A 72,089-nucleotide genomic window follows, 5' to 3' on the forward strand; every position below is an offset into this window, starting at 1 on the left:
TTTGTCCCATCCTCCCCTTCCCCACCTGTGTCCACATATCCGTTCTCTATGTCTACATCTCTATTCCTGCCCTGCAAATAGTTTCATCTGTACCATTTTTCTAGATTCCACATACATGAATTAATATATGATATTTGTTTTTCTCTTTCTGGCTTACTTCACTCTGTACTCTGGCTTACATCCACATCTCTACAAATGACCCAATTTTGCTCCTTTTTACTGCTTAATAATATTCCATTGTATATATGTGCCACATCTTTATCCATTCATCTGTCGATGGACATTTATGTTGGTTCCATGTCCTGGCTATTGTAAATAGTGCTGCAATGAACATTGGGGTGCATCTGTCCTTTTGAATTATGGTTTTCTCAGGGTATATGCCCGGTAGTGGGATTGCTTAGTCATATGGTAGTTCTATTTTTAATTTTTTAAGGAACCTCCATAGTGTTCTCCATAGTGGCTGTATCAATTTACATTCCCACCAACAATGCAAGAGGGTTCCCTTTTCTCCACACCCTCTCCAGCATTTATTGTTTGTAGATTTTTTGGTGATGGCCATTCTGACTGGTGTGAGGTGATACCTCATTGTAGTTTTGACTTGCATTTCTCTAATAATTAGTGATGTTGAGCATCTTTTCACTCTTGGCCATCTGTATGTCTTCTTTGGTGAAATGTCTATTTAGATCTTCCACCCAGTTTTTAATTGGGCTGTTTGTTTTTTTGATATTGAGCTTCATGAGCTGTTTGTATATTTTTCAGATTAATCCTTTGTCTGTTGCTTCTTGATTATACCACCTTTTGTTTACCCATTCATCAGCTACAGATATTTGGCTTGTTTCCATTTTTGGCAATTATCAATACACATAAACATTTTTTGTGCATGGTTTTGTGTGGGAATATATTTTCATTTTTCTTGGGTATATACCTAGGAATGGTAGTGTTTAATCATATAGTGTCTCTACGTTTAACATTTTGAGGAAATACCAAATTGTTTTCCAAAGTGGCTGCACCATTTTACATTTCTATCAGCAAAGTTGGAATGTCTCAATTTCGTCCCCATCACTTGCTATGTCTGTATTTTTTGGTTTAGCCACCCAAGGAATTTGAAGTTGTATCTCATCTTGGTTTTGATTTGCATTTCCCTAATAACTATGCAGGCATCTTTTTATGTACTTATGGGTTATTTGTATATCTTCTTTGGAGAAAAAATATTCAATTTTTTGCCAAGTTTTAAAAAAAAGTTCAGTTATTTGTCTTCACTTTTGAGTTGTAATAGTTCTTTATATATTCTGGATACAAGTTCTTCATCAGATTTATGGTTTCTAAAGATTTTCTCCCATTCTGTGGGTTGTCTTTTAACTTTTTTGATGGTTTTGTTTTCAGCACAAAAGTTTTTAATTTTGGTGAGTCTAATTTACCTAGTTTTTTTCTTTTGATATGTTCTTTTGGTGTTATGATCTATAATATAACGTCATCTGCAAATAGAGATAACTTTATATCTTCCCTTCCAATCTGAATACCTTTTATTTCTTTTATTTATCTACTTTCCCTAAATATTACTTACAGTACAATTTTGAATAGTAGTGGTGAGAACATATTTTATTCCAGAATTTAGGCAGAAAATAGTCTTTTACCATTAAGTGGGATGTCAGTTCTGGATTTTTCATAGATGCTCCATCTCTAGTTTGTTGAATTTTTTTTTTTTTCAATCATGAGATGGTGTTGGAGGCTGTCAAGTGCTTTATCTGCAATCAATGGAAATGATTATATAGATTTTATCCTTTATTTTACAAATATAGTGCATTACAATGATTGGTTTTCAGATGTTCAATCTAGCTTGCATTCTTGGGACAATCCTACCTGGTTATTGTGTACAATTCTTTTATATGTTGCTGAATTTGACTTGTTAATCTGGATGAAAAATGTCACCTGCCATATTAGTAAACAAAGTATGTTGTGGCCATCAAGCCATCAGCTACTGCAGCTGACTGTGCACCCTGAGGGATTCAGGATGGAGAAAAGCAGAATACGGGCCCTAGATATTTAAGGTGCATATCAAAGGAATGATTTCAAGGAGCCCAGACTCTTGCACCTTCCCATACATAGAAAAGTGCTAAATTCATTAACTTGTTTTCTTTAATTAACGTTAATCTTTTGATGTTCTGACTACCTGCTTTTCGTTGCAAAAACTATATATCCAGGTGCCTTCCTTACCTCTTTGGAACAGTCCCTCAGGGGTATCTGAGAGGCTGCCTCCAGGGCTTAAGTCCTCAGTTTGTCCACTCAATAAAACAAAATTCTCAGCTTTTAGGTTGTGCTTTTGTTTTTCGTCAACATTAGCATTTTGTTGAGAATTTTTTCATCTTTGTTCATATTGGATATTGGTCTCTAGCATTGTTTTTTTGTGATGTGTCTGGTTTCAACATCAGAGTAATACTGGCTCATCTGATGGTTTGGGAAATATTTCCTTTTCTTTTATTTCTTAGAAGAGTCTGTGAAGAATTGGGATTAATTATTCTTCAAAAGTTTGTAGAATTCACCAATAAAGCCACTGGGAGGAGAACTTTTCTTTGTGGAAAGTTTTTCGTTATAATTTGAAGTCATTACTTATTACAGATTTGTTCAGCTTTTCTATTTTTTCTTAAGTCAGCTTCAGTAGTTTTATCTTTCTGGAAATTTATGCATCAAAGTTGTTTAATTTGTTGGCATAATATTGTTCATAGAATTCCCTTAAAATCCTTTTTATTTCTATAAGGTCAGTACTGTCAATTCTTTGATTCTTGATTTCAGCAATTTGATGATTCTTCTTTTTTTTTCATCATTCTAGCTAAGGGTTTGTCAATTTTGTTGATGTTTTCAAATAAGTGACTTTTAATTTCACTGATTTTCTCATTGTAGTTCCCTCAACTTTTTTCTGTGTATGCATAAAGACCTGCACATGTGTGGGACCTTCTATATACTCAGAAATGGCAGAACTTTCCAAAGCCCCCTGTGGGCATCTTGTTTCTCAGATTTCTTCTTTAAGTTTTTGACCAGGATCTTGTTAGCCCCAACTCATATTGTAGACTCAGGTAACTATGATGTTTGACAATTGCTGCTGATTGTTTTCAACAAATGCCCCAGGCTAAGGCTGTTTTCATTGAGAAAGCTCAAAGAAAGATTAAATAATAGCAACACACTGTGCATGGGGATTTTCATCAGAGCTCCAAGATAAACCAGTTGACAGTGCTCTGGGGATGGGACTTTTTGAGGAGTTCTAACCTGGACTACTTCTTATAAATGCAAGGTTGATGGTCTTCATTACTTCCATAGTTGTGAGCTGGCCACAAACATGGCTGCTCTTCCTGAGGTTGAGCAGTTTTTATATATTAAAAGGTTCTTAGATTATTGGATATTTTTAATAATCTGAATTTTGGAAAAGTTGATTTTGACTAATTTTTTGGCCAGTGTTTTCATTGCTTTTATTAAGTAGGGTAATTACTAAGGTCATACTGCCATTTCAGAAGTCCCTCCCAATTTCAGGCTATTTATTCAAGCTATAATTTTAAAAGGAAACACTAGGTAAGAAATACGAATAATTTTAGGTTTTTTATAAAATTGCAAATTTTCTTCCCATGAAAGCTGATTCCAGATTACACTTTTATTAGCAATAATATGAGGGCTTCTCTTACTATTATCTCATTAATAACCATAATAATGAACATTTACAGTTTGTGTGTAATGCCTACTTTTTTTCCGGTACAATTCTTACTTTTTTGTTAACAACAGCCCCTTTCTTTTCCAAAACTGAGCCTCACTCATTCCAATTAGTGGTTCTTTTGGGTGTTGCCAACTGCATTACTTCCTTCCCTTGAGTGCAGTGGGTGAGCCTGACTATATCCTAGAATTCAATATTGCTGCCTGAGTAATAGTTTATATGGGTAAAATTTAAAACCAAGGAAGTTTTAAACATGACCAGCATCTCAGAAAGACAGAAGCGGTATATGACAATTATCTGAAATATTGAGCTTCTGATGTTTACATATTATATTAAGAAGAGAAAGATAATACAAAAGTGTACAGGCTGATTTGGATCAGTTTTCCCAGAAAAAGCCTTAGAGTTTTGTGGACCGTGGTTTGGGTAAAAGCTAAATAAGAATGGTTATGAGTTGAGTTGTTTAAAGAATAATTAGATTTAGTACCTTTATCATAGATATGTCTGTTAGAGATGTGAGAGCAATACTTGCAGTGAAAAGAATATGTGGTGAGGAGGTGTCCAAAGGAAGCCTGGTAATATGGAGAGAGGGACTGTGATTTAGGTGCATTCCTTTTTTTCAAGGCTATACCAGTTATGGTAAAAATCAAATGCCTGAACTCTGGTCAGAAAATTAAATGTTTCCAGAGAATCACATTACTGCCCTCCTCCTTCATTATAAGAAATCTATGACACAGCAGTACTTTTTGTCTCCAGTGTCCTCAATTGTTTCCAACTCCACTTATGTCTCTGATAGTTAAAAACCTGCTCTGACTGCCCTCGTCAAGGATCATGGCTCTTACAGCCTGTGGTATCAAGAAGCTGTCCTTCTATGTCTGACCTCTCTTTTGTGGCCTGCTTTTAAATCATTTAAAATCCTTAGGGTTCCTTGAAAATTAGCTTTGATTTTTGAGCTTTACAAAACATTTTGAAGGGTGTTATTTTCCAGAGGCTGAACATAAACTTGCAGTGTTGTTCTCTATACTACACACTGCTTAAATGGTATCATGTAGTATTTGTTCTTGTGTGACCAGTTTGTTTCACTTACCATAATGTCCTCAAGGTTCATCCATGTTATGACATATGGCAAAATTTCTTTCTTTTTAATACTGAATAGTATTCCATTGTATGTATACACCACATTTTCTTTATCCATTCATTCAACAATGTACAGTTAGGTTGTTACCACATCTTGGCTATTGTGAATAATGGTGCAATGAACAGGGAATGTAAATATCTCTTAAAGATCTTGATTTAAATTCTTTTGGATATGTATGTAGAAGTGATATTGATGGATCATAAGGTATTTCTGCTTTCATTTTTTTGTTGCACCATTTTACACTCCCACCAACAGTATACGAGGGTTCAATTTCTCCATGCTCTTACCAATTATATCTTTTTTAAAAAATGATGGCCATCCTCACAGATATGAGGTGACATCTCATTGTGGTTTTGAGTTGCTTTTCCCTGATGATCAGTGATGTTGAGCATCTTTTCATATATCATGTAGTATTTGTAACAATCACTGTTCTGTAGGCTGGTGATCTGGACAAAACAAGAACTTCATTGTGTTTACTATTGCTCTTACTTGAAAAAAACTTCAAAAAAAGCACAAATTAAAGTAGTAGATTCATTTCCATAAATAGTTCATTCAACAAATATTTGCTGAGTTCCTAATATAGGTGAAGAACCACTTTTCATATTGAATTACTGAGTATTTGTATGAGCATGTATAGTGAACAGAGCAAGAATAAGTCCTTCAAAAAGTACTTGAATATCTTTTTCTTAAAGTACACTTTCTTAATTTTTGACTTGGTTTTGTTGTTAATCATAGAGGAGATGAAAAGTATTCTTTGATTTGCTTTTTTCATCAAATAAAAAAAACACAGATACTAGTATGATACTATGTTGCCCCATATGAATTTAAATGATTAATAATATTGTTTATATTACTACTAAATATATACTTAGTACATAGCCATTATTTTTTCTTGAGTGTCTATGGTTTCCATTTTAAAAAGGCAATTAAGAAAAATAAATATAGGAAAATAGCAGATATATGTCAATTAGCATCATGTTTTATGATATAAACATGGATTAAGAAACCAAAATATTCAAGCAAGCATCTTCATTTAAAATCCACATTATATCAATTATTTAACTATGTATTCCCTTTAAAAATGACAGACTGGTTGAATTAATTAAATAGTTATTTTGGTTTCTATACATACATACAAGACACAGATGTAAAACTCACTCATAATTTAAAAAGTCATTTGGCTTTTTATGCTGAAAGAGTTTTCATTGTCTTCAGTCTACATGTACAAGAGGAGCTGGAAATGTGTAGCTCAAATGATTTAAAATACAGCACTTCTCAAACACACAGCATTATAGTTTCTGGTCTTTAAAGAGTAGAGCCAGTCTTGAATATTTTAAAAATTAAACAGGAATTTTGCAGGAAATTCTCATGGAAATTATATGGGCACAACATACAAATAAATTACCTTAAAAAGAATTTTATTATAAATAGAACTGCTTTTCTCTCAGATATAATTCGTCTTGTACTGAATTATTTTCTGTAGTGGACAATATTTAAGTGGGGCTATAATTAATAAACAGAGAATGCAAATGAGTCATTGAATTAGGGATATTATATATTTGGATTGGATAAGTTTTGAGATTTCTTAATATATGTGAACTAGAGAGGAGTTCTGATGGTTCACTAGATTTTTAAAATTTATAAACCCAAAAATGTTATTATAAAATAGTTAATATTAATATAAATGTTACATTACATGTTCAATTTGAAAGCACATACTTTTTAGTATCATCACTCTTAATCAGTTGTTTTGTGAAAAGTGTAGAAATAAGTTCAGAAAGCCTCCTTGATCTGTCCTTAGTGACTTCCTGGCACCCGATGCTAAACATTACTTTATATATTTTTCCAGGTTGTTTATGTTTTTTACTACACAGGTATTTTAAATGTGCTTATACTGCACAAATTCATGACTTTTTCTCTAGCAGAGTGTCAGCCTACTCTGCAAGTTATTGTTGAGTGATTTAAGAGTCTACCGAAATGCAACGCTTGGCAGACTTTTCTCAATCTCATTCTTAAAAGGTAGTTACATAAATAAGTATATTGAATCATCTAATTCAAGAAATTAATGCAAATTACCTTTCCTTACAATTTAAAAGATGTGATTCTATAATTAAGTCTCAAAAATCGTTTAATGAACAGCCTTCTTGAAACAATTCACTCATATCCCACAACTCGATTACAGTTAAAACTGTGTATCTTTAAAAGATGTAAATAAATTATTCTATGCAAAAACTATATTTTTATTTTATGCACTGTGTTCCACAAAACATTTAATTGAAGTAAATCTTACCCAGGTATAAATTAATAGTAAACTGAAGGATTCAGATTTGCTACTAGATTTAAGAACAATTTTATAATATTTCATTTTATCTGCCAAGAATAAGAGTAATAATCAAGTTTCAAACTTATTTGAACATATGTTAAAAACTTAATCTAATAGCTCTAAGGATCTATTTTATATGCTTATTTTAAAATGCTGTAAAACATGGGAAGTAAACATTTTGCTGCTAAGGACTTCCTAATTAAATGCTGAGATTGGAAAGGAAATTGGGTTTGCATTAGCCATGACTTGCCTTTTACCTTACCACTCCTGAAGTATTTTCTGCTTTCATACACGCCCTACTCTTCTTAAGCTTTCAATTCTCTTTCTGATCCTGTTTGTCGGCTGATCTAGAATCTATCCTTCCACAAAATCTTACATTATTCTTTTCTTTTGTTCTGTCAACTTTTAAACTACAAATATGCCCAGGTATACCTGGTAATACTAAAATCTCTTTATTAAGTTTCTTATTTTCTCTCCTCTTTCTCTAATTTAACAGCTTGAAAGTATAGTCTCTACAGACAGTCTTTAATTTCTCTAGCTCCAATTTACTAATTCATTTTATTGCCTCAAGTATCACAAATTAATGAAAAAAATCCAAACATCACACATAATCATCTAATTGGAAAATCCAAAGACTCTTCATTTTCTATTGGATCTAAACCTTTCCAGGTTACCTAAAGTTCTTAATCATTCCTTCTTATTGAAACCAGGCACCTTTGGCTTCAACTTTACCGTTCTTTTACCATTCCTAAAATACTGTCTTTTTGCTTGATTGATTCTTTTTCATTCTGTACCCTAAAACTGGAGATAACAAAGGAGCATCCTTAGCTCTGCTGAGTTTCTCTAATTTTGCACTCCATGGGCCACCTGTTCCATTACCATGGCCTAAACATCTTCTTCATAGGGTTGATAAAAACAGTTAGATGACTATGTATATATAGTCATCTAATTGTTTATATCTCTATATATAGTGATTATATACATACATGTAGATAATTTATAACTAGGGAATGACATATTTGGCCCTAAAATATTTTATAAATGAATGTTTGGTTTGAATAAACTAAAAATATATATTGCCAGTATACTTCTCTTTTCTGATTGTCAGACGTGTATTTCAAACTGCTTATTTGATATCTTTCACGTGTCTGTCCCTAAATCACACTTTTTTAAGTCCAAAACTTATCTAATTATCACATGCCCTCTCCATTCACATCATCCAATGACTGCCATTTTGGTGTCTGCTAAATACATTAATGGATTTGGGCCAAATTAAAGACATCTTGCACAGGTCAGAAACCTGAAAGTCATATTCTTGCTTTCTTGTCTCCAGTCCCACATTCAGTGAGTCATCGCGTAATGTGAAACATCAATTTTAAAAAAGTTTTTTAAATTCATTCTCCTTGCTCTCAATATCTACTTCTGTTCCTGCATTTCACTCATATAATCTCCCCTATGGGCCGTTTCACATATTGACCCTTGGGCTCTCTGCCTTCTGCTCTTTCAACTCACTCACATTTGGTATCTACCCTCCACCACCACAGGAACACAGTGCCTATGACCATTTGCTGAGAAGTCTGTGGTAGCTCCCCATGGTGTTAAAAGCCAAAAAGGCTTTTAGTGATTTGGCTCCAAACTACTTTTCAAGCCTCTTACATGCCATGCCCACAGATGCACTTTATGCTCCAGTCACAATATATTACTCACACAACCCAGAGATTTTTTGTGATGTACATACTGCTATACTGTAAGACATTTAGTGCCTCCTGCTAAGAATGCTTTTACCCAAAGTTTCTTTATTCTCTCTAAAATCTTCTTTGCCCAAATCACTGCCTAAGAATCTCTAGCATGAGATAAGCAATATAGAAGTATCAAAATGTGAAAAACAGAGGTGAACTAAAAAGAATGGGTTCAAAAATCAATTGACCATATTTGTGTAGTATATTTCTAGCCTGTCTTTTTTCTCTATCTATCTATCCATCAATTCTACATTTTCTTCTTAAACAGTAAGTTTAAGAAGAAGTTTATAGTCTATCTTGAATCAGGAAGTATGATTCCTCCAACTCTGTTCTTTCTCAAAATTGTTTCTTTCAAAACAAACACATTTTTATTGAAGTATACTTGATTTACAATGTTGTATTAGCTTCAGGTGTACAGCAAAGTGATTCAGTTATATATAGTCTTTTTCAGATTCTTTTCCATTATAGGTTATTACAAGATATTGAATATATAGTTCCCTGTGCCATACAGTAGGTCCTTGTTGTGTACCTATTTTATAATACAATAGTGTATTCTTCTTCTCTCATTCTCTTTCTTCTTCAGCCTCTTTTTTGTATTATTATAATTTATGAATAAACTTGGTATCTTGTGTAGTTACCCCTGGAAATGGGCACATCTCTTCTCTTAGTAGCCTCTAGTGTTGAAGTTTGAGTCAATCTATTCAGGTTTAGGTCACTATGATTACCCTCAGTGCACCATAGGCTTTCAATTCATCTAGAGGTTACACTTAATTTTATCTTGTATAACAACACCTTTCACCTTTCTGTATCCTAAGTGGACATTTCAGATTGTTTAAATGAAGTAAATTTAATTTCATCTTAATTGATTCAGAGTTTCAGTGTTTGTTTTTGCTGGCTCTCTTTCTTGGCATTATATTTCTTCAGATGTTTTGTGATTTTGGTGTACTACCATTTTAATAAGTAGATTTTGTTTTGATTTGATTTAATTTTGTGTTTATTTTGTTGTTTTTAAGCATTAGTAAAAGATCCTTACAGAGTCTGGATGCCTGATAAGGTCATATATATATGCAAACACACACATGTGCACAAACATATCAGTATAGTCTATGGTTTCAAAAGTTATTTATGATCATTGTTGTTGGATATATATATGTGTATACACACACACACACAGATATAATTTTAAGGTGATTAATTTCATCACTGTTGCACTGCAGTTTGTGCTTTTTTTTCTACTTTAAGAAGAATCTAAGTTATAGACATATAGACTGAAAAAAGTTCTTAAATCTGTACTTTTTTCTATAAATGTTAATAGATGGACTAATTAGATCCCTTCGACAATAACAACAAAAGTCATCCTATCCCAATTTGTTGACTAACTCTAGTAATTTAATTTGAAATACATACACATTATAATGTACTACATGTAAATTAGTATTTTTCTAGATGATTAATTCTGCTGCATTGATTTTATTCTGCACACTAATACCATACTTATTTAAATATTGTAGCTTTATATATTGTTATATTTTGAAGAAATTTCTCTCAGTATTCCCATGTTGCTGTAATATCTTGAGCATTATTATATATGTTAATTTCATGAGGATCTTTAGAATCAGCTCTATCAACTTTCACAGAATCCATATGGATATATTTCTTTGGAATATATTAAATTTATAGATTATTTGATAATTTTATCTGCATACATAGGCATAGATACACATTCATATATAATTTTTCATGTTTTGTTTCCCATTTTTCATTTATATTCAATATTTTAATTACCATAAAACTTTAAAAATTCTTATATGAATATTTACTGTTCATTAAAATGAACCTATCTTTTATATATATCTATTAGAGATAATGACATAGTGTAATTAATGGTTTATTTCTATTTGTCCTTAGACACTGATACTGTCATGTATTAAGTTTGCTTTATAACATTAAATTGAATTCACAAAATACATAGCATTTCTGAATTTACAGTTTGAATACTCAAAATATTGAATATTATAATAAATAAATATCTAATTATATAAACTATGCCATATTCCAAAACTATACTTTATTTTTCTTTTATTATGACTTTTAAAACATTACACAATTTGTAATTATAATTCAAATTGCAAAATGACACTTAAACCTTGATCTAAATATAGACAAGTTAGGACTCTTTATATTGAAATTAACAGAATACGTAGCCCTAACTGGCATTAACAATACAGGGAGTTTAGTGACTCATGTTACTTCGACATTATACCTGGACTGTTTGAAGTAGTCTCCTGATTCCCTTTCTGAATACATCACACTCAGGCACATGCCAATTGTTACGTATCAGAGTGTCTATACTATCAGTCACAAGCTCTCAAACTATTAAATTAAAACAGAATTAAAAACAACAACCCAAGCTGCATTCAAGACTTCTTGTTACTGAGTTCATCTATAGACCTTGCAGCCCTACTTCATATCATTCATTCACTTATTTATGTTTTTATAGGTCTATTACCTTTTATCACAAGGAAGTAAACTTCAGAGGTAAAGATTTTTGCCTATTTTGTTCATTCTTAAATTCCCAGTCCCTAAAAGAGTGCCTAACACATGGTAAGTACTCATTAAGTATTGGTGAAAGAAGGAGTGACTTGTTATATAGTCAAATGGGAATACTTATTCCACAAACATAATGAATGCTTTCATTTTCCTGTCATCGCTCAAGATATACACCCTAGTGTAATGACCTTTCTCTCTATTTTCACAGCATGAAGACACATAATTAAATACAGGTCTCAACCGTATCAATTCTTTAAAGCTCTTCTTAATCACCCCAACTCAATGTTAGGTCTTTCTCCTTTAAATTCTCATAGCACTTTGCATCATTTTTATAGAATCTATAATACCAGGCCCTTAAGACTCACTTGAAAAATTACTTGTCTTATTCTCCCTAAAAGACACTATATTCTTTGAGGCCAGAAGCTGTGTTTTAGATATCTTTAGAACCTTATCATTTAGTGGAATAACATGTTACTGGAAAACATTCAATGCATATTTATTTAATTGGGCTAGGTATTATTTTATGTTCAACATAAATTTGGCAGAATAAACCAGTGTTTATCACGCATGTAAATGTCAAAGGACATTGTGCTTAATTTTATTCCAACAGATTAATTTGTTTGTGTCTGCTAATAAACAATTTAACTACTATCCCTGGGAACTAAGGAAATAACTAATTTTATGAATAGTTTCCAGTGTAAACAACCTTTGTGACTTCATGTTTAACATAGTATTCATTATTTTTAGATAGAACTCAGTAAGGAAGAATTATCCTATTCTGGGAAAAAATGTAATTCATGCTCTGAAAATATAAATGAAGTAGAGTTCATACTGTTAGCTAGTCTGAATTTCAGTTTGGATACTTAGCATGTTAATTTATACAGATGCATTACAAAATAATTTGTCACATATCCAGCAGTTTTGAAAAAGTTATGGGAATGAGTTCTTTGTTAGATTTATATAGTGAATATATAAATGCATAAATATAAAACCAGAGTGAAGAAAGAAGTTGTGGCATGACAGAATCCAGATAAAAATGGGAGCAGCATTCATTAATTCTGGAAAACTGCTAAAAATCCTCAGATGTTTATGGGTAAGACAAATATTAAATTTGTCTGGAAACTACAGTCCAGGTCAGTTTGAGAAGCAAAGGTTTTAAAATAAAACAGATCAGTATTCACATCCATGACCTGTAATTAAGTAGGGCCTACCTTCCAGAATGATTCAAAGATTCATTAGTAAAGTGGTTATTTAAAATTAAGCATGCAATTAATGTTAGTTTCTTCAATTTGAGGTGTTAATGGGAAACTTATGAGGAGTAAATGAGATAATGCAGTGGTTGTCAACATTTTAAAGTATAAAGGTTTCATATAAAAAGCAGTAGTGGATCCTCAATCCTTATATTACTTTTTTTTTGGCTTAATTTAAAATAAAATAAAAAAAAAACAGGGAAAAGCTACTATGATTTGTTAAAGCTCTTAAAATGAATTTAAAAAAATTTATTACAGTACTTATATGACTTTGAAGAAGCAATAATACATATTGTTAATAAGGTGTTATTTTTCCAGCCAGTGAGTATTTTCCCTAATAATAGGATCAACCTAACATATCAAGCAATTCAATGCTAAAGTGTTTTTTCAGAAGAAGCTACAGCTTTTATTAAGGTCATTCTTATGAGTCCTCCCACTCCTGGGTTAAAACCTTCTCTTTTCAAAGATATCTAGGATAATCATTTACTATAAGTCGTGAGTTAGGCAACAGTAAGGGAATGAACAAGGCTGTTGTTGATAATGTTGGTAATGATAATGCTTTCAATGAACCCTCCAAAAGTTCACTCACACACACACACAGTTAAAACAACAATGTAATTTCTCATTAAAGGGAAACATTTACATTTCACAAGCAATGGACCTCCAGTGTGGCATCTCGAATATACTAAATGCCACTGATAATTTAAGGGTTTGGATTTTCATTTCCACATGTTGTTCTTTAAGCTAGCTGCAGATGAATTTGGCTGGATGCCCACAAGTGAGAGAAAAAAGAAAATCACAGCTTAAAATATTTCCTTTATAATGACATTTTGTCAGCTGATTAATCTTTTCTGTTACACAGCTAAATAACACCATATGTTAGCCACGAGTTTATTGCTATAAGATACAAGAAAGATCTACCCCATGATAAATGATTTGGATATTTTTTAGCTGAAAGTGAAAGGGAGAAAAATGCTGTTGGAATCTTGTTTCCAAAATCATTTAGGTAGTTTGAAATATATCATAGAAATGAGTGTGTCTTCAGAAATCAGAGCAATGTTTTATAAGTTAGGCCTTCTGAATTAAGCCCATATGGGAAAACACAACTTTCCCTTAAATCTATGTGGATTATGTTGGCAGAGTGAGACACTCTTTCCAACACTAGCTACTTGAAATTTAATTAAATACTTATGATGTTTAAACAACAACAAAAATTCAAAATACGTTTTTGTTTGATTGTATATTAAAGCCAAATGAAGCTTGAGAATTCATTCTACTATTTTATTCTCCAGATACTTTGTATTTAAAACACAAACAGTAGCAACCACAATATTAGAGCAAAAGAAGAAAAATGATAGTAGATTGAAATTTATTTTTCTAGTATATTATTTTATTTGATTCAGTGAAATCATTCAAAGTCATTTATTGAGTGCCTACTGTGTGCCTACTATTTTAAAAACAGATAAGACCTGTCCTCACAAAAATTATATTCTAGTTAGGGAAAATATACTATGAATGAATGAAGAAATAAATCATTCTATCAGTATAATATAACATGATATAATATTACCCAATAATTACTAATGACTTCAAAATAGATTAGTACCATAGGAATTTTAAATAATGAAATTGAAGTATCCAAATGCTACAAAGAATCAAAATTAAGGATGAAAAAAAGTGAAATAAAAGTTAAATAGCCCAGAAAATTCGTTCTTCCATTCTACCCAACAGACATATAAGACACATAAACTTTTCTCAGTTTCTTAGTTTAAGCAACATGCTGTGCTGAGTGTATTTCTATTATGTACATAGATACACTTCATATTATCTGTAAAGGGAAAATCTATATCAACATTAATTCATTCACTTGTTTACTCACTACTTCATTTATAAATTCAGTGGACATGTATTTAGTGGGGTCAATATAGTGTAAGATAAAAGTTTGTATTCTGGAGTAGTACTGTCTGGCTTGAAACCTGGCTTGACTTTTTATTGGCTGGTGCCCTTGCCCTTAGTTCCTTTAACTTCATAATAAGAGCATATGCCTTATAGAATTTTGAGGATTGAGTGAGAGAATACATGGTACGGCAGGTACCTTCTAGAGCAGCCCCCAATGAATCATGCCCTTATGAAATCCCTTCACCTTGAGTATGGGTAGAATCTCTGGCATGTTCCTAAGCAGGAGAATATGGTAAAATGATGGAATGATACTCCCATGATTACATTTCCTTAAAGAGGACATGTCTTATCAGACTGTAAAAAGAGAATCATTTTATGACCGTAAAGAAGGAAACAGCAATGTTGTAAACCGCATATGGAGTCACATGGTAGGAACCTGTGGGTGGCCTCGAGGAACTGAGGGCAGCTTCCAGCCAACAGCCATTAAGAAGCCAGGGCCCTAAGTCATGCAGCTACAGGAAACTAATACTACCAACAAATTAAGTGAGCTTGGAAGCAGTTTCTTCCCTAGCTAAGTCTCCAAATAAAGATACACCTTGACTACAGCCTTGTGAGACCTTCAACAGAGAACCCCATTTAAGCTGTGCCCAGACTTCTGATCTACAGAAACTGTGAGATAACAAATGTGTGTGTGTGTGTGTGTGTGTGTGTGTGTAAGCCACTAAGTTTGTGGTAATTTGTTATGCAAGAAAAGAAAATGGGTTTTACATGGAAAGGGCTTAGAATAATACCCTAAATAAGTAAATGACTCAAAAAGTTATAGCTTTTTAAAATCATATACTCCATGACCTAGGAATTTGACTAGTCACTTTTAAAAAAGATGGAGAAAATATGGTACCTACATTCTTGGAGTCTATTGTCAGAGACAAACATAAAGAGATACTGATACAATGTGGAGCTGTTGCTTGAATGGAGGGAAGCATGGCATCTTCTGGGAGTATCTGTAAATGCAACAGAATACAGACTGGGGTGATCAAGGAAGGCATGCCAGAGAAGGTGATGTCTAAACAATTCTTAAATGATGATTCTCTCTTTCTATCACACATTTAATTAACTAGTTTCAATGTATTTCTTCCAACAGAATATAAACTTCCTGAATTCCTAGTGCCTAAATGAATGCCTAGCATATGGTAGGTGCTTAACATTTATTTGATTAATGAATTCCAAGTCAATCAAATGGGTAAATTTGTGGAAGGTCACAAGGAAATCAGGCAAGAAGAATATATTAGGAAGAAGGAGTGGCATCTGCAAAATCTTTTTTTTTAGCTGCACTGTGCAGCATGCAGGATTTTAGTTCCCTGACCAGGGATCGAACCCATGCCCCCTGCATTGGGAACACGGAGTATTAACCACTGAACCACCAGGGAAGTCCCAGCATCTGAAAAATCCTGGTGGTCAAAGGGGCACTGTGTCCTGATAGCCACCAAGTGCTTTTTTCTCAAAAACTGTCTCACTGGAAGGACAAAATACTATACTGTAGTCAATGCCTGGATGCCCATGCATGTCTCCAAACACATGTACAACAAAGTATTGATGTATTTCCACCCTCACTCATGACATGTCATATGTTACCAGATGACAGGAATTGCCCAGATGCTTATTATGATCTTTGAGAGTCCAATAGAGATTAGATTTATATTCCTTGGAAAGACTAAAAATCTATGCAATTTGGGGGATCCACATGGACTTTACGTCAGTTCTAGGGCTTCTCAAGGATAAGCTCTAGACATTTTATCTTCAGCACACACACACACACACAAAACCCATTGAAAGATCTGGATTTTTTTCTCTTAGTTATCACTTCGTTCTTCCCTTCTATCTATCATGCATCATTAAGCTAATAGGCCAATACAAGTACTTCATATAACCTACATTGTCAATAAGGGCAAAAGTTAAAAGCTTAGAGGTTGTAATTTCCTTGAACTGCTTACTAGATACAGAAATAATGAGGGATAATGTTGCTTTGTTAAATACAGCATAAAGTTAAAACACGCAACATTTAAACCCAGAATTTTTCTCCAATTGAGCAATCAAAATCCATTATTCAAAATTTTCTTTAGGTCTGAAATCCAGGATGTCTTTAGATTGTACCCTATACTAGTACACTGAAATCCTTCTACGTTAGAGATATGCTATGTTTCAGAAACACATTTTTGTCAATAATTTACTCTAATGGAGAAAATCTCTTAATTCAAGTCTTTCCACCTAACAGGAGAGTTAAAAAATAATCGCAGACCAACTGCCTAAGTAAAACAATCACAAATCTAAAACCACTGAGAGATCAGTGGACAGTCATTATATAAGTATATTTTGTATGGAATTTATATCATTTGCAGTAGGGATCTGAAAGTTCCTATATGAAACACAAGGAGTGTAAGTCTTTAAAGACCAAAAGAATTACCAATCATGTTTTAATCTTACTCACTACAGGTTTAATCAATGATGCATAAAGTATGAGTATCACTGTGAATACTAAATTGTATAAGTATCATAGTGTGAGGTACAAATCAAATACCAATTATCTTATTTAGAAATATTTAATAAAGGCTACATTGTAAACTTAATTAAAATTTTACACAACAGCAAAATAATTTACATTAAAAAAATATATGTAAATAACCAAACATAAAGGATTTTCAGTCATGATTGCTATTATAGCTGTTATTTTTATTTATGGTATAAATTAAACTTTTCCCATCTCAGGACCTTGACTAGGCATTTCTATACACACTAAGAAAAGATTAGTGTATATAGAGACAGGATTGCAGCCCTCTCTCTGCCATCCATTTTTATTTCCACTCTTTGCCCTTTCCAAGTGGAAGGCATGGAAATCCACGCAACCTTTAGGATTTTAACACCTGAAGTACATGAGCTGCTTCCAGCGCTGGTCATCTGCCTATCGGAGGTGGAAGAAGCCCTGCTGTGTGGCATTTGCTATTTCCATAGTGTATATACTTCCACCATGGCTAATTTCAAGATGCCAAATTATTTAATCATTATTGGCAACATTTCTGAATATTTAACAGTCAGCTCTTGAGAGTCATTAGGAGCCTGCAGGAGCCTGACACAGCACACCACAAGACACAATCAAGTGCTCTGTGGAGGGAGTTTGGAATATCTAAACAGTAAAATGTGGGAAGACAGTAGCAGGTCATGAGGAAAAAGGAGGTTGGGCAAGCTCATTGAGGAGGCTAATTGCCATATCAACAAATTGGCATTTGTTTGAAAAAAATAAGAGTGATGAAAGGATTTTAAAAGATGTGACAAGGTCAGATTTGCTAATTAGAAAGATCATTTTGACAGTTATGTGGAATTCAGGTTAGTAAAGATGAGTCTAGAGACAGAAAGACAACTTAAGTGCCATCAAACATGATGGAAGAAAGACTAATTTAAAACTTTTATTAGTGAAGTGCAGTGGAGAAGATTGTCCAGAATTACTGTTCAACATTCAAGGCCTCATAAATTCTCTGTTTCCTGGCACTGACAGTTTTCCTTTCCCCTCACCCTCCTTGTTAGATATCTATTATTTCTGCTTATAAAATATTTTGATAATGGGGAAGAGCTCAACAAAATAGACTAATTTAGACACAGTGACAAGGAATTTTAATAATGAGCAAAGACATAATTGATGGGGCAGGAAATGCAATCTGAAAAGGTCTCAGTGAAAGGCTAGGAGGAGGTGTCAGTGAAGCCTAGAGGAAATCTGGTCTACAGACACTGACATTTTCAGTGTTGAGCCCAGGGAGACATGATAATATGGGCCTTGGACTAGATCTGAGGTTGAATTCCAGATCCCAGAATTCCTACTGAGAGCAAATAATCAGCACATTCCCAAGTGTATGGAGATAGCATTCCAATTAGAGGAGCCAGTTACTAGAGGTACAGAAATGGTCAAAAGAAACAAAGCAATTAGGAAAACCAGACCAAGACTCTGGTAGAACCAGCGACACAGCTGACTTGATGCACATATATTCAGTACTTGAGCTCAGGGCTAAGTAAAGTCCTGCTGAAGAGGAAAGGTCTGTTCTCACTCTCTGAGTTGAGTCTGATGCTGCATGTTTCAAGACTGTCCAAGTGATACCAGATTCAGAAATTTTTGAATATAAGAACAGAGAGCTAGCTAGGCTGATTAGTACAACACCATCCTTGATAAAAGGAAGATATTTAGTTTCACAGAATATACATTCCTTCCTAAAACTTACTCTATGGTAGGATCTAATTACTTACAAGGGCATCACAGAAGTAAAAGAAGTATCATTTACTAGAAATTTTGAGATGTGTATCTTTTTTATATTTCTAAAGAGGATTTTTAAAAGAACTATGCTTTATCATGATATACAGAGTTTTTAATTATTAGGAAAATCTTATATTCATGAGCATGAATGAATATATCAACACTATATAGTATATGATAAGGAGGACATTTTCAAATGATTTCAAATTTCCATTGCATAATAAAAATCAATAGTTATAATGATTTAAATATTAATGGATTCTAGAGTAGTTTTAGAGTAGTACTAAAATTAAATTCTACCAATCACAGATGATATTTCCTGATTAATATAAATGAGAAATTAAAAATGGAATTCATATACACTCTACAAAATGTAGCAGTGGATTTGAAAAAATATGGCTGAATCTTTATGCCTTTTTATTTAATATTTCTGACTTTGACAACTTATAATAATACAATTATAATTAGAATACTGATAAATAATTGGTGAAACATCTTATGTTCTAGATAGATGAATATCATTTTGAGAAGATGAGTGTCAGGTAATTCTGTATGGTGATTAGTATGTAGCTGACCACCATAATTTTGGATTATGAAAAATTATCTTATAAGTTATAATGATGAATAGTTACAATGGTGTTACCATGTTGTTAAAAATAGCTAAGTAATATTCAATGCCATATTAAGTAGATATTAAGAATATATTATGTATCATGCATCAAATATAAAGTTCTAGCATTTGCAGATAAATAAGAGAAAAATCTGCCTTGATGTTATAAACCTCACATGTTAGTAGAAACAAATATGAAAAAAATTAATATAATATGGAAGGGCTCTCTATGGTACATGAGGCTTTAGGCTTGAGTGAAAGGAGTAGTACAGTGTAGGAGCTTCAGCAGAGTGTAGGGAAAGGAGATGCAAGAAAATGAGCTCTTAACACTAGTTCCAGATTTATGGATTTTCCCCTTTTATACGGTGTGGTTTACTTTTCTGTTCTGCATTACCTTTCTGTATTGCATGTCAGTCTTGAACAATAATTTTCAGAGAAGTCTTGCTTAACCCAACAACACTTGCTTAAATTTCTTTGCTACTGAATTTCTTTTTTTTTGTAGCACATATCACAGTTTAAATTAATTAATTACAGTTGGGAAAATACTGAGATGTTGATTGCATTAGTGTGATTAAAAATTAATTTCCTAATTCAAAATGGAACCAAGAGCAGGTTCTTTCCCTCTGGGTTGGCTCTTATCTAGAGAACAGAGACACAACATCTCTGAGGACAAGAAAACCTCGGAGTTTTAATGCCACCACCTGCATATGCCCTCCCACACTGAGACCTAGTTGGAGAGGAAGAAAAGGATCCTATGACCAGAGAAGAGAAAGGGCTGCTAGGACTCCTCACCACCTAGACCTGTATATGGCCCAGGGTGATGGTGAAGAGAGGAGCAGATGTCATTTAAGCAGGTAGGACTCAGAGGAATGCTTGAGCTTTCTCATCTGCTCAGGGCAGTTTCCAGCTGACCTGACAATAAAAAGACATTTCGTGGTGTATATAATCTCAGTGTTCCAGAGAGAGGAGGGAAAGGTTCTTTATTTTATGCCTCTTATTTGAACCCTTATGTGATAGTAACTCTCTGTAATAATAATTCTTTAAAATTATACAGCTTAAAAGCAAATATACTCTCTTATACAGCTCTTGTAAGAAAAAGAAAAAAACGAGTCAGCACATTAAAATAATGGCATAAAATTACTCATGATTTAGGGTGTGCAATTTTCAACTAATTACAGGGACAATTTGTGTTTCCATAGTAAGAAAATATACTACAAGTTGGCATTTGCTTGGAGGATCCAAGGACCCCTAAACAAGGAATATTTCCTAGGATCCCTAACAATATAAACATATTTTCTCTCCTTTTATACACTCTAATCCCAACACTCTCCTCTTTCAGGTTCCCCCTCCCTCATTTAAGCTGAAGGTGGCTTTGTCTTCAGTGAGTTTGAGGACAGGGTAAGTGTGAGTAGCTAGCAATTCTGTAATTCCTGAATACTATTAATTTCTAGAAGCCCAAATTAAAAAAAAAAAAAAATTAAAGCAAACAACAACAATAAAAAAAAAATATGGCAGGTTAAAGGGTGGAGAGAAGATGAAGATTAATTAAGGACACAAATAACTGGTAAAAACACGAGAAGAAATTTCCAGGCTAGAAAGAGATACACATATATTGTTTTTCCCATCCTAGAATACAGATTGATATATTTCTCACAGGTATGAGTTTGTCCACTATTATCCATACATATTACATAATAATATGCATTCTTTTCATTCAATATATTGACTATACTGTACAATTTAAAATATAGACTGTATGTTCCATAAAATCATATAGAAGATATATTTTTATATCTCCAGGGTCTATCATATTGTTTGGCCCACAATATGTGCTCAACAGTGTCAGCTGAATGAATAAGTTTTTCTTGTTTTCATCAATAATAAATATAATATTAAAGAATAAAGATATTATTCTGGATCTTGTACAGCAACATCACAAAGTTTGGATCCATCAGCTCTTGACATTCCTTTTCTGGCTCTGTTGCCCCTACTCCTAGAATTCAGCTGGGTAGATATCCAGAGGAAATGAAATGACAGGCTCTCAAAAAGATATTTGAATTCCTGTGTTCATTAAACCATTATTCACAATAGCCAAGATGTGGGAAAGACCTAAGTGTCTATCAACAGATGAATGGAAAAAGAAAATGTGGTGTATACATATGCAATGGAATATTATTCAACCATAAAAAGAAGGAAATCCTGTCATTTATGACATAGGTAAACATGGAAGGCATTTGTTTTTCTCTGGGTAAGTGAAATAAGCCAGATAGAGAAAAACAAATAGTGTACAATCTCATTTATATAGGGAAGCAAAAAAGGCAAATTCATAGAGGCAGAAAGTAGAATGGTGGTTGCCAGAGGCTAAGGGATGAGAGAAATGGGGAGATTTGGTCAAAGAACACGTACGTGCAACTGTAAGCCAAATAATTTCTGGGGATCAGAACATGCATACATGTATACCATGCACAGCATGGTGACTATGGTTAAATAAAGTGTATTGTACTCTTGAAATTTGCTAAGAGAGTAGATCGTAAGTGTTCTCACAACCCCCTTCCCCAGTGGTAACTATGTGAGCGGATGGATGTGGATCATTCCACAGTATACATGTATATCAAATCCTCACACTGCATACCTTCAACATATACAATTTTATTTGTCAATTATACCTCAATAAAGCTGAGGGAAAAAGGAAAACGACAAGCAAGTGTGTGATTCTGAGTGTATGGAGTAAAAGTTTCTTACTGTATAAATCTAGCCATGCTTTTTTATTAGAACTTATACTGAGTTATCTCAATTAATTGAGTCCTACTGCTTGCCTAGAGAAAAAATCAAATGAAATCAAGGGATTCATGCTACAAGTAATATGCAGAAAAAAATTTATACTTAGCCTCAAGAAGTATTAGAGAAAGAGTGGAAATATAGATAGACTGCAGGTTGTGAAACCCAGGAAAACAAGCAATGCAGTATTTTTGTTAAGCACTACGATGTGCACTTCATACGTTCTAGGTAACTTAATTTTCATTACAATTATCCGTAAACATTTATTGTTATGGAAATTCTCTAAGGTATACCCTTAAGATACATATTAATTAAAAAAGAAAGCAAGTAAAATGTACACTTTTTTGTAAACAGAACATTTTTAATAAAAAAAGTTATAAAATGTAAACATTTTCTTGTAAAAATATGTATTTACATATTATATATATTTATAAATATATATTTTTACACATAAAATATAGTATAAACGCTTTCTTATAAAAAAGTTATAGAATATTTGTATCTCTTTACATAGACAGATATCCTGAATGTGAACCCAAAATTACATTGGAGAATGGAGTGAGACTGGGAGTTAAAGAACATATTGACTTTTATATTTCAGTTGAAACATAATGTGGGTTATGCTTAATATGGATTCACTCCAATAAGTGGGAGTTAAAGAACATCTCAACTTTTTATATTTCAGTTGAAGTGTAATGTGAGTCTAAAATCAGGAAAAGTTTTTTGAGAATTAGAATTTGTAAACATATTTGAGGGGCATTTCAAAGGTAGAGATAAAAGCATGCCACAACTCAAGATCCTGCGTGCCACAACTAAGACCGGGCACAGCCAAATAAATAAATAAATAATGGAAGTGAGATGTGAGGGAGAGGAAGTGATCAATGTTGATTCCAAAGTTGTGTTTTTTTCTCTCTCAGAAGGAAATGATGTTGATTTCAATGACAGATAAAGTTTGAAGTGGGACCCATTTTTCTTTTTTTCTTTTTTTTTTTTTTTTTTGCGGTACGCGGGCCTCTCACTGCTGCCGCCTCTCCCATTGCGGAGCACAGGCTCCGGACGTGCAGGCCCAGCGGCCATAGCCCATGGGCCTAGCCACTCCGCGGCATGTAGGATCTTCCCGGACTGGGGCACAAACCCGCGTCCCCTGCATCGGCAGGCGGACTCCCAACCACTGCACCACCAGGGAAGCCCCATTTTTCTTTTTTTTAAAATGTTGCTTGATCACCTTAATAACCTGGATATCCAGGAAGTAATGTGAAATTACGTCCCATACAGGAAGATGACCAAAGATGGATTTATGGATTTGGAGTCCATCTGTAAAGAGATGTTTAATGAAACGATGAGCTGAATGGGATTGCCTGGGGAGAGTATGTAAAGTGAGAAGAGGAAAGGAGAGAGGGTAAAATCGGATTTTATAGCTTCATTTAATGAGTGGCAAATGAAAAGCATCAAGAAAAGGAGTATAAAAAGTAGTCCAGGAGATGTGATTATTTAAAATCGTGTAGTCACTATTCAAAGGAAAAAAATTCTAAGGGAAAAAATATTGACTAACGGTAATAAATTTTGAAAGGAGTTTTAGGACTTAGACAATTTAATGGAATTTTTATGAGCGTGTTGGCTTTCAATGAACAGTTTCCATAGCAAGTCATCAATGTTCTGTACTTCTACTATGTGATAGGCTATATGTTATTTTCTGGAGATAGAGAGGTAAAGAAAACAGTCCTTGTTCTAGGAGCCCCTTATCCAGGAAAAGGAAAGCATATCAACAGTTACATGATTTGGAAGTCATATGGCAGGATGATGGATCCTGGGGTAGTCTGTGAGTGTATGGTAGAAACAGGAGAAAGAGAATCAGCAAAGATTAGTTTTGAAAGGTCAGCCCTGGTCAGGTGTTAATAGCCTTAAATTAATTTTCACAAAGTTGAACTTAATTTTCTCTAAGCAAGGGTGAAAAGGCCTTTGGGATAAATTATGGAACAACCAAATTTATATTTTAGGAAGATAACGCAGACTGGCGTGTGATTGCAAAATGAGAGAGGGTGGAGCTTAGAGGCAGGCTATTGGATAGGAGATACTGCAGTAACTGCATTAGAGGGAAATGGTCAGGACGAAGGATATTTTGTGGAAATTAAAATGGTTACAGGAATTGGGGAATGGTAAGAAGAGATGCAAAAGCAAATTAATAAATAGAATTAACAGGACTTGGTGACAAATGTTAGTGAAGTAAAAGTGTTAATGAAAATTTCTATATTATATCCTTTTTGGGGAGTAGGTTGTGATAAATACTTAACATCTAAATAGATTCTATACAAACTACTCATACCACTTTATTATTTCTCTGTTGTGAAAATTTTTGAATAGTGGACTTTTATAGAATGTAGAGTTCTGATTAAAACATGGCATCGTTCAGGTATTTAAGGTGGTTATTTTAGAAAGACAGTGTTTTCCAAAATATATTATTTTCCAAATGTCAAAGGAAAACACACACACAAACATATGCATACAAACACACACATAAAACAATTTTTCCAGAGTTTATATAAATTAATATCTATATGAAATGTAAGAAAATGATGTATGCATTTATTTTTTCTCATCATTATGTAATAATAGGCTTTAAGAAACTGGGAGAACTGTAAGAAGTTGTAGGAAAGCCTCTCTGATGTGTGAATATATAGGCTGCATTTGTGTTTTGGTGCCCTATCAATGTACTCAGAGCATTTCAAAGTAAAATGAATTTAGAAATTCAGTTTATCAGGTAGTATATTTCATATAATGCATAGCTTGATGTAAAAGAGTACCTTGCTAGTGTTGATTAATGGATTAATTTTAACCAGCAGAATTGAACCTGCAATTAGTTATTAATTTTTCATTCATGAATTTAAATACCTTCTATGGGTCAGGCAATATTTTAGAAATAAAAAGGATAAAATGTAGTTGATGAAGTCTAGGAACCAACTTTAGCTGGAAAAGAGAAATATTAATATAATTATAGGAAAGTGGTAATAAATAAAATAGAAGTAAATAAATTGCAATGAGAAGCAAAAGACGTACTGTTTGACTTTGCTTTGAGAAATGTTTGTGGCTTTAAGGGCCAGATGTTCATTTTTACTCTGCTGGTACAGCTGGTGAAGGTCAATTTGATATTAAGGTAAACTAAAAGGACTATAATATATTTTCCATAATTTTCACCTTTTACCACTGTTCCAAGACACTTGTTTTCCCTTCCGTTTCTTAATTCTTTCAAGATGGTATATTCACCAGTCTCCTGACATTTAACTTGTCCAGAGTGAACTATAAGAGGCAGCATGATGTGTTGGAAAGAGTACCTTTGTTGGAGGCAGGTGTGGTAAACATTAAACCAGATGATGTATTTAAAATATCTACCTGACACTTAGAGGCACTTACAGGCATAGAAATGGGTATTTTCATCTCCATCATAGTCATTCTGCTTTCAAATTAATACCTATACACACATTTCCATACCACGATCATGTTTGTCCTTAGTGCATAACATGCATTTTTAGTATCTTCTCTCAATTCACTTATAATCTTTTCCTAACTTCTACTAATGTTTTCTTACTATTCTCTTCTTTAAATTTTACTCAATAAACTAGAACTTTTGTCTCTAATGCTGAGGAAAACGACAGAGTACAAATTATCTTAGTATATACTTTGAGTAAACTGCTTAATAGAAACTTCTAACAAATTCAGTATAATTATTAAATAGGATCCACACAGAATAAAAAATTCACATGGTTCAAATGAAGAGACTTCAGTGAAGGATTTCGGTAGGTTTCAGGGAAAAAACGAGGGACTGTATCACCCAAGATTAACAGAAATGGGAAACTGTTACTACTTTTAAGGCTGATGGGTCAGGAGGATGATAAATTATTATTCCACCTCAGTGAGAGCTGAAACCTTAGAGAAGGGGGCCATCTGATAGAAATCATAATCAATTGGCAGGAAGCCAATCTGGAGAAGATTCTCTTCTCTCTCTCCTCTTACTCTCTGATCTTTTGCTAGTGTCTCCCATTGACTAAACCAAATAGTAAACAACTGACAAGGGGACCCAACTGATGAAGTGAGCTGGAATCATCCTTCCCAGGCACAGAGCAGGGCAGAGAAAATGGACATGGATCAGAGTGGTAGAGCAGGAGAGAATTACCACCAACAGCAATGTGATGAGAATTTCCAACACTGTTACTCTGAAACTCATTATTCTCCAACATTCCTCTAAGTAACTAATATTATATAACTCTTTAAACCAACCCTATGAAGTTACTATTATTTTTAGCTTCAGGTAAGGAAGTTGAGGGACAGAGACTAAGAAATTCATCTAAATTTACGTAGCACTTTTTGGCTAGTAAGTTCCTGCAAAATGCTCCTTCTCTCCAGGACTAAATTTTATTTGAATAATCTAAGGTAAAATTCTACAAAACAGAATGTTGAGGATGGGAGTGCCTTAGAATCTTAATGTAGAATTTTATAGAATATTTGTAAAATAAGGAGATTGACAACTAAATCTCAACTATGCAAACCTTTTCTAAGGTCATTTTGTAAAAGACAAATCCAGGACCAGATTGCATTTTTTTTCTTTTTAACTTTCAAACAGTTCATATTTGTAAATCAAGAAGCTGCTTTTTTTGACTATAGGGATACCTGATTTAGTGTTACATATAGTGATGTTAAATTTTTAAAATTACTTTTGATTTCTAGTTCAGGAAACTGCTATTTTCTCATCTCAATACCTTCAAAACTACATATAGCACAAACGCATCTCAGCTGTGTGACGGTACTTAGCTGGGATTTGGTCATTTAGAATAACAGCAGATGGTAGTGAAATCTAGGTGCTGAAGTATATTATTACTGCCAGCAGAAAAATATGGTTTATTAATCAAATGACAGACCTTCCCATTCAATTCTTTCCCTTCTTTTCCAAAGTTTTATATTTTATATTTTTAATTCTTGGTGTCCCCAAGTTACTTAAGAACTTCATACTTGAACTTCCTTCTATCGCTCTAAACTTATGTAGTTGTTTTACATATCTTTTTAATTACAATAAACTAATGCAGTAGCTATCACCTTCATTTCACAAATGAGAAAACGGAGGTTCTGGGAAGTAAACAGACTTCTAGGTTAGTTCCAGTTACCAATTGCTGCCTCCACATTTGTTGGAGACTCCCTGATAGTCTTACTCTGACCCGCCAATAGCAATGCTCATCTTCCGGGTCTCTGCTGACACTGCCACTTTCTATTCTCTCATCTATGATCCACTGTGTCAAGATTCTCTCACTTTGTTGCTAGGTGAGCTAGAGATCTGTTTCCATTCCCAATGTCACTGCTAACAGAACGGTTCGCACCCCTGACCTCAGAGCTCTAATGAAGTCCTCTTCTACTGAATTCAACAATGTTCTTACTCCACCAGATCTGAGCTGGAGATAAGGTGGCTTTTTTAGAATAAGACCTCTGTCACAGCTAGAAATGCTATTGACATTACTAATCTAGCTCCTCTGGGCCAGAGACCCTTGAGACACACATCAACCTTCTACCTTTAAATTTCTGCAAAGTGAAAATAGATAATTCTCTCTGGATGCATCATCTTAAGCTTGGGGTATGTATCTTCAGCAGAATAGCCTGGATCCAAAATGCTTATAGAAGTAACTGAGACACTATCTTATGGACGTAAATCAGATATTTCTGCACCCTGGTTCAACTGTTTACTGTCAACCTGAATTGGAACTATGTCTCAAGAAAAAGGCATGCAATATATGTAATCAGTACTTGGTATGACTAACGTTTTGGAAACTCAAACCTTACGTCAGGAAACTCTAAGTGCCCCAGACCATGAAACATGTCTATATATGCCAACATTTAATTTATTTTTTTACAAATTTTTTTCTAATGAGTCTTCTCAGTTCTTTTGTGTAACTATAGATGAAAATAACTACCTTGAAGAAGAAATGCCATCTCATTTCAAGAATGAAGCTTGATACAAGAAGGTAACGAAAATAAAAATCACCTAGATGTCTATACCCAATTATAAACACTGTTAATATCTTTCTGCCTCCTTTTATGTATCTTCTTCTAAGCATATTCATTTTAACAATATTAGTGTATCAAAAAATGTGATCATCCACAACAAAGTGGGCACTAGCAATGGAAATGTAGTAGCGAATGAGAGCTCCCCTCGCTTCAAGAACCTTCCACTATAGTAAGGGGAGACAGCAATGTGCTTGTTAACAAATTAGCAAATGAGAGAATATCAGATGTTGAAATGTTCTGTGTAGAAATAAATGGTATAATATCATAAAGCGTGACCAGAGGAGCATGATGCTTTACTTGGTTCAAGAAGGTCTTAGAGAGAAGGTGTTATTTTGAGTAATTATGAGTTCATAATATTCTCATTAATTATGTTAGAATGCACGTTTATTTTTTAAAATTTTAATCATGTAAAGCTTAATAAATAAACAGTATACATACAACATATTGTATGTTATGAAGTATTAAAAAGGAACCCTTATGAACCCTCAACTTATTTAAGAAAAGAAGCAAAATCATTACTTTGGGATTCTATTTCAGCATGCTGATATTTTCTCATCTCGGCTAATACCTTCAAATCCGTGTTACCTATACAAGCACATACAGGTCTTAGAGGTATAAAGGTGCTTTGCTGGGACTCACTTATCGTACACTTTTGAATTCCTAACTTACTTTCTTACCTGCTTACATCACTTGACTAATTATTCTAATCACCCCATGCTATATAGTCTCAATTCCTGTTACCCATTTTATAATCTTGTGAAAAAACCTTAGTCTCGGTTAAATCCAGTTCTCTGCCATTAATAGCTATATTTGTGGTTGGAACTAAACAAATAAATATGTACCACGGTCTAACTTCAAAGTCATAATAATAACTTTACAGTGTCTGAAATGCTGCTCAACAATTATGCTGTATTTCTCTCGTCCATTCACATTCTTCCTCAATCTTTCTCAATGAATTAACATCTTCTCTTCTCTGCTTAAACATTCCCCATGACCTCTCTGATACTCACTTTTTGTTGATGACATTACCTCCAATTTCACTGAGAAAAGAGAAGCAATCAGAAAAGATGTTCCTCAAAAGACCTGGCACCTCAACAACTTACCCATGGACATTGGTGTCCAAATACTTTGCCTTTCCACTTACTACTATGAATGAAATGTGCTTTATGCAAAGGTCAACCCATACATCCATACAATAGATCCTATCTCCTCTCATCACTCTCTTTTCAGTTCATGGCTTTCATTTTTTTCTTATCACTTGAGAATCCAGCAACAACACAAAAAGTACATTTGTGTAGGACCAAAGTGTAAAGACTTCTCTGTTCTCAAAGCCCCAGTGTATCTAATCTGTCATTCTTCTAGAAGTACAACCCTTATGTGAGAACTTTCAACATTTAAAAAAAATTCCCAAAAACATGGCTTGTAAAAAGCTGCCTACTATTTCACAAGATAACATCAAATATCTTATCCATTCAATTGTTAAATGTATGGATTATTTTATAATTTTTCACCTTTATATATAGAATTGTTACATCCACATTCTCACAGATAAACATCCATATTTCCTAGTGATGAAATAGTTGAATCACTGGTTATGCACATTTTCTGGCATTTTACATATTTTGTCAAATCAACTTACAGAAAAGCTGCACCAATTTATTTAAATTTTGCCTATTCAATTAATTTCTTTTCCTCCTTTTGACTTCTAGGTTAATAATTTTATACAATCAGAATGTCAAAGAAAAAAGATCTTCTAGTCAAACATCCTTATTGTACAGATGAGGGAGCTAAGGACCAGAAAGCACGTCTTGGCCAAGATTACAAAGCAACTTAATATCAAAGCTGAAATTCAAGCATACATATGTCTGAACTTAAAACCCCAGTTATTTCACCTTTACTGTGTTCTGGATGCCTTACCTAGAGCTTGGCACTTATTTTCACTTTTTGAAAAGTATAGTTGACTTACAAAATATAAAACAGTGATTCAAAATTTTTACAGATTATACTCCATATAAAGTTATTATAAAATATTGGCTATATTCCCTGTGTTGTACATTACACCTTTGTAACTTATTTATTTTGTATCTAGTTGTTTGTACCTTTTAATCCCCTTTCCCTATTTTGCCCCTCTCCATACCTCTCACCCTACTGGTAACCACTAGTTTGTTCTCTGTATCTGTGAGTCTGTTTCTGTTTTGTTATATTAGTTTGTTTTATTTTTTAGATTCCACGTATGAGTGAAAATACATAGCGTTTGTCTTCTCTGTCTGACTTATTTCACTAAGCATAATACCCTCCAGATCTGTCCATGTTGTTGGAAATGGCAAAATTTCATTCTTTTTTATGACTGAGAAATATCCCATTGTTTATACATACGCCACATCTTCTTTATTCATTTATCCATTGATGGGCACTTAGGTTGTGTCCATATATTGGCTATTGGAAATAATGCTGCTATGAACATTGGGGTATGTGTAACTTTTTGAATTAGTGTTTTTGTTTTCTCACATATATACCCAGGAGGGGAATTGCTGTATTGTATGGTAGTCCTATTTTTAATTTTCCAGGGCACCTCCATTACTGTTTTCCATAGTGGCTGTACCAATTTACATTTCCACAACAGTGCACATGGGTTCCCTTTCCTCCACATCCTCACCAGTGCTTGTTATTTCATGTGTTTTGGTTGATAGAGATTCTGACAAGTGTGAGGTGATATCTCACTGAGATTTTGACTTGTATGTCCCTGATGATTAGTGATGTTGAACATCTTTTCATGTGGTTGTTGGCCATTTTTATGTCTTCTTTGGAAAAATGCCTATTCAGGTCCTCTGCCCAATTTTTAATTGGGGTGTTTGGTTTTTTGTTTTGTTTTGTTTTGGATGTTGAGTTATATGTGTTCTTTATATATATATTTTGGATATTAAACCCTTACCACACATAGCATTTGAAAATGTCTTCTCCCATTCAGTAGGTTGCCTTTTCATTTTGTTGATGTTTTCCTTTACAGTGCAAAAGCTTTTAAGTTTGATTAGGTGTCATTTGTTTATTTTTGCTTTTGTTTCCCTTGCTTAAGGAGACATCCAAACAAATATTTCTAAGACCAAATGTCAAAGATTGTGCTGCCTGTGTTTTATGCTAGGAGTTTTATGATTTCACATCTTATATTTAGTTCTCAAATCCATTTTGAGTTTATTTTTGTATATTGTGTGAGAAAATATTCTAATTTCATTCTCTTACATGTAGCTGTCCAGTTTTCCCAACACCACTTATTGAAGAGACTGTCTTTTCCCCATTGTAATTTCTTGCCTCCTTTGCTGTAGATTAATTGACCATACATGCTTGGGTGGGTTTATTTCTAGGCTGTCTATTTTGTTCCATTACTGTGTCTTCTTTTGTGCAGGTACTATACTGTTTTGATTACTGTAGCTTTGTAATATATTCTGAAGTCAAGAAGCAGAATGCCTCCAGTTTTGTTCTTCTTTTCTCAAGACTGCTTTGGCTATTCAGGGGTTTTCTGGTTCCATACAAATCTTAGGCTCATTTATTCTAGTTCTGTGGAAAATGTCATGGGTATTTTGACAGGATTGCATTAAATCTGTAGATTGTTTTGGGTAGTATGGATATTTTAACAATATTAAGTCTTCCAATCCATGAACGTGGGATACCTTTCCATTTAGTTGTATGATCTTCAATTTCTTTCACAAACGTCCTATAGTTTTCAGAGTATGGATCTGGTAGAATGAGTTTGGGAATGTTTCCTCCTCTTCAAGTTTTTGGGATACTTTGAGAAGGATAGATATTAAGTCTTCTTTAAATGTTTGATAGAATTACCCTATGAAGCTACCTAGTCTTGGACTTTATTTTATTGGGAGCTTTTTGATTATTGATTCAATTTCAATATTAGTAATTGCTCTGTTGAGATTATCTAGTACATCCTGATTCACCTTGGAAGACTGTATGTTTCTAGAAATTTATCCATTTCTTCTAGGTTGTATAATTTGTTGGTGTATAACTATTCATAATATTCTCTTATGATCATTTGTATTTCTGTGATATCAGTTGTAACTTCTCCTTTTTCAATTCTAATTTTGTTTATTTTGTTCTACTCTTTTTTTTCCTTAATGATCCTAGCTAAAGGTTTATCAATTTTGTTATCTTTTCAAAAAACCAGGTTTTGGTTTCATCAATCTTTTCTATAGTTATTATTATTATTATTTTTTGGTCTCTATTTTATTTATTTCCACTCTGATCTTTGTTATTTCCTTTCTTCCACTAACTTTGGGCTTTCTTTTTCTAATTATTTCACACAGAAAGTTAGTTTCTTTGAGATATTTCTTGTGCTTGGGGTAGGCTTCTAATGCTGTAAACTTCCCTCTTAGAACTGCTTTTGCTGAATAGATTTTGGAAAGTTGTGTTTTTATTTTCATTTGTCTCAAGGTATTTTCTGATTTTCTTATTAACCCATTAGTTTTTCAGTAGCAAGTTGTTTGTCTCCATGTGTTTGAATTTTTTCCATTTTTCTTCCTGCAAAATGATTTCTAGTGTCATAGTATTGTGGTCAGAAAAGATGCTTGATATAATTTCTGTCCTCTTAAATTCATTAAGAGTTGTTTTGTGGCCTAGCATGTGATCTATACTGGAGAAAGTTTCATGTGCACTTGAAAAGAATGTATATACTGCTGTTTTTTTGATGGAATGTCCTATAGATATTTATTAAATCTATCTAGTCTAATGTGTCATTTAAGGCCACTCTTTCCTTATTGACTTTCTCTCTGGATGATCTGTCCATTGATGTAAGTGGGGTGTTAAATTCCCCTACAATTATTGTATTACTGACAGTTTTTCCTTTTATGCATATTAGTATTTGCTTTATATATTTAGATGCTCCTGTATTAGGTGCATATATGTTTACAAATGTTATATCCTCTTTTTGGATTAATCTCTTTATCATTATATAATGCCCTTTTTGTCTTTCATTATTGCTCTTGTTTAAAGTCTCCTTTGTCTGATATGAGTATTGCTGCCCTAGCTTTATTTTTGTTTCCATTTGTGTGGAATATCTTTTTCCACCCCTCACTTTCAGCTGTGTGTGTCTTTGGCTTTGAAGTGTGTCTCTTGTAAGCAGCATATAGATAGGTCTTGTTTTTTAATCCAATCAGCCATCCTATGTCTTTTGATTGGAGCATTTAGTCCAATGACATTTAAAGTTATTATTGATAGGTATGCATTTATTGATTTTTGTATGTATTTACTGCCATTTTGTTAGTTGTTTTATGGTTGTTTTTGTAGATTCCTCTATTCTTTTCTCCTTTTGGTTTCTTCACTTATGGTTTGATGATTTTTCTTTAGTGTCAGATTTGTGTTCGTTTCTCTTTAATTTTTGTGTATCTAGTGTAGCTTTTTGATTTGTGGCTACCATGGAGTTTATACATGTTGACCTATAACTATATCTACATGTTTTCAACTGATAGTCATTTAAGTTTAAACACATTCTAAAACCTCCACATTTTTTACACCCTCCCACCACGTTTTTTGTTTTTGATGTCATATTTTACATTTTCTTGTCGATCCCTTAACTGTTTATTTAACATATAGTTGACTTAACATACTTGTCTTTTAACATTCATACTAGCTTATTTAAGTGGTTGATCTACTGCCTTTGTTACATATCAATATTTGCCTTTTTAGTGGGATTTTTCTCTTTTAGTATTTTCTTTTCTTTGTTATAGCCTTTTCTTTTTTACTTAAAGAAGACCCTTTAACCATTTTTGTAATGCTGGTTTAATGGTTATGAACTCTTATTTTTTGCTTGTCTGGGAAACTCTTTATCTTTCCTTTAATTCTGAAAGAGAAACTTGCTTGGTAGAGTATCCTAGGTTATAGTTTTATTTTTTTCCCCCTTTCAGCACTTTAAATATATCATGTCACTCCCTTCTGCTCTTCAAATTTTCTGCAAAAAAATCAGCTCTTAGCCTTTTGGGGAGGTCCCTTGAATGTGACTCTTTGATTTTCTCTTGCTATCTTTAAAATTCTCTCTTTATTTTTAACTTTTGCCATTTGAATTGTGATATGTCTTGGTGTGAATCTGTTTGGGTTCATCTTGCTTGGGACTCTCTGTGCTTCCTGGACCTAGGTATTTATTGTCTTCTTCAGGTTTGGGAATTTTTTAGCCACAATTTTATCAAATGCATTTTCAACCCTTTCTCTCTCTTCTCTCTTTCTGGGACCCTATAACGTGAATGTTAGTACACTTGATGTTGTCTCAGAGGTCCCTTAAACTATGCTCATTATTTTTTTTCCTTTTTGCTGCTCTGATTGGGTGATTTCCACTATTCTATCTCCAGGTTGATTATACATTCTTCTGTATCACCTAATATGTTAATTCCTTCCAGTGTATTTTTCATTTCAGTTATTGTATTATTCATCTCTGATTGGTTCTTTTTTATATTTTCTAGTTCTTTGTTAAAGTTCTCACTGCATTCCTCTATTCTTTTCCTGAGTTCAGTGAGCATTTTTATTACTATTGCTTTGAACTATTTACTAGGTAAATTATTTACCTCCATTTCATTACAGTTTTTTAATCTGCATTTTTACCTTATTTTTTTAATTTGAAGCATATTCCATTCAGTTCTCATTTTGTGTGACCTTCTCTGTCTCTATGAAATTAGGCAAAACAGTTACCTATCCCAGTCTTGAAGGTGTGTCCTTGTGTGGGATTATCCTTATTCAGTCTACTTTTGTGGGACAGCTGGATCTGAAGTGAGCACAGGCAGGCCACATCTTCTCCTGGGGTGAACTGACAGCCACTGTCTTTGTGGGAAATAGGGCTGGAAGAGAGGGTTTAGAACCAGAGCCAGGTGCAGGTCAGGGCTTCTCCTTGGTTAAGTGGTGGTCACAGCCCTATGCGGGGGTGGGCAGAGCCAGGACTTGAGGGGCTGGAGCAGGAGCCTCAAGGTAATTGGGCTTCTCCCAGCATGACGGCAGTCTCCATCTTCGTTGGAGGTATGGCGAGGGCTGAAGGGCTTGAAGACGCACTTCTGAGCTGGCTTCACTTTCTTCCAACTGTGTGCATGTGTCTTGTTAGAGGTTGGGTTGAGGCTCAAGTTTTCCGAGTGCAGTTCTGAGCTGGCTTTCCTTTTCCCCAGGTGCATGTGCATGCAAATGTAGCAGCAATGGTGATCTTTGCCTTAGCAGGGAGCAGCACTGTAGCAGGAAGCGATGGAGCAGGAGTCTGGTGGTGGTTGGGGGATGCACTGGGGTGGTCCTGGCAGGCTAGCTGGAGTACTAGGCAATTTTCAACCTGCTGCTTCTGCACTCGGATCGAGAGCAAACAAGTCTGTCCACATGCTCTTCAAGAGCAGTCTTGGTTTCTTACAAACTTCCAGTAAGCCCCCCTCATCTTCAAACAAGTTAATGGGGCTCATCTTTCTGGTGTCAGACCCCAGGGCCAGGGTGGCTAATACGGGGCTCAAACTCCTCACTCCCTATTGAGGATCCCTGAATCTGTGTTATCCCCCTCTTCTTCTGAGTCACCCACTAGGGATGTGGGCCCTGACCAGATAGCTTCTCCTCCCCACCTAGCAGACTCTGTGCAGTTCTTTCTTTATAGCCTTGGTTGTAGTAGTGCAGTTCTTCTAATCTTCAGGCCATTCTCAGCCAGAGTTGCTCTACATATAGTTGTAGTATTGATGTATTCATGGTGCGCTCAGGGTCTTCCTACTCTACCACTTTGATACTGCCCCTCAAGTTGCACTAATTTAAATGTCACTAACAGTGTACAATTATGCCTGATCCCTACTTTTGAGAATAAGCATTTTTCATATCTTTGCTAATGAAAGGTAAAACATTAATTTTATTGCTAGAGCAATTTTTGTTTTTATTTCATTTTTGTGACTTGTCTTTGTGTATATGTGTGTGTGTGTGTGTATATATATATATTTATATATAAAGCTTTATTATTGTTTCATTTACTATACTTAGACAATATGGACACTCCAACCACATAGACCTGGGCTTGAATTCCTACTGTGTCATTTACCATTATGCTGGGAATTAAACAGTTTCTGTCTCACAAAGTTGTTGTGGGAATTAAATATAATATTCTGTGTTGAGTGCTTAAACGAATAAGAATAAGAACAGCTAACAATGAATAGCACTTAAAATGTGCAAGTACCTTGCTAAGTGCTTTATAATATTACCTATTTAATTCTTAAAACAACTCTGGGAACTAGGTAAGGTAGATGTAGTTTACAAAGATTTAGTAACTTGCCCAAAATGACAATGTAAAGAAATAGCAAAGCCCAAAGTCTGCCCTTCTATTCTCTGTACTTAATTATTTCCCTTGCGAAGTGAAAGTGACTTAGGCAAGAAACCACATAGAAACACTGGTTTCTTAGGGAAAAGTTTCAATTAATTACCTGAAGATTAACTCCCTCAGAGTGCTTGTTACAAATACACATTCCTGGGCACTACCCAAACCCCCTGAATCTGAATCTCCAGGTGAGTCCTGATAACCTATCAGTTTAACAAATAGCAAGATGCTTCTTATTATCAGGTAACTTTGGGAAACACTTTACTAGGTCAAATACTTGTGGTCATTACTCTTCACGATGTCATTTGTTGATTTGTTATTGCCTAGACATTGAATGGGATTGTACTACAACATAATCACTCATGTCCAGGCCGACTTTTCTTCTATATTTTATTGATTATAAACTGGTCAGTACTTCAGTCAGGCTGGTTCTGTCTCTATTATATTGCATAAAAACTCTTAAATTTTTCTAAGCATGGATGACAGTCTAATATTTTATCTTGAAAATGAGATTTTAATCCTAGGTTTAATTTTATTGTTATAATTGAAATGGAGAATTTAAGAAATGTAGTATCAGATCAAAATCCTGAAGGAAGACTTCTTTTTTCATTAATTCTTTCCTATAGATTTCCATGAATTTTCTTTTTTATTTTAAATGAAGTTTGAGTAAAGTTCTTATTTAATTTTACTGCTTCTCTTTCTCTGTCAAAGTTGAAAGAATTTTAGATATGAGCTTTCCTAATATTTCAGCTTTTGGTATATTCTTTTTCTTGTTATATCTATAGTCAGAACTTGATTTCAACTTTCTGTTAATTTCAAGAATTATCTTGGACCATATTTTTAAAATATGGTTTCCTTATGCTGGTTTGCTGAAGGTTTTAAAAATATATTTCTAGTTTTTCTTTTTTTTGAGCAGATATATGGCCTAGATAATTTCTGCTTCATGGAATTTTTGGAACCATTAAATTTACAATATTTTAATTATTTCAGTGGTGGTGATAAAAATGTTTACAAAGTATAGCAAATATTTCAACATGTTTATTAATCATAACATTTGAGTACGCTCTATCTGTATTTATGTTTGTGTTCACATGAGCTATTAAGAACTGAGAGAGGTACATTATTTTCTCCTATCTTTATTCTGCTTCTATCAACTTCACCATGCATTAAGAGTCTTCCTCTATATATTCAAGTGCTGTATTACTCAGCACACACATTTTTATCCTCTTATCTTTCTGTAATGGATGGTAAATTTTATAAATATAAAATAATTAATTTCTTCCAGTTTAATGCTTTTTACTTCAAATTCTACATTGCCAAACTCTAATAATGGGAACACTGCTTTGTTTATTTCTATACCTATTTATGTAAAATTATTTTCTGAGGTCTTATTTCAAGTTGTTATTAATTATTTTTGTTTTGTTTTTAAAAAAAGATTTCTTTATAAACACTTGTTCCCAAAGTTGTATATATAACTTCAGTTTACATATGAAGGTCCAAAATTTAGTCAGATGGCTACATGTATCTGCAAGAGAGATTAGGCAATGATGTCTCTAACTAGGTGTTCATGTGCCCATCTAAAATGTTAGCAGGAGATGAGACTGGTGAGAATGGAGACTGGGCTACAATAAACAAAATTGACAATTGCATAAATTATACAACAGATAATTATTCTGTCACAAATAATACTCTGTGCTTTCTAGATGATCTTGCCTTTCCTTTGCTCCCATATATCCTTTATTTTTTAAAACTTATTCTTGAAAAAATATGAAATACATTCAGGTATGGTTTTTGTCCATAGGAAGGAAGTAAAGATTGTTTTTGGCCTATAACTCAGTTCTTCTAAGTGGATAGAATCTGGAACTCAGATATACAACCACAAATAATACTCCCAATTTAAATTCTAGGTTTTAACATATACCTGATCATCTCTTGTCTAATGAGGCCACATACTCTTTGGCTCCCAAGAACAAGTTTTTTGACTTTGATGCAATTGAGCCCATGAAAATAGTAATTCACAGCAACTACCATTAAACGGTTCTGCTAGTAACTACTACTTATAAAACTACTACCATGCAGGATGCAACATCTCTGAGGAATTTGGAGAAATGATGGTAAGGTAAATTGTTTTCTGGTTGCCTCGAGTATCAGTGTTTCAGTTTTTCTGTCTCATTCTCTGAGACAGGAAGCAGATAGTGAAGGAAGCATGAAACAGAAACTCATATGTCTTATGAAAATAATGACATTTTCATTTCTAATTCATACACTTGGACAAGTTATTTCATCTTTTTTAGTTTGAAGTTCTATGCGTGGATGACATAAGCTGTTACTCAAGCATAAACTCCAGTATTATTATTTGTGTGTTATTTGAAAAGATGTATTAACAGATCAGAAACACTAAAACAAGTGAATCACAATGGATAGTTCTAAGTTAATAGGTAGGGAGTCTAATAAAGGGTGTAAATTATCATTAGTAGGAGAAGTAGTTCATATAATGAAAACCATAGAAATATTTAATGAGAACCTACTCTGTGTCAAGTGATGCATTTGGCACTTTGTAATATGTGAGTGTGAGTAAGACAGAGTATCTGCTCTCAAAGTGTTAACAATGGGGAAGGGCATATACTAAAAGAAAATAGAATTTAATAGAAGGGTTCTGCAATGTCTTGTGAGACAGTTTGCGATATATTCCTGAATTATTTCTCCACTCCAAAATCTCACTTAGCATCTACTTGGTACAAGGCCTAACACATAGTAGGCTCTCAATAAGCATTTATCTTGACTCTGTAGATAATAAGACACAAATATTAGCACAATGTATTCACTGACTTCATCCCTTTTCCTTCCTGCCAAGGAAAATTTCGTTCATTTTCCCAAATTCCACTTTCTAGAGGAAAGAAGGCTAAATCATCTGTGTAATTAAAAGAGAAAAGAGAAAGGAAGGAAGAAAATGAGAGAATAGACATATGGTAGGGGATGGCAGAGAAAGGATGGGAAATGACATATTTCAGAGTTGAGAAAGAGATGCAACAGACTAGTTTAAGAGAATATGTGATTAGTAGCTGAAAGGAAATATATATACTGGGTGTCTTGAAATATGTATTTAGATCTCTTTCATATCCTTTGAGAGAAATAAGTAAAACATCAAAAAATTTTAAGAAATACTCTTTAGAAAATGAGCTTTTAGAATACTGCAGTACTTCAGGATTGATCCCAAAAGATTTTTTAAGAATGTAAGAGATAACCATGAAACACCTGATTACATGAAGCAGTGGTTATTTCTTGTGGTGGGACTCAGCAGAAAGTTTGTGAAAAGCGTTTGAGCAAGTTGGGCAGGATTTGCATATACAGAGATGTAGACAAGAAGGCTCTTCAAGTACAGCAGCTACCTGGACTAGCACTAATTTTGAACACCTAGTAACCAATCATTTCTATTAGAGATATAAATGTATTTACACATTAGTTATCTTGCCTTGAACAGTTGATTAGGTTTAATCAAGCCCTTTTTCTTTTCCTTTGCACTTCTAATTATATTTGTTATAATTAGACAAACGATCTCAATTGCTAGAGGCAATCTTTATTTCCAACAGACTGCAGACTTAAGTCAGACTACCAGACTAGAGTTAGTTAGCACAAAGTTGTTAAGTTTGTTTGTACAGTAGTGTATTGATCAACTTAAAAAGCTTGTGAGTTCACTTACAGTTAAAGGGAGCAATTCCATTACCCAGTATATACATTTTATGGTGGTTTAACTGAACAAACACTTGCTAAAACAAGCATTTTATACAAATTTGTGGTTATCATAAACTTCAGAGTTGATATTTCCGTTCCTGGGAGATTAAATCAAACATGTAGAACTACTGACTATCACAATGATTGTAAACATAGTGGAAGGAACTGTAATTATGACAAACACGAACAGAAAATGTAACTTTAAAATTTCAAAATTGCATTACCCTAACTGGATAGTTTCTGCATTTTATATTCCTATGTCTATTATACTCCTACGATCACAGAATAATATATGGTCTCCAAAGTGTTCCTTTTTATCTGATTGAGATATTTAATAAATAGCCCAGAATTTAAAGTCACAAAATAGATTTGTTCTTCAACATTACCAATAATTGGTTGACTAAATAATTAGAAAGGAATTAGAAGAAAAGAAAGGAAAGAAAGAAAAAGGAAAGGAAAAGAAAGGAAAAGGAAGGAATAAAGGAAGGAAAGAGGAAACGAAGAAAGACAGACAGATGGACCCTGCTATTTGGTTCACAGTAATCCTACATATAAAATAAAATTTATGCTTATAGTTATTTTATTTTTAACTAAGACTAAATAAAAATATTTAGCCTTTAGCTTTTGCTAGATATGCTCTATGTTTTACACCATGTGAACAAAACTATATTCTTTTGACTTCCTCATGTTATGAGAAAGTTTCTCACATTTCTCATATGTCTCAAGCAGAGACATAATAAGGTTTTTATTAAATTCCATTGCACTTCACAACTATGCCCTTTGTGTACATCACAATTGAAAGCCAAGTATTTTTAGCAGGAAACAAACAGAACCTCTTCAGCACTGTACGTTATTTGTTCACTGAATTTACTGAGAAAAAGATAAGACATGGACTATATGCTCCTTTTATCTGATGCACTCATTTACACTAAACATATAAATAAGTTTTTCTCAACTCTGTTTCTTTTTGTGAGCCTGTAACAAGGATCCCAGTCTCATAACAAGCAAACTGAAAATTGGCTGAAAATATAGCACTGACCTTTGCTGAAGTAACCAATGACTAGATCTTAAATATGTTTTAGGGCCACTAAAATGTGTGGCATTTTCCTTGTAAAATGTGCTCATTATAGGTGTAAAATGGTTTTGCCTGTGTATGGAGCATGTGTAACTGCTATTCAAATTTGATCTTTCAGGTGAATTTAAAAAAATAAAATAAAACTCACTCTAACAAGTGGATGTATGAATAACTGCATGGATATAAAATGGCTTCAGGATGTCATTCTTTTAGTGAATTTATTTAAACTGTGTAGAGGTGAGGAAGATGCAGAAACTTTCTGTTGTGGAAAGTGATAAGATAAATTGTTTTGCTATGTTATCTATGTTTGTTCAAGAACATTTGGTAATAATAGAATGGCATGATTTATTGGTATACAACAAAAGTTTTCTCTAGTGAACAGGTTGTGAAGCAATTCATGTGAGTTTTTTTTTTTTATTTTGAAGAAATTTAAATCAGGAACATTGACCATACTGACCAGAACTAAAAAAATATTACTGTAGTATGCTTACTAATGCACAATTAGAAACTGATTGATGGTTATAGCATTTTGTAGTTTTGCTTGAAGAGGAGAGTTTATGCATTGTCATTGCTCATTCTTATTCTATTGAAGACAATTAGTCATCTAGCAAAGACCACACCTTAGGGTTTGCGGCAGCCATGAGAATGCGCCTCTGAGATCTCTCACTGTAGAAGGTATAATTGACTCATGGTCCCAGCTGCTGTGCTTTGAAATTCATCTCCACATTCATGCCAAGACCATGCTTCCTATGTGCCTCTCCTAGTCAATGGTTGAGAATGGCAGGGAAACTCTAAGTCTTTCTAGGAGACACAGAACTACTGTGATGGACAACTTTGACTCTAAAACACCTGGAAACCTTGTTGAATCTACTTTACAACTGCACTGCAGTCTCAGACGCTTCTGCCCAACTCTCCTTTTTTCTTTTTTCCTTCAGTCAGTCATACCTGAAGTGTTTTGCATTCTGATGGCCCTCTCAGGCTCTCACGGCCCCTCCCCTTCTTCTCTCTTGGGAGTTCCCTCTCAAAAAATTTTTCATGTTTAATCTTGTCTTAATGTCTGCTTCCTAGAAAACCTGACTAACTTAAGGCAAACATAATATTTTACATGCCCCAGGTTATCCTTGTTTAATAGAGGTTTCCCTGGGTCACACCAACTTGGTACCACTATAGCTAACAGAAATATAAGCAAAGCCATTATTCTCAGAGTTATTCTATCCACTTGTTCTTTCCTACTTCCTTCTGCCTTTGGTCAAGAAAAGGCCAAGAGGCAGTGCATTTGCTCAAAAACAGATCTCCTTTTCTAATGTAATTCCCAATGACAGCTATGAGTATGACCTGACTCTGATGCTATCGCGGCCTAGAATGATTGAGTCCTTCACTTCTGATTCTGAATCTAGCCATATTAAGGAAAATCAGAGAACAGTGATATTGTTTATTGCAACAATGGCAGAGGCTGAAAGAACAAAGGCACAGCAGGTTTCATTTTAGTAGGTCTGAAGACCTTATGGAGGAAGAATTGTATAGAAACCTCATTCCAAATAATTTATTAACTGGGCCATCAAGTAACAACCTGCCTCTGTTATTCAGAATATTCTGGTATTCAGTAGATATATTGATGCTGAGTAGGAGATCTGAGCCACTCTTGAAATTGTTAGTAATGTTAGGATCCCTAAGTGCCTACTGTTAGATATTGAAAGATTCTCAAGATGTCAACATCTCAAAAGAAAACAGAGGGCACTATGAATAAGGGGGAATTTACTGATGTCTTTAGTATGTTTTTGCCATTTCTTGTCAAGTGATGAAAACTATCATAAGATAAGGTGGGCATGAAAATGTTTTCCTTAGAAAAAATACACACTTGATAATATCTTGAAATGTTCTAGTGCTGGCCACTTATGGAACTGTGTTTCCACAAGGATTAAAATATTCTCATGTTTTTGCCAACCAGACTGATAGGGGAATTTATTCATTCATCAATGTATTTATTTATTAATCAATTCACTTGTAAATCATTCAAAATATTTATTGATTAGTATGTACTAAATAAGGGACTGTAATAGGTTAAGCGCTGTAGTAGACAACAAACTATGCCAGTCATTCTAGCAATCAAGACTCCTGAAGAGGAGTCCTAAAATGGTAACAAAATTAACAAAATCTGAAATGGCAGTGATGAACGCAATTTTTAAATTTCCTAGCCATTTTAGCAATCTATAAAATACACAATCAATAAATAATTGAATGTTATTTTGAATATATTTATTCAGTATAGATGGTTCACTAATGGCAACAATCAGTTGTGGCAAAGGTAAAGGCTTTTTAATACATTGATGGTGAATTTCTTTGGGGGATAAATAGAAAGCAATGCATCAAAAGTTAAAATGGTCAAAACTTCAATATCACTTACACTTTATAGTCCCATGTCTGGGAATCTATACAAAGAAAATGATATTAACTATAAAATTAAACTCCATGTTCTACAGTGCAAATGTTTATTATTTTGAAAGACAGACTGGAAACATTCCAAATGAGTATTAATACAATAATTGTTATGGAACTTTAGTAAATGTGTAATTCTTCTGCCTTTGAAAAGAATGCTTATGGAGAATGTGTAATGTTTAGATTAAGTAAAAAAATAGCTTAAAATTAAAGTAACATATTTAAATTAACTAGAAAAAATAAAATCCAAATGCAAAATGTGCAACAGGATGAGCTTTAAATGTTTGAAAACACATGCTTAGAACAAGAGAAAAGAATTTAGAAACATGTTAACAATAACTGTTTCTGGGTGAAAAGTTATGCATGATTTACTTCTCTTTAACATATTTTGTGCTTTCCAGTGTTACATATGGACACTATTTTCATATCTAAGTGAAATAACTTAAAATACAGAAAAAATATTCTCCAGAAGAAGAAAATTACATTATGTTACCTTTGTTAAGAGCTACAGACTAACTGACCTGGAAATTATGCCAACATAGATCAAAAATGGTATAGAGATGATTAAATTTTCTTCTCTATGACTTATGTCTCAAAAAAATTTTATCCATTTTTTCTTATTTGGGTAAATTACAAAGAAAAATTTATCAAATGTTTCCTAATTTAAGCAATATATGATAGATTTCTAAAACAATCAAATCTTTTAAACATTGAATTTGTTTACACATATGTAACATTTCAGGTTCATGGATCATTAGTGATACACATGAAAGATTTAATATGTCTCTTCCAATCTGCAATGCCAACCATCACGTTCATAGATCTAGGACCTCCAGCAATCTAGGCTGACTGCATTTTGATTCTGTCACTATTTTTCTCCAGTTAACTTTATTAGTGTTGATAATGCCTGACTTTACTAAGATTCCTTTGGCTCCTTTAACCTAGGCTTTATTGACCTGGAATAGACAGCAGCCAGGTGACATCTTGGCTAACTATATTTTTAGACAATATCCTATGTTCTTGAGAAAGAAAAAATAAGGCATTACAGGCATAAGTTAAATTAATCTACCACAGGAAGAAAAATATGGTAATATGAGTAATGCTTCAAATAATTAAATGTTTAGTTTAATATAAGATCAGATTTAGGGGAAGTAGCCTTAGTATGTGATTATATTGGGCATAAAGGCAAACAGAAGGGAAGAATTTAGTAGACACAGAGAGAGAGGAGCTGAATATATTTATGAGTTGGTGAAATTGATGAAAAAAAGTCATGGAAGAGATAAGACCATACAGGAATCAGTGCACATGTAGAGAGATTGTCCTGGGATTAGAAAAGAGAAAGAACTGAAACAGACGAGAAGGAATTAACAATACATTTAGATGCAGGCACATTTCTAAATGTGGTTGAGCAGCTGACTGAGTTCATAATTAGTTGCCTTTATTTTCCCTATGAAGAAGGAAGCCATTTAAGTAAAAAAGAAAACTAAGTAGATTGAAAGCTTGAAGCTGCTGATGACATTATGAGAACGAAAATGGGTAAATAATGGAGCTGGTTAGGGAGAAGATAAGTGCTTTTTGAGCATACATTACTGATGTTTGAAAGGAATCAAGACACGATTTCTCTTTGATGTATGTTGGCACCTTGCATTCATGAAAGGCAATGAGTTATTTCATTTAATTAAGCTAATGTTGTTGTGCAATATATGATACTCTGCTAAACACTAAGAAGAAGAAAAGAATTACAAATAAGATTTGATCTCATATTTCAAGGACCTGCCTAAAAATACAAACCTTAGGCATATAGATAATTAAAATGAAAAGCAGAAGTATTATGCATGCATGGCAGTTAGGATCATGGGCTTCACCATCAGAGTATCTGGATTGAATAAGAGCTCCATTAGTTTATAGCTGAACATACTTAAACAGTCCCATTAACTCGTGTGCCCTTTGTTTTATTCATCTCTAAAATCTGGCTAATAGACCACATAGCTAGAGCATATATGTGAATCACTTTGTAATTTCTAAAGCTCTATGAAAATATAGTTTTCTTTATTATTGTGTCTTATATGAATATTTTAAGTTGTGAAAGCCTTTAAAAAGAAAAGGAAGAGGGAAGGGGGAAAAGAGAAATAGAGGAAGGGAGGACAGAAGGGGGGGGATGCTCTGGTTAGAGTTTAGAGATGCTTCACAGAGAAGGTGCACTTTGCCCCAGGATTTGAAGAGTGTAGCTGCTGGTAGGCAGAATTAAGGTAACAAAGTTGTAACAAGTAGAGGAAACCACCTCAGCAACATTTTAGAGAAGAAAAGGGATAAATCACAATGAGAAATATAGCAGGCCAGATTACCTGAAAGCAGGGAAGTAAAAAGGCATAGAATGTATTCGTGGCCATATCTTAAGGTCTTTGAATTCTACATCAGAGTTGCCTCTTAAATTATGGTTAGAATAGAATCTAAAAATCAGAAATTCTAATGAGGCTTGCATTTTCTGCCCCTACCTATATCTACGGCCTCATTTCATGTCACTTTCCCCTTGCTTATTATGCTCCAGCAACACTGTTTTTCCTTTGGTTTCCAAAACATGGCAAAGTCTTTCATGCTTCTGGATTTTTGCCAATATAGTACTCTTTTTTTTTTTTCTAACAACTTTCATTTGGTAGATTCATGGCTCACTCTTATCATTCAGGTCTCAGTTTAAAGGTCTTGTTCTCTAGGACAGCAGTCCCCAACCTTTTTGGCATCAGGGACCGGTTTCGTGGAAGACAATTTTTCCACGGACGGGGGCGGGTGGGGGGCATGGTTCAGGTGATAATGTGAGCGATGGGGAGCTATGGGGAGTGGCCGCTCACCTCCTGCTGTGTGGCCCGGTTCCTAACAGGTCATGGACCGCTACCAGTCCGTTGCCCGGGGGTTGGGGACCCCTCCTCTAGGAGGTATTCCTTGACTACCCTATATAAAGTAGAACACCTTCTAGTATTCTGCATCTTCACCATGTTTTCCTTTATAACACTAGCTAAAATTTTAAATCACTCTGTTTTTGTCTGTTTACTTCATTCTCCATCCCCTGTTCTTCCCTGTACACCTCAGAATATAATCCATGATGCCAGGGATTGTGTTTATTTTGCTCACTGTTAATTGTCTAGCCTATTACTTAATATATAGAGGTGCTTAATATATATTTATTGAATAAATATATTAATGGATTTTTCTTTATGGAGACATTGAATAATTTTGAGCATGAAAGATATTTGGGTGTAAAAGATTGTGCCTTAGAAAAAGTAAACTAATACTAGATTATATAATGGATTATAAAATATGAGCCCGAACATAAATCAGTTAGTAGTTATTGAATTACTCATGCATTTATTAATGAAAATCTGATCCACTGAGCACTGCAGAAGTGAAGGGAAGAATAATGAGGCTGTCCAGAGGTTGTGAAGAAAGAAGAAATAGGGGTAGAAATAGGGGAGAAGAAGATTGGATTCAAAGATGAAAAAAGCAGGGGAATGTAATTTTTCTTTGTTTCATCTAGTATGGAGTAATCCAGCTCTGTTTAACCTTCTTCTAGCTGGGAGAAAGTGATACTGAGCCATTTCAAGAGTCCTTGATAGTTAACTTGATTTAAGCCAGTATATTATGAAGAACTCTATAGAGCTGAAACACTGAAGTACATTGTTAAGGTATTACTTTGGAGAAGTTTATTACAAAGTTTCCATTTTTATCATTTGAAGGTAAGGTCATTCTGAATTTCTGTTGTAAGTTTCATATGTCAGTACTTTATAGCTCAACCATTTCAAATGACAAGCAAATCATTCTTCCCTCGTTGTCAACACAAAGAATTTTATGTTTTAACTTGTAACAAAATAAGAGATTTTTCGCTGAAACACATTCAATTTGCTTTTTAAAAACCTTTGGGAAATTTCCAAACCATAACTGTAGGGTTTGACAAAATGATAAACACACAGAAGTCACATTTATTTTAACCAAGGATACTATTACAGCTAAGAATTATTTAAGCAAAACCTATTTCCTCAAGCATTCAAATATGAATGCATACAAGGGGCAAATATAATCTCAAGTAAGATTAATCAACATCAATATTGAAAAATAATAGTTTATGGAGTACATAACTCTCCTCTACCTAGCAACAAGTTAACCAACTAGTGATAGCTGACTGATAGTTCTAATGGTTTTGGTGGTACTAGTGATTTCTGTACTTTGGGGTTCTTGTGACTCCACAGGAAGGAGAACTTATGTGATGTTTTCTTGTGTAACACTTGTTAATGTGATCTTTTGCTATATATATATATATATATATATATATATATATATATATATATATATATATATTTAAATAGAATCCACTATCATTTAAACAAATTTAGGTTGATTAGAATGTTTGTATTATATTTTTCACCTTTCAAGTGTTTCAAATGCATCACTTCATTTTCTCTTCACAGAAATCCTGTGCACTATATGATACCAACCAATCATTTCAAAGATGAAGAAATGGAGTTGTCCACAGTTATACAGCTTATACAGGCAGAGCAAGGATTAGAATCTAGCTCTGTAATCAGTGTGACCTTGTACAAGTCATTTAATTTATTGAGCAGCATAATTTTTCTTATTGGCAGACATTTTTTTAACATCTTTATTGGAGCATAATTGCTTTACAATGGTGTGTAAGTTTCTGCTTTATAACAAAGTGAATCAGCTATACATATACATATATCCCCATATCTCCTTCCTCTTGCGTCTCCCTCCCACCCTCCCTATCCCTCTCCTCTAGGTGGTCACAAAGCATCGAGCTGATCTCCCTGTGCTATGAGGCTGGTTCCCACTAGCTATCTATTTTACATTTGGTAGTATATATAAATCCATGCCACTCTCTCACTTTGTCCCAGCTTACCCTACCCCCTAGATAATATTACCTGCTCTCACTCTCTGTGAAAATACTGAAATTGTAATGAGCAGGTATATGTATCATTGTGTAGTCTCAAGCATTCTTGATATAACCCTTTTCCTTGGTTTTTTATGAGAACGATAAATTTGGGGAAAGACGTTATCACTGCACTGGTCTTCAAAATTACTGTAGTCCTCACTTATATTCAGGTTAAAGAAACAAAAGTTGGGGGAGAAGAAATCCATATGCTACTTTTACTATGTTTATATTATTTGAATTTTAAAATTGGAAAATAAAATATAAATTAAGTGATTTTCACATTGAATAGGAGTTTGTGGATTTTTAATTTAAATCCACGTCCGTCCAACTTTATCAGTCTACAACTGTGGTACAGTGGATAAAAGTGTGAGCTCGGGATCCCAAGGCTGTGTGATTTTGAACCCTGCCTCCACTACTTACTCTTTATAGGATCACGGACAAGTTACTTAACCCACCGTTATCTTAACTTGTTCATCTATAAAAAGGATATAACAATACTTCTGCACAAGCTCGTAATGAGGATTAAATGCAGAGTGTTTAAAATAGAGCCTGGCACATACTGAAAAAACCATAAATATTACAGGTGGCAGCTTCATCTTCTTTTAAGTATTCACAGCTTCTGTTTATCATTTTGGGATTAAAAAAATGTATACCTTTTTACTTTTCCAGATATACTTAACTGGTAGAAATTCAGATGTGCAATACATTATACAACATTTTTAAACTGTACAAACTACTTTTTTATTAAAGAATTAGCTGGATTTTAGAAATTAAAATATACCACAAATGTTCATTTGTAATAACAATAACTTATTTTTTCTTTCTGAGGTAATTTCTGGTGTCAGTAAAAATTTAAAATGATGATATTACTGTTATCCATTTGTGCTATTTTTTTGAGGTATTACCATCTTAAAACAAAGGAATGATGAGAAATTGTCAATAGATATTAGTAAGAAATGATTGTAAGACAAAGCCATCCATCAGTAATGTTGATAGATCCAGAAATAGATTATAACTCAATTACTATGAAATGATTGGAAGAATGATTTCTTGATTGATTGACTCTTGGTAATATACAGCTTCACACAAAAAAACAACAGAACCCATTTAAAGAATTTTTTAGATGTAAGTGCAAGTATTATTGGTTCTTTTCTGCAATGTCTTATCATGATTCAAAATAATCCAAAATGTAGCAAATATTTTGCTTTCTAGATTATCAAAACTGCAACATTTTTTGGCTTTTGAGTATATAAAAGTTTCAACTTCACGATTGCATTATACTCTTCCATAAGAGATGAACATTTTATTAGTCACTTTTTCTAGCAGACTTGCTATGTCCTTTTAAATGTTTTTTCCATTCTGAAAGTTATTTATGTTCATTCTTGAGAACTAAGGATCAAAACTGTATGTATAATATTGAGTAAAACTTGGTATAATATGTGAAGAGACTTTTATGGACAAATCTAATTTGGGGGTAAATTTATATGCATAAAAATTATATATCTCTTTCTATGTACTTATAGTTTAGATAAATTATCCATATATATATAACAGTTTTATAATACAATTTACAGTTATTTCCTTCTTTAAAGAAAGTGTTAACATTATAAAATTTTTAAAAATAATTTGAAATATATACACATTTAACAAATTGTTTTTAACCTTGTCTATCTACAAACTTGTAGATATCTGTAATCATAATGCACACAATATATTTTCTATATTTCTTTATTTTTCTCTCAATATAATGACACATTTTTAAATACCTGTGCATAGTCTTCATAGTAACAATTTTAAAAGTGAGCATTATTTCTCAACCCGTGCTTGGTCATTAGAATCACTTGAGATGAGTGTTAAACATGTAAATTCTTGGTAACTTCCCAAGAGATTCTGATTCAGGAAGTCTAATAAGGAACCACGAGTCTGTATTTTTAACAAGTATCACATGTAACTCGTATTAGTGGGCTTTTATGAGAAACAATTATTCTGGTTGAAGAACATCTTTTAATTAGCCATTCATCATTGTTAGGTAATCATACTATAGCTAAATATTTTCCCATTATTAAAAAAAGTCACAATGATCAACATTATAGGGAGATTATATTGTTTTATAATAATTTCCTTAGGATAAATATCTATAATTTAAATGACAGGACTTAAGGTTTATGATCATTTTAGAACTTTTAATATCTATTACAAATTTATTTTCCATAAACTCATAGTTTAAACTGCTTTAAAATTATATTTAATTATTTAGTTTCCCTGAAGCCTTATACCAATATTGAATATCATGTTTTAAAAAATTTATCAAAGTCAAATTATGCCTCTACAACTCCATTTCTTTGACTACTTGCAGTAGTTGGAAGAGTATCCATACACATCTTCCCCACATGTTCTCTTTGAAATTTTATTATTTTTAGTTTTAGTTTGTGGTAGTCATATTGCTATATACTTCATTGGTGTATTTTAGTTTTCATATAATTTAAAAAATATGTATAGAATGATTGAAACAGATAGTATGCTTTCAGTATCAGATAATAGATACAAATGAATCTTGCTTAAATTATAAAGAGATCATGTTTCTCCCTTAAGAGTCCAGAAGGTCAAATGCTCCAGAAGTAAGAAAGGCACTAGATGTGTGAGGTCAGGTCTCTAGCTTGGCTTCTCTGGGATAATCCTGACTCCTCCCTCCCTAGCATGCTCAAGCTGGGAGCAGTTCTAGGTGTCATATCCAGAGGCAGTAACTTCCAGAAGACAAGAGGCCAACACATTCAGTATGTATTTTTTTGGAGAGAACAAACCTTCGTCAGAATATCACCAACAGACTTCCTCTATGTCATTTGCCAGAATCAGATCCCCTTACTTATTTAAAATGAGGCACTGGTGAAAGAAATAGGATTTTCATGATGGGTGAATCTAAATAGTACCTTCATCTAAAGACAGGGATGGAATTAGGCAATTTATGGAATTTAGGAAGTAAAAATAAGGAAGCAGGCAACAAATAATGCCTAATAATGCTTACTATTAATAACCATTCATAGGTAAATTACCTGTTATTTTTTCTTCTAGTTCCAAGTTTTGATATTATATTTTTTGTGATTACTATGAAAGTGTGTCACTCAGATCTCGTAGAGAACCTGCCATGACAGCCTAGTTGACTAATAGCCCACTGCCACCCTTTTGGATCTACTATCACTTTCCTTCAGACTATTCCAAGTCCATTCCTGAGCCAGTGTGCTGGAGGTACTACTGCTGTATCCTTCCTGCCTAAGGTTGAAATTTTCCAGCAGGCAGCCTTTGCTCAGGGACACCAATGGCCTGGCTGAAACTTTTTCAGAACTTTATAAGAATATGAGACTCTTCCTATCCAATCCTTTCTTCCCTTTCTCCTTTCACAGGTATCTGACCTGCACTGGGGTCTGAAGTCTATTCCCCTCCCTCTTTATCCTTCACAGGATTTTTCCCCAATAAATTCATTACACTTCTAATTCTGCTTCTTGGAGCACCCAAGCTGATGTGGTATTTAATCATTTGATCCATCCCATGATATATTCTGTATATTCTGCAAGGTATTTCCACCTATACTAATTTATTTACTTAATTGTTGAATTTATTTAAATTATTTCTGCTTGAAACAAAGCTCTGTGTTTTTCAACATGGATACAAAAATTAATAGAAAATGTTTACTTCTCTTAAGCACTCAGAAGTTTAAAAGGCGATTCAGGCAGATGAATACATAATAATAATAATGCAAATTGGAAAACACTCTAAAAGAGGTATAAACAGAACTTGAAAACTCAGTGGAGAAGATACTAAATATCCATGCTTGTAGAAGTCAACATAGACTCTAAGCAACTTCCTATTAAAGTTGGATTCCCTGGTGGAACATGGAGGGATGGGTTTTTACGTTGTATTACTTAGGGCCGTGCTAGCTATAGCAAGATAGATCCAAATATGCATAATGGCTCCAACCAAAATAAACATTTATTTTTCAATTACATAACTATTTAATTCTGATGTTCCTGGTTGATGGGGGCATTCATTTGGGAATTCACCTCTGGAGCTAGAGATGTGGGCATGTGATTTGGAGGCTACAGTAAGTAAGGAATAGAGGGGAAAAATGGAAATTGGATTGGCAACAAATAGTATCCAATGCTACAACCATTTATGTGCAGTTAGCCTAATATCCTATTCCTCTTGGAATAGTGTGAAGATCTGATTTTATATATTTGGGGTGGCTATCAAAGTATGCCACTTATATATCCTTCAAGAGAGAACTTGATGTTTCCAGTCAGAGGGGAAGGGAAAAGCAAGAAAGACCATGTATGTGACAATTTATGGCTGAGACCTAGAAATGACATGTCTCTTTTGCTTACATTCTATTGTCTGGAATCCAGTGACAAGGCATATCCAACTATGTGGGAAAGAGGGAAATAGTGTCTATGTGCCAAAGAAGAAAAGAAAACTCTTAGCAGTCCCTTCCACACAGGTAAGAACAATGTGCACAATGGTACTGAGTTGTTAAAAATTCTTGGGAGGTTTGCAGAAGTAAGAGTTCAATACACTTGGAATATAGGGTGCAGGGGAAAATGAAAAATAATGACGGTAGAGAAGCTAGTACTTTTTCCAATGTTATTAATTAAATAACTCAAATTTATGCAAAGCTTTGTATGCTTACTAATTATTTTAGGAGCATTGCATTGCAAAGGGAGCTTGTTTGAGTAGGGCTAGCCAGTATAATTATTTCTTAATTATAAACAACTTTGTAAATTTAAACTAATGCTTACCAAAGTCTTTAGTTAATCTGGCCTTCATTTGTTCAGGGTTACTTGAAGTAGAAAATTTACATTCTAATATTTTATTTATTCAGAAGATGTGTCTCCAAAAAAGAGACTAAAATAGCAGAATAATAAAAGTTCTCTGGCAAAAAAACAGGTTCCATTCTTCCTAGGATATGTGTTCACATAGATCCTCTCTAACATATTCCAATTATTTCACTAATGGAGGAGATTCAGAATACTATTTCACGCTTTTATATTTCTTTTAATTGTTTAAAATTATTGAGAGGTAAATGGACTTACAGATACTCTTATTCACCTATCGGTTTGGCAATAACAACAAAAAACAATCTGACAATAAAAAGTGCTGGTGAGACTGTGGAGAATGGGAATTCTCATAACCTCCTGGTGAGAGTATAAGTTAGTAAAATTTATTTTAGAGTACAATTTTGCAGTACTTGGTAAAACTACAAATGCACAATCATAAACCCAATAATTCTATGTAATTCCCTAGAAAACATGTTGACAAATGCAGACAGGAATTTCCTTTTAGCAGAGTTCAGAATGCAGAAGAAAAAATCAGCCCAAATGCCCTTCATCAAGGGGATGGATAAATAAAATGTGATATATCTATGAAATGGAATTCTACATTGAAGATAAAAGATTCAGCTAGGACTATGTATTGAACATGAATAGATTTTTAAAAATGAAAACAGTGAGTGGGGAAAAAGCAATGTATAGATTAATAATTTCTGTATCATGTTATGCAAATTAAACAAAATACACCTCTAGTAAGGGAAGTGAATAATGGTTCTAGGGATGGAAACAAAATATAATTCGACTTTATCTGTAATACTGACATTTACATTATTAATTTAAAATATAAAGCAAATATGACAATATGTGAGAAACTGTCAATCATAGGATATGTGTATTTATTCTATTATTATTTCTAATTTTCTATTATTTTAATTTCTTAGAAAAAAGATTTAAAATAAAAAATGAAAAAGAATCTAAAAAAGAGTGGATATATGTATATGTATAACTGATTCACTTTGCTCTACAGTAGAAACTAACAAAACATTGTAAATCAACTATATGCCAATAAAAATTAATTTAAAAATAAAATAAAATAAATAATGAAAATACATGGTTTTTCCTAAGTGGAGTTAAATTAGTGGGATAATAAGTTACTGGGCAAAAATATTGTCAGTCCTCCTTACAACCTTACATTTAGAGGGGTAGGCTATAGGACAATAACTGCTATAACATAGTTAGATATTTGTTTAATATTCTATATGAATCACATCTCAGAAAGCCTGGTTTAAAACTAATCTATATATGTGCAAAATTAACTTGTAAACAGAGTGCTCCTCAGCTCCAGGAGGGAAGCTACATTTACAAAATAAATTCTCCAGAATTTCAGCCAATGAACATTTCAGGAAAAAAAGTTACTAAGATACATATTTTATATATATATATATATATATATATATATATATACACACAAACACACACACACACACACAAACACACACACACACACACAAAGGAATTCTTGCAGGGAAAGACTCCTTGCTCTTATGACAAATGACATGAAATTTAGTTTATAATATTTTAACATCTAGTTTGGCTGCTCAGAGATCTATTTTGTTTGTTGATGTCCTATATTTACAACCATTGTTTCCAAAATAGATGGATGAGGTTGTTATGTTTTTAAAAGGGATAATATACATACAGATCCTTAGACAAAATCTGGAAAATATCAAAAGTAGCTATTATTATTATTAAAGCAGAATTCTATCCATGTAAGTTTTTAACTGAAGCTAAATTGTTTGTCATGCAATTATTTCCTGTGTTTTTCCTTTTGAGGAAGCTAAAAAAAAAAAAATGAAGCAGAATTCCAACTAGAGTATAAAAGGAGAATAATTAATCTACAGACAGACAAGAAAAGTTTTGTTAAAATTATTGACCATAATGATATTTCACCTGTAATGGCTCATTATACTCACAATAACTTTAGCATATTAACAAGCTAGTTTAATAATCTACATATATAGTGTTTCTGTTTCTTATTCTTTCCCTGCAATATCCCATCTGGGCCCTAGTTGGAAATTTGAATATCTCAGTGAACCTAATGAGAATCCAGGACTTTGAGAAACTGAGACCATAGGCAAGTGTCAAAGTTTTCAATTTATATATTATCATTCATCTAAGCAGTCCAAAGGTTGTGAGGGGAATACCGCGAAGGCTTCACCTTCAACCCCTAATTTAATAAGGAGCAAAAGACACCTGCAGGGTTCTGCTCCTCACTGGGGCGGCAAACACCCTTGCAGTGTACTTGCCCACCCAAACAAAGCAAAAGGAAAGAAAGGGAAGACAATAAACAGCTCTACTTCAGCAACAGATGTTACCTGCAGAAAATGCTGTCATGTTAGGTGGCTGTCTTCTGAGCCTCCACAACAGGGAATTTTCCTCATCTCAGCACTTAGAGCACTGATCCATGTTGTCTGTTTTCCTGTTTGTTTCTCCCACTAGATACAAATCTTAAGGCAAAATCGATGCTAGGTTCATCTCTGTATCCCCATTATCAAAGATGGTGATACAAGAATCTCACTAGGCACTTGATAGTTTTTGTCTGAATAAGTGAGTTAATGGTTAAAAATCTTACTCCCTCCCACCCCTTTCCAAAGTTAACCCTGATTCTCCACTGTCCAAGTCCTTTGTTTATAATGATTCTTGAGTCAGTCTGGACTGAAACTGAAATAAGGACAGTAATAAACTCATCCTTTAGCTGTGACTTTGTGAGCTAAGATTTGACACAATCTTGGTCCCTAGAGTCAGAACCCCCTCCCTCCTTCCTCATGGGTCTTCAAGACTCCTTTGTTGCCTAGCAAGGATTCATTGTGATATGGGCTAAACCAGTCTTGCTTTGACCACATTTTCCTCCAAGCATTTGCACCAGTCATATGGAAAAAAATATTAGGAACTAGCAGTATGAGACTTTCACATGGGATGGAAGATTAAATAACAAAATACTAACCATAGGATTACAAAGCGCTTCTAAGAGAGTGAAGAAAAAGAATATTAAGAAAGCAGCATGACAGTGTATGGTGCTCCCTGACAAGAAAGTGGAATTTACTGTAAAGAAAGGTACATGACTAAACCATTTTTTAAAATGGAGAATAAGACAAGACAAATAAAACTATTAACATTTATTGAGATACTGCTCTGTTTTACATACATTGATTAAATTCTTATAACAACTCTATGAAGCACTATTGTGACTAATATTTTTATAGATGAGGAACCTAAGACACAGAGAGAATAAAACAATGAATTGCCTAATGATCACACAAACTGGACACACAGTTTGCCAGGACCCAGCAAAGCCAAGAGATTAGGGTACAGAGCCAGTGATTTCATCTTTTATCACCCTGCCTTGTGCAGGATTAATTCTGAGAAATGTATATTGCCAAAGGTAATGGTTTATGGTTTCCAGTCTGATGACAATCTCCAGTGATACTAACACCATTCCATTCTATTCACTCAAGTTTGAGCCACTCCTCTGTTCCAGCGGCTTCCCTAAGCATACTGGCTGAGCATGGTATATAAGAATACCTCCTAAGCATCAGCATCACCTGCCACTTTGTCTACTCAACTTCTATTCCAACCAACAGATAGATACTGATTTTGTCAGGCTATTTAACTATTTTGTTCTTTCCCAAAAGATACTACCTGTTTACTACAATGCCTTTTCTACCCTTTTTGTTCAGGTTATTCTTGATTTAATAGGTAGGTAGTTTTCTTAGAACTACCAATTCCTATTCATTTTCATCTTATTATATACTCTTCATGTATCCAATAGACTGTATTCCTTGAAAGATTGTGGTCATTTTTGCATGTCCAAAGTTTACAGTAGGTTCTCAATAGTTATTAAGTATTAAATTAAAGAATGATTGGGAGATTAAGACTTAGATGCTTTACCTAATGTAAATCTTCCAGAATGTAATGAATCTCAAAAATTTAGGCAATCAGGTTTTGTACAATGAGGAATTATGGACAATTTCCTGTACTAGGACTTCAATGTGACTCTATTTTTGAATATGCTAAAGATATTTTTAAAAAATAGAGAGATTGTGCCAGTTTTACCCTATTATAGCACAACTTTGCACAATATTAAAATCTGGTTATAATATCAAACCAGATAACCAATTAATGAAATGAGAAAATAACTGGATTTAACTGACAAGGGATTTTTTAAAAATTAGCTGTTAATAGATAATTGTTTGACTGAATTTATTCAGATGGTCATCTTGTGGGTGTCTGCATGCAGGCATAGGAATGTTCTGATGATGAATTGTGCCCATAAACATACTTCACTCTCTAAAATAGGTGATATGTAAACATAAGGTATTACTTATACCTGTCAATAAAAGAAGGTACAGAATGAGATATTTTATTGTTCCCATTCTCATCTTATGTCTTTTCCCCCTTCAAACATGAAGAAAACCATAAAAATAAATCTATCCACAAAATGACTGTCTCACAGGATTCATTTTCATTGTAACCATAGTTCTCCATTTCAGTACACTATACAAGGTAAACAAGACAATAGGATATAGAAGTTCCTGTGTAATTGCATTCTCCTATTTTCTCTACCTCAAGCTTCAATAAATCTGGGATATATAAAATTCTTTCTGTAATCAACCGAAACAGCTAATATGGAACTTATATCTTTCTTTAAAAAAATGGCTTGATTTTTCTGATTACAAAAGTAAAACAAAGTTGAAAACTTCAGATAATACAGAAAAGCCTACAGTTGAAAGTAAGGCTCACAAATAACCCAAAAGGCATAAACATCCACTGTTAATAGTATAATGTATCTACTTCCAAGTTCTTAATGTACACATATTATAAACACATAAAATTATTTATTTTAAGAAGAAACGATTCACTCTAGACCTATTCTCTGCAACTTGTTTCTTTTTAATATATTGGTACTTCCCATGTCAATGCTAATGCATCTACTAGGTTCTTTTAACAGTTAAATGTGATTTCATTGTATAGATAAACCTATTTGTTGTAACCATTGTTTCCAGATTGGAATAATGTTGGAGTGTGTGTGTGTGTGTGTGTGTGTGTGTGTATGAACTCATGAAAAAAAAAGTTAAAGGCTAAATCCCTACAACCAGATTAGTTAAATTATATTTTAAAAGTGATGGATTTTGCCAAATTGCCTTCAGAGAATTTTGTATGAATTTATACCCCTGTCAGCACTCAATATTAATGTAATTTTCCTTATACCCCTCCGACTTCCAGAATTTTCCTGGCTATTTATATGATTCTTTTAATTCCAAATAAATTTAACATTCAACTTCATAACAATTCTGTTGTTGCTTATTATTTTATTGTGATTAAATTAAATTCTCAAAAATAAAATACATAGTAGAGTTAATAGCCTTACATAACCAGAAATCAGGCATATATCTATTATTCCAGGTTTCACTAATGTAGCACAGTTACAATTTTCTTTATATAAAAACTACACATATCTCATAATTCCACCATGTTGTGTTGATGTTATTGTGGCCATTATGCTACCATTAATGGAATCATTTTTTCTATTGTATGTTTATATATTGCACAATGTGTAATATATGGATATAAAGTATCATTTTCATTATATTCTATTTCTTCTATTATATTTATGTCACTGTTTCTTTATAGGGAAATGATTGGGTTGTATATTTATTGGTAACCAACAAACTTAAAAAGCTCTTATGTTTTAAAAGTATTTCCATATATTTAACATTATTTCTAGGTATAAAAGTCCCCATGCTTCCTCCAAATAATGATACATCTGTCTTCTAATATTTATAAGATAATATGTTATAATAATATATATTATACCAACAAATAAACATATTATATATAACTTGATACATAATAATGAATTTTTGCTGTTTTGTGCTCTTCTTTAATGGCACAGACTAATATTCAGAATGGTACATGGTATCATTGAAGATTTTTACTCTTCAATATTATATAATAAACTGATTGGTCTTATCTAATAAATTTTGAATTGTATTTAGCTGTGTCCAATATTAAGATTTTAATCTATGATATCTTTCTATTGGGCATTAGCCTCATATCTTTACCCATCTTTTTTGCTTTAATATGTTCATGTGAAATTTAAATATAAATACTTAAATATACATGTGTTTTGTCTGACGTTTTTCCATCTCCTCTAACTCCCATTCCTCCATAATTTAGAAGAATTGTAGTCTAGTTTTACCAGTGGTTACTTTTATAACATTAAGTAAAATTTTTCTCAGCATCTCAATTATAGGAATGAAGAAATAATCGAACCAGTCAGAATTCAGGCAGGAAAGCAGAAGTTACTGTAAATGTTTGTAGTAGAAACAGTTCTAACACAGGAAATTAGAGTTTTACACAGCACAGGAAGGATGAGTAGGTGAGCAGGCTGAGGTGAAGCAACAGCAGGTCATCTCAGTTGCTAACAACACCACACTCTTAGTGACGTCACCCTCCAGTATCCCAGCTGCCTGCAGAACAGAAGCAGCAAACGATAGTAACTTTCTTCCAAACTGCTGTGAATTTCAAGAATAGGAGGAAAGCTGCCACAAACTACTTCAGCTGTCCACAGCACTGATTCAGGTGACTGCAAGAGCTTTCTCTGTGCCTGTAACTATCAGTGAAAATAAGGGCTTTTGCCTCTTAAGCAAGTTCCTCTCATTGACAGACTCTAACCTAGAAGTAAACATGGAAAGTGATTCTGGGACATTTATTTCTAAGCTCCTCCCCAGTGACAGAAAGAAAAACGTAGAAGAGTCACGAATGAACAATGAACCACAGAACGTAAGGAACACCTGATGTCACAAATCTGTTATGATGAAGAACAAAACTGATGCTAGATGCCTTTTTCCCCTATCTACCTGAAATTCCTCTTCTTCCTAGAAAGTTATGAAAAGATTTACCCAAGCTATTCTCAACAAACTACTTTTACATTATCTATTTTATATTTCAGAAACTGTATTATAGTAAATAAATACACTGTTTTGCTACCACAACTAACTTTATTTTTTCAGTTTTTAATTCCATCTTTAATTTGATTGATTCTGTACTTACTGCCAGTATTTTATTATTTTACTTCTCCATTTCCAAGTAGTTTTTATTACGGTTCAATTTGTGTTAAATGCATAGATTATTTTGTTAATGATATTGGTAAAGTTTACTCTAGATTTCTGTTGTCTGTTCTTCATGTCTATAATATTTTCTAATTACACTTCAGTCATTTTCTCTTTTTGCTCATTTTGTGTGATTTTCTCAAACTATCAATTTATATTATTAATTCAGATGTTTGGGATATTTATTGTAAACTGTTGCCTCTATTATTATTTTTAGGTAATTTTTTCCATTTTGTTCCTTATATTAATTCTTCTTTTTAAATTAAACTTATTTTTGTTGCTTTATCATTTCTTCTTTGATAACATTGCATTTCTTATATTATTTTTAATTTTGTGAAATAAAACACAAATAGGTAAAAGAACATACAACATGGATGTACTGCTTTAAATTATGTTTAATATGAATATTATTAACATTCCAGAAGGTCCTTGTATGTACTATTTTAGTTAAAATACTTTCTTTTAACATAAAAGTTAGCTTAGGTAAACACTATCATCATTTTATGGTAAATAGTTTCTTGTATTATTTATACATAGTTTTATGATGCATTAATGAACTCTCTATACCATATAATATAGTATTGTCTGTTAAGGTCCTCAACATAAATGAAATAATTGTGGCTTTTTTCCCTTTCACCATTAGTTGTGTGAAGTTATCACATGTTAATTTTCATTGCGGTGCAGTATTCACTTCTTTGAATACACCATAATTTATCAAATTCACTTTTGATGGGCACTGGTATGGATTTCAGTTTTTGTCTTTTATGAAAAATACAGACATAAATATTTTATATGTATCTTTGTACAAAATGTACATTATTTTGTCTAGGGCCTTGCAACTCAATGTGTGATCTGTGTAGAAGTATCAGCATCACTTGGGCAGTTGGTAGAAATGTGCCATCTAAGAATCCACCCAGAATTAATAAGTTTGAATCTCAATTTAAACAAGATCCCCAAGTAATTAATGAAATATGAGAAACACTGCCCTATGATACACTCATAGGAGTGCAACTGCTCATTGATAGAACATACATATTTTCTACAATGGTTGACAATACCAATCTGTTTCACAAAGAGGTTGGACTTAACACTCCTGCCAGAAGTGAATGAAATGCTCTTGTTTCACCTCCTCTTCAACATTTGTAATAGCAATAATTTTCAACTTTTGTTAGGTGGGTGAGAAATTGGTATCTCCCAGTGGTGTGTATTGATATTTGTTAAGTTTTTATGGTTTGGAGTCTGCAATCTTTTTAATTGCAAAGCAAATTTTGTTCAGATAGGTATTCTGTTTATGTTGTGATTCTATATTATTGTAACTTTTTCCTTTTTGCATGCTATTATTTTGTTTCATTTCTTTTCAAAGATGTAAATTTAACTTAATTTATTAATTTTAGACCTCTTACCTGTGATGATCTCTCTGTGATGGATATCTGCTTAATAAAACATACAAGTCTACAAAATCAAAGCTATAATATAGAGAAAGGATTGTATAAATATAACAAAATGTTTGCTTAGGCATGAAAAGGTTAATGTATTTGTTGACTCAACTTAGAAATACAACTTTTCTAGATTTCAATTTTCCCATTTATTTTTGTCCATTTGAGAGGTAGGACAGTTGATGGAAATAGAAAATAAAATTGGCATTAGCTCACAGCTACTCATGGTCGAAAAGAGATAGCACAGGCAGGAATTTTACCCAGTATAGGCCTTAAATCAAGCATATGTGTTATATGTAAAGCCCTTCTGAGTTGTACTGGAGAGAAAACCACTGAAAGACCTTTGGATCAAATTTAAAGTAAAGCTGGATAATATTCTCTGCATTTAAAAATTTAATTACAAAACATAGCTTTTTTTTTTTTAACACTTCAGAAATATTTAAAAGTGGAATCAAAGGTCCAAAGATTTGGTTTACTAAAGCGAAAAACATTGTTAATCAATGGAAGTGATTTATTCTTTAATCTCCTGTTAAGAAGGATATGCTGACTGTTATAAAATTATTGACTGTGACTTCTTTAACTTAAAACATGAAATGGCATCTTAGCTGATAAAACTTAACCAGAAACAGCAGCCTGCTCATCAAAAACACTATTCTCTAACATTAATGAGTGAAATCTAGGGCAAGGACAATCACATAAATGTTAAAACAGGTTACGCCGATTATACAGAAACCACGAGGGCTCTTCCATGAATATTTAAATTGTGAAATACATCAATTCTCAGGAACTCTCAACCTTCTGTTTTCTAAGTGCTACCTACCTAGTACCTTTTTTATTTATGTAGGCAGTACATTTCTGATGTTTGCTGTTCCCACATAAATAGAGACTGACTGTTAGAGGTAGTATGCGGCAGAGAAAGCTGAGTGAGGAACATGATTAAATAAATTAAACCTTATAAATTTAAAAACTGTCTCACAAGGAAATGGAGTTAAACACATTGTTTATCTCCTTGTGTGTACTTGTGGGATTAGAGAAAAAAATAAAGGTCCAAGTGAATACGCTTTACATTTTCTTTCTAAGGTTGCATAAGTGCAATTCTCTCTTTAACAGCACTTACTGATAAAATGGACAGAAATGGACAGTTTTGATATTTTTGGTAAACACAAACCTATAATCCTCACATTAACATAAATGACCTCAATATGCCATCTAAAATCAGTGACATAATAAAAATAATATGGTTCTTTCATTAATTTTCATTATGCCTACTTCCTAGCTGAATCTTAATTTCTTAGGTAATCTTATCTAAATATGGTTTGATATGTGGGGCACTTCTGTCCAGACAACTGATTCTAAATGATGCTTCCTAAGTTTCTTCCTAGCACATCTATTGTGATGTCTAACCTGCACTTGTTTCAACAGTCTCACATTAATGTAGAAAGAGGTTTCATATATCACTAAACTAGGAGACTCTTCCAGTGGAACAGACTTCAAAAATGCCCACCTCATTGGAGTCTAAGACTCCAATCTTAATATCCTTGCTTTCCAGTCTTATAAATAAGAAAATTCCTGTGGATGCTAAGATTTTTGTTTTGATTTAAAATATTTTCTTATACAGTTTTGGCCTGATCCATTTTGCTACCTTTGATGATATTTACAGTGAAGATCTATTTCTCTTTCTATGGAGGAGATAAATTAGATTGGGGCATTATCTCTTACCAGCACCTAAAGAGCTGGCCAGATTTATTAATCCTAGAGCAGAGTCCAAAACTGAAACAAAGTTCAAGATACACATACACTGAGTCCACTAACCAAGCTATTAATTCCAGAATATTGTCAAAATGAAGTATGTGAATCATGTGAAAAGAGGAGTGAACTCAAAGACTGAGCCATCAAGTTTATAAAAAGCCAGAAGATTTAAAGAACAAGCAAACAGAGATGAACAATACAATAACGGGAATGGAAAATACACTAGAAGGAATCAATAGAAGAATAACTGAGGCAGAAGAATGGATAAGTGAGCTGGAAGACAGGATGGTGGAAATCACTGTCATGGAACAGAATAAAGAAAATAGAATGAAAAGAAATGAGGACAGTCTCAGAGACCTCTGGGACAACACTAAATGCACCAACATTCGAATTACAGGGGTCCCAGAAGGAGAAGAGACAGAGAAAGGGTCTGAGAAAATATCTGAAGAAATTATAACTGAAAACTTCCCTAACATGAGAAAGGAAACACTCACTCAAGTCCAGAAAGTGCAGAGTCCCAAACAGGATAAACCCAAGGAGGAACATGCCAAGACACATATTAATCAAACTGACAAAGATTTAAGACAAAGAAAAAATATTAAAAGCAACAAGGGAAAAGCAAGAAATAACATACAAGGGAACCCCCATAAGGTAATCAGCTGATTTTTCAGCAGAAACTCTGCAGGACAGAAGGGAGTGGCACAACATATTTAAAGTGATGAAAGGGAGAAACTTACAACCAAGAATACTTTACCCAGCAAGGCTCTCGTTCAGATTCGATGGAGAAATCAAGTTTTAAAGGCAAGCAAAACCTAAAAGAATTCAGCACAACCAAACCAGCATTACAAAAAAATCCTAAAGGAACTTCTTTAGGCAGAAAAGGCCACAACTAGAATCAAGAAAATTATGAATGGGAAAGCTCACCAGTAAAGGCAAACATAAAGTAAAGGTAGGATATCATCCACACACAAATATGATATCAAAATCTTCAATTCACCTTTTGATGAACATTTAAATTATTTCCAGTTTTGTTTTCTTTTGTTTTTTTTGCTATTATCAGTAAAGATGTTATGAGCAATTGCTTACAAGTCTTTTTGTGGGCATATGTTCTTCTTTAGCTTGCATAAATGTGTAGGAATGGAACCCTTGGGTTACATGTTTTGTGAATGCTTAAACTTTAAAATAAACTGGCAAACTGTTTGTCAAAGTAGTTGCACCACTTTACATTTCTATCAGTGATGTATTAGAGTTCCAGGTGCTCAGCAATCTCAACAATATTTAATATTCCAGTCTTTATTCTTTTAGCAATTCTTATGGTAATGAAATATCTCATTGTCATTTTAATTAGCATTTTTTCTGATAATAATTGATATTAAGCATCTTTCCTTGTGCTTATTAGCCATTTGTATTTATTCTTTTGTGAAGTAACTATTGAAGTTTGGGGTGTTGTTTCCTTATTATTGGGTTATAAGAATTCTTCATATATTCTGGATATAAGTCCTCTGTCTGATACATGTAATGCAAATAATTACTTCTAGTCTATGGTTTGCCTTTTAACTGTCTTAAAAACATGTCTTTTTGAGGGGGCTTCCCTGGTGGCGCAGTGGTTGGGAGTCTGCCTGCCAATGCAGGGTATGCGGGTTCGTGCCCTGGTCCGGGAGGATCCCACATGCCGCGTAGCGGCTGGGCCCGTGAGCCATGGCTGCTGGGCCTGCGCGTCCGGAGCCTGTGCTCCGCAGTGGGAGAGGCCACAGCAGTGAGGGGCCCGCATACCGCAAGAGGAAAAAACAAAATGTCTTTTTGAGAAGATAATGTTTCCTTTTAATGAAATAAACTTCTTTGTGGGAAGGTTTTTAAATATGAATTTACTGTATTGAATAGATGTAGGGTGAAACACATTTTCTATTTTATCTTCAGTCAGTTTTGGTAAGCTGTTTCTCCAAAGATTTTGTTTATTATAGCTAAGTGTAGAATTTATTGACATAAAGTTGTTCATAATATTTCTTCATATTCTTTTAATGTCTGAAAAAATTGTAGTGATATACACACTTTCACTTCATAATGCAATTTCTTCCTTCCTTCCTTCCTTCCCTCCTTCCTTCCTTCCTCCTCTGTCCCTCCCTTCCTTTCCTTCCTTCCTTTCTCTCTCACTGTCTCTCCTCTCTCTTTCTTTCACTATTCTTTGTTATGAGATTATCACCTTAGTAAGGGTTCAAAGAACTAGCTTTTGTCTTAGTAATTTTCTTTATTGTTCATGTGTTTTTTATTTCATTGATTCCTAGTCTCATCTTTATTATTTTCTTCTACTTAACAGAATTAAAGATTTTCTTCTTTTCTTATACAGATATTTAAAGCTGTAATTTCCACACTAAGCAGTGCTTTAAATTCATTCCACAAATTTAAAAATGTTGTGTTTCCACTGTCATGTAATTTGATATGTTGCATTGATTATATAATAATTAATCAACTCAAAGTATTTTTCAATTTCTTTGTGGTTTCTTTTTTAACTCATAGAAGTGTGTTGTTTAACTCCAAATAGCGAATATTCCAAATTTATATTTGTTATTAATTTCCAATTAAATGTCTTTGTAGTCAAAAGTTATACTATGTAAGACTGTAATAAAAATTTCCTTGGTCAAAGTTCTGTGTGCACTTAAAAATAATGTGTACTTGCCAGATATTAGGTGTATTATCCTGTAAACATTAATTAGGGTAATTTGTTTGAGAGTATTTTTAACATAATTTGTATCCTTACTAATATTTTTCTACTTGTCCTGTCAATTATTGAGAAAGTTGTTAAAATATATTGCGCATCTAGAATCAAGAACAATTGAGTCACATGTAAATAGCCATGGATACAATTTAAAAGAACTGGGAACCATTAAATGACATCTGAATGTGTGCGTATTGAGTTTTAATTATAGCAAAACTATGATCAGATTTTCAAGTCAGATAAAGATAGCTTCAACTTAATTTGAGGAATGATTGGCTGGTGGAGATGGAGTTTGGACAGAAATTGGAACCAGAGATATCTTAAGAAGGCTATGTTAATAGTCCAACAAAGGTAATAAAATGTTGAATTAAGGTAGGAAATGGACAAGGGAAACCGTATGAAACATGATATATTTGCAAAATAATATTGGATTGGGTTGATGACAAATTACTGAGAGGGATGTATCTAAAATAATGATATTAATTAACAGGTTTTAATACATCTTATTGTAATAGGTGGTCAGACTATTGAGAAAAGGAGAAAAAGCAGATTGTGGGGGAGGAGGGGTGCAGGGAAGATGATGGTATGTTAACTTTTTGACATCTGTTGCACTTTGTAGATAAGTTGCCAATTAGGCAACCCCTTCTCACTGAGTAGGGATTATGGTGCTGCAAATATAGATTTGGACTAAAGAATGTATGAAAGTTGAGAAGACAAAGACTGGGGGCAGAACTCAGAAAAATTATATGTATACATATATATATATATATACACACACATACACATATGTATATAAATATATACATACATATATATTAAATATATTTATCATACATCCTCAAAGTGCATATTTATGTATACAAACACACATATGCATATGTTTATGTATATATACTTATATGTGTATATATGTATGCATATGTGTATATATATTCATATATGTACATACACGTACACTCTGAGCATGCTGAGCTGACTTGGGAGTGGGAGTAAGGAAGAGTTTTTCAGAAAGATTGGGTAGAATTAGGACAGGTTTCAATTGTGAAATCTAAGGGAAGAGAACCTTCAAAATGAAGAGGGCCATTAAAAGAGAAAAATTCTACATTGTCAAGTAAGAATAAAGGTAAAAATGAGGTCTCTGGTTTTGAATTTGAAATCTGATTGGTTATCTTATAAAGCAGTGATCATTTGAGGAAATAAGTCTTCTTTACTATGTATTTCATCCTTCCTATTTCAGTAGGTCTCCAGTCAATTAAAGGAGTAAGTTGCTCATTTAGAAAGGGCAACTGACCACTGTTGCTATTGAACTGTGATTAACAGGCCTTGGAAACTCAGACGGGGAATGTCTGCAAATCACAGAAAGGAATAAAACAAAAATAGGGGAATATGACATTTAGGTACTTTGCTTCTTTACTTGGTTTTCATAAACCGTAGTAAAATGGGTGCATAGTGTGTGTGTGTGTATTCTATAATCACAGAAGCATACAGCTTGCAATTTGTAAAAGCAGTTGTGATGTGACCTTGGCCTTCAGTCATTTCTCCCTAAAAAAACTTTATCACCTAATATTTTGGGGGTAACACCTACCAGTGAAAAATTAATAAACAGAAATCTGAATTAAATAGAGTTGGTAAACCAGAAGAGTGTGCTCTCATGCCCTGCAATGATAGCAGAGCCCAAAATGAAGAAGAAAGATTCCTCTTCTTTCCTGGCAAGGACTCAGCCAATGAAAAGCCTTGGACTCTGTTTACTGTAGCCCTCTCAACTTCCTTTTCTCCTCTAAGAAAGTGTTCTCCTTCTCTTGCTATGTGGGGACTTGCACATGGCTTCCCATGGTTGCAGACCCCAAGATGCAATTCTGTACTGATCCCAAATAAACCCATCTTTGATGGAGAAATATCTGGCAGTTTATTTGTTTCAGGTCAACACACCCAAAACAATAGAGGCCATAGTTGACTGTTAATCAATAAAACCTGCTTTTCACAAATAAGAAACACAGAGGTTAGAAAACTTCATCAAGATAAGTTAGTTAATGAAATTTCAGGGCTAAGATGCTAGTTTTTGCATTTTATTTCATTGCTTTTATTTTAATTATGCTAAATATAGCCTAAGAGGAAGGCAACTGAATCCCTGATGCCACTCCAAATATTTTTTGATAAACTAAACACTGCTAAGTAGTGTTTGAAAACATATATAAAATGATATTTATATTTACTAAGTGACATCTGAGATCAGATAATCTGTTGGGAGGAAGAGCAGATTAGCCTAGGGGATAGTAGATATTTGTCTCTAAGGAAATATTAGCTACAGGAATGAAATTAGGAAATCAAACTGTGATTTTAATTGAAAGTGAGACAAGAGCATGCCTTTTTTTATGAGCTGTTATTTAGTATGATTGAGCTACCTTGTTAGGCTTTTATTTCAGTCCCATAACTGTATCTGTGTTATAGAATTTCGAACGAATTCAAAAGTAATTTATTTTAAGAAAAATTATATGTTGGAGATAATTACCTGGATATTTGGGGATGCTAAGCATTTCTGAACAAAAATATTTTTTTCTCAAAACATCTAAAGTATGCATTCTTTGGGGCTTTCTGTTTAAATATGTGCATACATTAAATGAAAGTGCTTATACACATTTAACACCATTTTACCTTGCTGTAATTATTAAATGCTAAATTTCAACATTCCAGATTTTGAAAATTGTTCATTCTAAAGAGAGGTCAATGTTAGATATCTAAATTGCATTTTGTATCATCCACAAAGTTGAGGGTCTCTTATCTAATTAATTCACTTTGTTTTTGTTGCTCCAAATTCTCCAAAAGTTATTTGAGGAGCTTACATTAGAGAAAATAGAACATGAAAAATACTTAATGCATTAAAAAATAGTAAAATGAAGTATAGGAAGAATGAAAGGGCTGACAAATAATATTCAGGTATAGCAATGATGATGACTATGCAAATACATAAAATCTTTAGGCATTCTATTAAGGATAAGGGGATTAATATTTTTAATACAGGTGTTGTTTCATTTGTGCATCTTCCCTTGTTTTACAGACAAGAAATGGAGGTACCCTGTGGTAGTGGTGATGGGAAAGGATTTAAATCACAGTCAGCATGACATCTATACTACTGCTCCTCCTACTGTAGTGTGATTAGTGTGATGATTGCTTCCTCCTCAACCCTTCTCAGTAGCCTTAATTTGACTTGCTTAAATATACAGTGCCAGCTAATTAAGAGTGCCATGTTTTATAAACAGAGTGCCAGTTGTTGAAGACGTTTCTGGGAAGCTTATTTTAACCTCTCAATTGTGTTGGAGTATTAGGTCCTCAGAAAATTGAAGTGTCGAGAACTTGAAAGTGACATGCTGAATGCTACATATCTTCAGAATGACTATAGAATATTTCTTAAATTCTGATCTTGAGGAAAATAGCTTATTAACCGAGTAAAATCTCAAATGGCATCAACTTGATAATCAGCTGGCATATTCTACATCAGGCCATTTGATCCTGTGGGTGTTCAGTGAAAGAACATGCAGGTGTATAGATCAAAAAAATGCCTACTTTTGGGAATGCCCAGTGCAAATGTTTATTGCATGAAATAATGGCAGAAGAAGTAGAAAAAGGAGAAAGGCGGTCCCTAAAGTTGAACATAGCTAAGTCTAATTGTCTTCAGAATGGCATCTGAAACTTAATATGAAAAAAAACTATTTATAACTATATAGCAATTCCCTACACCCCCTTAGTATAACCTCTCTTTCTTCCATTGTATAGAAAATCGCCACACACTGCTCAGAAATTTTTATCGAGTCCTCAGGTTGATAAAAGTGAAAGAAATTGATTTAGTATTCACAGGTATAAACTGATATCTCTTCATATGTCCTGTACAAGATTGTCCAGATAATTTGTAGGGCCCAGTATAAAATGAAAATGCAAGGTTCCTTCATTTAAAAATTAATAAGAATTTCAGAAAGTGACAGAAGAGCATTAAACTGATCACAGAGCCCTGAGTGACTGTACAGGTGCATGCCCATATAGCTGGCCCTGTTCTTGGATTAGGTTTTCTCTTATTAACCAGGTTTTCCATCACACATACACACTCCTTTCTTTACATATTACCTACGCTGAGGAAGAGCCATGTAAAAGGTACCGAATTAAGAAAGGGATTGTATGTTTCTATTTCCCCATCACTCTAATTCAACTTCCTAGACCACACATAGGTTGCCTTAATTTATTATCTTCTTACAACCCAGGTACCGAGATTTCCTTTGTTTGTATCTGTCTTTTCCTGTCTAATGTCACTGTTTTATTGGTAGGGCCCTTCTCATTTGCTGTCAGCAGAAATTACTGCTGTCTTCAAATCTTCTGTCTCTAGAAACACACGTCTTACTAATATTCTCTTCAAGACAGCTTTTGACTCTATTCAGTGAGTATATTTTTGCGTATCTTGCGTGAAAGGCTTCTTGGGGAAGGAAATTCAAAGGAAAAAGAATCTACCATTAATACTTTTTGAAGTGGGGCACAGAACAGTACATGGAATCCCTGCAATAATCCCTCTTGATTTTCATTTTGAAAGCTAATAGATATAGAAGGATAAAATTGCCCTAGCCTTCTGCTGGGTTCTAATAAACTTAAAAAAAAATAAAGACCATATCAAAAGCTATGAAAATAAGGACTCCATTGCCACTTAAGGTGCAGAAAGCTGGAAAGTTCATTGTTCCCATGATAATACCAAGACAAAGTCAAATAATAAAAACCTCCGTATTCATAATGACAGTGTTTTCTACAGAAAAGAATCTCAATAAATACACAATAGAACTACTAGAATAGATTAGTTTATCAAGTTAGTAGGATACAGGGTTAATATACAAAAGTACTTTTTATATTAGTAATAAAAAATTGGAAATTGAAAAAAATTTAAATGCTATTTACTACAGCCTTAAAAGACATAAAATACCTAGGTATAAATCAAACAAAATATGTGTAATTTAAGATGTTGAAAATTAGAGTACACATATGAATCAAAGACCTAAGCAAAAAGAAATATATAATGGTTTCATGGATTGCAGATGATAAGAAGATATCAAGTCTTCTCAAATTAATCTGTAACTTCAACTTTGGTTTTGTTGGTTTTTCTCTATTGTTTTTCTCTATTCCTTTTCATTTATTTTACCTCTAATATAAATAATTTCCTTTCTTCTGCTTGTCTTGGGTTTGATTTGCTATTTGTTTTCTAATTTATAAGAGTAAAAAATTAGGTTATTGTGAAATCATTTTTTCTTTTTTAATACAGGCATTTAGAGAGATATATTTCAGTATGTACTCATGTGTATTAATGTATATTTATTTTGTAATCCAATTCTACTTTATTTATTTTGTCCCCCAACAAAAT

Source organism: Aethalodelphis obliquidens, unplaced genomic scaffold (assembly GCF_003676395.1).
Source record: "Aethalodelphis obliquidens isolate GAN/ISIS:26980383/991018 unplaced genomic scaffold, ASM367639v1 scaffold7, whole genome shotgun sequence".
Classification (NCBI taxonomy): Eukaryota; Metazoa; Chordata; class Mammalia; order Artiodactyla; family Delphinidae; genus Aethalodelphis; species Aethalodelphis obliquidens.